This window comes from Carcharhinus amblyrhynchos, unplaced genomic scaffold (assembly GCF_965287045.1).
Source record: "Carcharhinus amblyrhynchos unplaced genomic scaffold, sCarAmb.v2.hapA scaffold_59, whole genome shotgun sequence".
NCBI lineage: Eukaryota > Metazoa > Chordata > Chondrichthyes > Carcharhiniformes > Carcharhinidae > Carcharhinus > Carcharhinus amblyrhynchos.
Genome location: NW_027649799.1, coordinates 1,212,562 through 1,284,650, shown reverse-complemented (window position 1 = coordinate 1,284,650; position 72,089 = coordinate 1,212,562). Strand labels below are relative to the sequence as shown.

At 42.8% G+C, this 72,089-nt stretch overlaps 1 protein-coding gene across 1 annotated transcript; it reads right to left on the bottom strand.

The window, feature by feature from the left end:
• Positions 1-23,349: 23,349 nt before the first annotated feature.
• LOC145337685 (putative G-protein coupled receptor 139) lies at positions 23,350-32,649 on the bottom strand. The gene is made up of 3 exons (XM_080182510.1): positions 32,583-32,649; positions 24,667-24,916; positions 23,350-24,007 (listed from the first exon to the last, which is right to left on the bottom strand). Exons 1-3 carry the CDS (start codon positions 32,647-32,649, stop codon positions 23,350-23,352), a joined length of 975 nt encoding a protein of 324 aa, XP_080038636.1.
• Positions 32,650-72,089: the final 39,440 nt, after the last annotated feature.

Below are 72,089 nucleotides of genomic sequence, written 5' to 3'. Positions count from 1 at the left end.
GTAACCTCCATCTCACATCCTGTTCCTGCAGTCTCACTCTACCGTATCAAATATTCACCCTCCTAATTTTCCTGGAAGTGCTGATTCAGACTGATTGACTGATCCATGCTCATTGCTTCCTTTTCTAGGCACACTGAGAGCTGAAAATCTCCGTGCAGGCTGCCAGACAGATATATGTCAATGTGACGACTAAAAATCTTTGGTATATACAGACTGAATTCTCTTACATTCCCTTCAATTGCTGCAGTCCCCAATTTCCTCCAAATGAGAAAATAAATGGAAAGGGGGTGAAGGAGAGAAAGGGTTAATAGATTTTGTACCTAGAATATGCCACAAACCTTTCATCATTACTGACCTCCTCAAGCTTATATTGCTCTTGGGAGTAATATGAGTTATTTTTTCATGTCTTACATGCTTTAACACTCATTTTCATAAAGACAGATAGTTTAATGTGGCTTTTATTTTGTAGACTTTGTAAATCTTACCTATTTGTGTTGGTTGGACATCATTAGACAGATACCGCCTTTTAACAGGAAGAGTCCTGCTGGGACAGCCACAATCGCACAAGCTTTAAAGCCAGTACTGCTGCAGAAGGGTTTTGAATTGTGACCAGATTGAAAATTGTGTCATGACTGCAGGACTGTGATTACTGATTAAATCTGAGGCTGCACCATGACCAAGGAAGGAAGACCAGGAGAACTGGCCAGAATAGGAAACTTGCGTAGTGATTGACTCTAAGACTTATAGTCTATAAATGCCCACCTATGTTTGTGTTCTATGAGAAGTCCCTGCTTCTCCCAAAGCTCTGGAATAAACGCCAGAATTTTGAAATAAAAACCACTGTATTTTGACTCACTAACAGTCTCAGAGGTGTTATTTTACCAACAACATTTGGTGCCGAAACCCGGAATCTGTTTGTGGGTTCAGGCTGAGTGGCCACAATCTGGGTACTGGAATAGATCACCGAATTTAATAGGGTGAGTCAAACTACAGCGAGGAATCACCTGTGTTGAGAGTCTGTGATGAGGGACTGTGAGAGTGTGAAAAGGTCTGAATTGAACGGACAAGGAGGCATTTGTCTTTAACACATCAGCCTTAGACCAGTTGTTAAGAGGGGAAAATCCCCCACATGATGGTCAGGAGTTTGAAGTGGGTGTAAAAGACTGGAGAAAGGTCCCTGGGGTGTGATGTTCAGACTTGAGTACGAAAGTGACTGTCAGTGATCATTGGAGTTGAAGGAAAAGCTGACTTAAGTTTAAGTTTAATAGTGTAAGCTTAATAGTGTAAGTTTACAAGTGTAAGCGGTGGTACGGAGGGCACTGATCACCCTGACAGCTATTATCAGACTCTGATAAGAGCAGCCTAGGAGTGGGAGAGTGAAATAGGAGAATAGAAGACTCCAGGTGGTGAGTATAAACTTATCTGTGTTATGGTGGGATCACAAGGACTGTGGGGACCCCCTGGATTGAGGAATATATAACTGAGAGGAACAGATTCATTAAATAGATGAAAAAAGTGGGGTGGAACTCATCTCATCCGTTAGACCAACAACAAAAATGGTTGGATAAAGAAAAGAAAGACAGAACTAAGAAAGTTGGAGTTCTCTTTGTTCATCAATTGGCTGGGTTAATTGAGCAAGTCTCAGTCTTGGATAAGAAATGGGCTGACAACAAAACAAAAATCAAAATGTTGAAATTATGCAATACAGAACTAGAAAAGAGAAACCACATTTTTAAGAAGCGTCCGAATTTGGGAAGCGATTCTTTAGAGTATATCACAAATGTTGTGGAATGCCTGAACCTGCCCAAACAGATGGAACGTTTTTACAAGCATTTGAAGATGGGCTGTTACCAAGCTAACCAAAAAATCCTTACAATGGGAATTCTTAGTACCCAGAACTATGATGAATTAGTAGAATGGGCATTAGGAATTAAAGATGGACCAGATGAGAAACCCTAGAAAATTCTTACGTTTTCTATTTCAGCGTATTTTGGGATCTGGTTGCTTGTTGACTGCAAGTGGTTGTTGCAGACAAGATTGAGAGAAGGAGTTGTTTGTTCTTGTGGAGTATTTTATTGCGGGCAATTAATGCAATGCTTTACACTTTGTTTTATCTTCAAAGGAACTGAGGAACTGTTAAATTTTAAGTATAAGATTTCTTGAATTTACTACTGTTTTGAGTTTAATTACAGTTTGGAAGAAAGAAGAATGAAGGTGACTGTCTTAATCTGTTTTCTTTGTTTCTTTCAATGTTTTATTTTCATCCCAGTTTAGAATGTTGGATTTGAATAAAAGATCTTGTGGGATGAATGTTGGAAGCTTCCATGTGTGTCTGTGTTGATTAATGAACTGGTTGGAATGGTTTTTTTGTTTTTAAGGTTTTAACATTCTTTCTCTAATTGTGATTTTACAACAGTGAGTTTGATACAGAGTTTAAATAAAAAACTAGAGAATAAATTGAAATCTCAAAGTCAGGTACAGAAATTGAAATTTGAGATAACCAGTTTGAATTTTGAATAATCTGGGTTCAAATTTTGTTAGGAAAGGATTTAAACCTTGGAAGAAACCATATTACTTTCTTTCTTTCTCTTTGTTTCTGAGTGAGACTCGTGGTTGGTATGTTGCCTCCTAGGTGCCAGGGTCCGTGATGTCTCTGATCGAGTGTTTGAGATCCTTAAGGGGGAGGGGAACCAGCCCCAGGTTGTGGTTCATGTAGGCACCCATGACATACTTAGGAAAAGGGATGGGGATGTAAGACAGAAATTCAGAGAGTTTGGGTGGAGGCTTAGGGCTAAAACAAACAGCGTGGTTATCTCTGGTTTGTTACCTGTGCCACAGGATAGCATGGAGAAGAATAGAGAGAGAGAACATTTGAACTCATGGCTAAAGGGTTGGTGCAGGAGGGAAGGGTTCAGATACTTGGACAATTGGGGCTCATTCTGGGGTAGGTGGGACCTCTACAAGAGGGATGGTCTGCACCTGAACCAGAGGGGTACTAATATCTTGGGGGGAAAATTTGCCAATGCTATTCAGGGGGGTTTAAACTGATTCAGAGGGGGGATGGGAACCTGAATTGTAGCCCCAATGTACAGGAGGATAAGAATAGGGAGGTCATGGATAAGGTTTCTAGGTCACAGCAGAGTATTGGCAGGCGGGAGGGTGGTTTGAAGCGCGTATACTTTAATGCGAGGAGCATACACAATAAGGTGGATGAACTTGCAGCCTGGATTGGTGCCTGGGACTTCGATATTGTGGCCATTTCAGAGACATGGATAGAGCAGGGACAGGAATGTTTGTTGCAGGTTCCGGGGTTCAGATGTTTCAGTCAGAGCAGAGAAGGTAGTAGAAGGGGCTAACCTGAAAGCTAGTGAGTTTACTATCAAATAAATCGATTGGACTGAAACCTGGTGTTGTCAGACTTTTTACGGTGCGGGAGTAACAGGGTAATTCTTATGGGGGACTTTAACTTTACAAATATCGATTGGAAAAGCTATAGTTCAAGCACGTTAGAGGGGTCAGTTTTTGTCCAATGTGTGCAGGAAGGTTTCATGACACAGTATGTAGATAGGCCAACAAGAAGTGAGGCTACATTGGATTTGGTACTGGGTAATGAACCAGACCAGGTGTTAGTCTTGGAGGTAGGTGTTAGTGACCACAATTCGGTCACGTTTACCTTAGTGATGGAAAGGGATAGGCATATACCAAAGGGCAGAAGCTATAGCTGGGGGAAAGGTAATTATGAGGCTATTAGGCAAGATTTAGGATACATAGGGTAGAGTAGGAAATTGCAGGGGCTGTGAACATCTGAAATGTGGAGCTTATTCAAGGAGCAGCTACTGCGAGTCCTTGATAAATATGTACCTGTCAGGCAGGGAGGAAATGGTCGAATGAGGGAACCGTGGTGTACTAAGGAAGTTGAATCTCTGGTGAAGAGGAAGAAGGAGGCTTATGTAGAGATGAAATGTGAAGGCTCAGTTAGGGCACTGGAGAGTTACAAATTAGCCAGGAAGGAGCTAAAGAGAGAGTTAAGAAGAGCTAGAAGAGGACATGAGAAGACTTTGGTGGATAGGATCAAGGAAAATCCTAAAGCTTTCTACAGGTATGTCAAGAATAAAAGATTGGTTAGGGCAAGATTAGGGCCAGTCAGAGACAGCAGTGGGAAGTTGTGCGTGGAGCCTGAAGAGATAGGAGAGGCACTGAAAGAGTATTTTTCGTTGGTATTCACACAGGAAAAAGTCAGTGTAGTCGAGGAGAATACTGCGATACCAGGTAGTAGACTAGACGGGATTGAGGTACATAAGGAGGTGTTAGCAATTCTTGAGTGTGTGAAAATAGATAAGTCCCCTGGGCCGGATGGGATTTCCCCTAGGATTCTCTGGGAGGCTAGGGAGGAGATTGCAGAGCCTTTGGCTTTGATCTTCATGTCGTCATTGGCTTCAGGTACAGTGCCGGAAGACTGGAGGATAGCAAATGTTGTCCCCTTGTTCAAGAAGGGGAGTAGAGACCATCCTGGGAATTATAGACCAGTGAGCCTTACTTCTGTTGCGGACAAAGTTTTGGAAAGAATTATAAGGGATAAGATTTATAACTATCTAGAGGGAAATAAATTGATTAGGGATAGTCAACACAGTTTTGTGAAGGGTAGGTCGAGCCTCCCAAACCTTATTTTGAAAAGGTGACCAAAGAGGTGGATAAGGGTAAGGCAGTTGATGTGGTGTATATGGATTTTAGCAAAGCGTTTGATAAGTTTCCCCATGGTAGGCTATTGCAGAAAATGCAGATGCGTGGGATTGACGGTGATTTAGCAGTTTGGATCAGGAATTGGCTAGCTCATAGAAGACAGAGAGGGAGGTAGTCGATGGGAAATATTCAACCTGGAGTTCAGTTACAAATGGTGTACCTCAAGGATCTGTTTTGGGGCCACTGCTGTTTGTCATTTTTATAAATGACCTAGATGAGGGTGTAGAAGGATGGATTAGTAAATTTGCTGATGACACCAAAGTTGGAGGAGTTGTAGACAGTGAGGATGGATGTTACAGTTTGTAGAGGGACATAGATAAGCTGCAGAGCTGGGCCGAGAGGTGGCAGATGGAGTTTAATACGGAAAAGTGTGAAGTGATTCATTTTGGTGAGAGTAACAGGAGTGCAGAATATAGGGCTAGTGGAAGGACTCTTGGTCGTGTTGACGAGCAGAGAGATCTCGGGGTATATGTGCATAACTCCCTGAAAGTTGGCACCCAGGTTGATAAGGTTGTTAAGAAGGTGTACGGTGCATTAGCTTTTATTGGTAGAGGGATTGAATTTCGGAGCCGTGAGGTCATGTTACAACCGTCCAAAACTCTGGTGTGGCCGCACTTGGAGTATTGCGTACAGTTCTGGTCGCTGCATTATAAGAAAGATGTGGAAGCATTGGAAAGGGTGCAGAGGAGGTTTACCAGGATGTTGCCTGGTATGGTGGGAAGGTCTTATGAGGAAAGGCTGAGGGACTTGAGGTCATTTTCATTGGAGAGAAGAAGGTTACGAGGTGACCTGACTGAGGCATACAAGATGATCAAAGGATTGGATAGGGTGGACAGTGAGAGCCTTTTTCCTCGGATGGTGACGGCTAACATGAGGGGACATAGCTTTAAATTGTGGGGTGGTAGTTATAGGACGGATGTCAGACGTAGGTTCTTTACTCAGAGGGTAGTAAGGGCGTGGAATGCCCTGAATGCAGCAGTTGTGGACTCGCCAACTTTAAGGACGTTCAGATGGATAGGCATATGGATAACATTGGAATAGTTTAGGTTAGATGGTCATTAGATTGGTTCCACTGGTCAGTGCCTGTACTGCGCTGGAATGTTCTTTGTTCTATGTCCGAACAACTGGTTGAGGCAGTTAGGACAGTAACATTTTTTTTAAAAAATGGAGATGTAAACTGATGGAAAAGATTAGAGGGATGTGGGCCAGACATGGGCAACTGGGACCAACTGGGAGGACACTATGGTCAGCATGGAAAAGTTGGGCCAAAGGGCCTGATTCCACACTGTATTTCTCTCTGACTGCAGATATGCAATGCACAGAAATTTAAAGGAAGATATTTGATGTTTTACAATATTGTCATGACATACAGTTCATTCCATCAAACAAACGTTTATATATAACAAAGTGGATTTGCAGTGTTTGTAATAAGTTTCAGCTGAAGACATTTGGGATTTTGTTCTTTATTTTAAGCAGAGTTGTTTCTCCCAAGTTTATGAGTCTCTTTTATGCAATGTTGATGATGAGAAGTCTCTGAACAATACAGCACAGGAAACAGGCCCTTCGACCCTCCAAAGAGAGGGACTTGGAGTGAAGACTTGGAGTGAAATGAGTTCTACATTTGGAGTGGGAATTATCCAACACAGCTATTTCAAATGCTTTAGTAAAATGTACCCCTCATGATGACGTCTGCAAGCCTCCTGTGAACTGATGTGAGCGATCTATCTGATAGGTATTGCAGAATCCAGTGCAGGCTGAATACTTGGGATCATCTTCCACCGCTGATGGGACATCACACCTTTGTCTTGTCTTCTTAAAATAAAAGAAGTTATTTAAATGTTGCAACATTGATGCAGAGATCATGAGCAAAGAGTCAGCAACATGCAAAATCTACAATGGACATGACGAACACTCGCCACCCTTCCCCTTACCATATTTAAATAATTTACAGAGATCTCAATCAAACAACGAAACCATTGTTAATTTATACATATTAAGATATTCCTCATTAATCATTTGGAATTACATTTGACAGGAGACATTGACAAAGGCAGTAATCACTGAACAGAAATAGACACAAAAACAGCATACCTTTATAATAGCAGGGAAACCGTTTGATCTCTGTGCTTTGACATTAAAACTGCTGTTTCAAAGCTAGACCTTGGGCATTCCCAATCTACCCCATCACAAGTGGTCAAGGCTAGAGTGAACCTGCGTTGTGTTGGGGCCTGCTGAAAGCTGAAGACTGATTCTCCAAATGGGAGCTGTCTCTTGATTTTTCAATTCAGCTAAATTTGTAACAACTTGTACTGTTTCTCGTTGTCCATGGATTTCTACCGCTAATTGGGAAGTTATGGCCAAAGTTTCCTCCAAGAGCCTCCCAATACAGGATTTGTCATTAACATTTCAAATCTCCCAAATTTTATGTCACCATTACCAATTAAAACCATCTAATTCTCACATGTGTATTTGAGTCTGAATTGAAATTCTCACATGTTCAGCAAAATATCTTGGAATCATGCCGCTGGCCCATAACCACTGTACAAGATTAATGACTTATGAAAATGAAGCTTTATGAAATACAATTTCTCTTCTTTATCTGTTTGTCTTAAATCACAATGATCACAATATCAAAGAGAAAAAGTGAAAATGGAAACACACCACCCAAAACTCTCCAATGCAACACCAATAGTAAACATCTCTTATTTGTTGATTCAATCTCCCAAACACATTATCCCCTGCTAAATCTTTGTTCTTTATCTGGTGTTGCTATGTCCATGCAATAACATTCCCAAAGAGATTCTAAACTCCTGCAGACTGTGTTTAAAATGCTCACATTTAACTGATTCCCATCAACTCATAATTGTAATCTCACACAGTTGATATTTCTCAACCTAATTATTTTCATTGTGAGGGATGGGATACCTTTTCTTTTCTAAATTTGTTGACTCATATTGTTAATTCCACATGCGCTCAGAGAATCAAAATACATGTTTTATCATCCTCATCCCTTTTTTCCCTCCTGGCATCTCTCCCGCGCAGGACAGTCTTGGGAATTCCAGACAGACCGAACTAACTTATTGATTAGTTATATTTTTTCTATTTTAGCTCTGACAAAGAGTCATTCATTCTCAAAACTTTAGCTCCATTCTCTCTCCACAGATGATGTCAGACACACTCAGATTTTCCAGCATTTTTCTCTTTTAGTTTATTTTTCTTCATTGCCAAAGAGCATGCGAGGGATCCCTTCAGTATCCACACGAGCTCTGACTCTTCACTGGCCAGGTTTATTTAGGATTAGAGTGACTGGAATATCATCTCAGAGGGCCGCGTTTCAGTGGAGCATTCCGAGAAGTAGACCATGCCTTCACTGACTGACGGATCTTAAATCCATCACAATTCTCAAAACAGGTTGTGGTAAAAAAAATTTAAACAACACCCAATAATTATTCTCACTTTTTCCATTGGACAGAACCCCGTTTTACTAATTCAAATATCGCAACCAATGGACACCAACCAGTCCCAGTAGAAGTTTGATTCATAGAACATAGAACATAGAACAGGATAGCACAGTACAAATTCCAGTTTGTTTTTAGCAACTTTGCACATTGGCTCCACCATCGGTGATGGGTGATCACTGATACCCTGTATGCACCGTCATTTTGTTAGAGAAGAATGATGTAAAACAAATCTCTCGGCACCCAGCTCGGTTACACCATCAAACAGTTTGATTTTACACCCAGTGCAGAGACAGACATTCGGCTCACCACCGGGCCTCTCCACTGAACAACAGAATTCGAACATTCTTATTTATTTCCTCCAGCCCATCCCGGCTGGTTACAAACCAACCACAATATTGATTGATTGATATCATCCAATCAAAATGATAATTCGGCACATTGTGCCTGTGTGATCAGCTCGAGGAGAACTCTGGACCATCTCTAGATGTTTCCAGACACATGACAGCAAATGCCATTGGGTCTTCACTCTGACTCTCTACTCTCAGTTTAGTTGCCGATCAGTCAGTTACACAGAGCAGCTGTCTGGGTGCTGATGGGAGAGGACTTGCTCAGAAAGTTTCATGAATCCTGGCTGACGGACTAATCAGTCACAGGAATGTGGTCCAAATAGTCAAGTCTCCTAATGCCTCACATTCAATCTGCAGCACTTTAATTATAATATATCTCGGGAAATATACCTGCATTGTTTTCAAAAGCTCCACTGACAGATCAAGGAAACGGTGTGATAGGGCTCAGGCTCACTTTTAAATGTGCCATAAATCACTCACTGAGAAGGGACATCAGGTGATCAGGTGCATTGAGGACAGATAAGTTCATGATGCAGATCAAACCAGTCGATCCGAGTGAAGAACATGTATGGTTTGGAGCAAGCCTCCATCCAATACTGTCTTTTTAGCCCTTTTCATGGTAACTCTTGGACAATGCTTCTTCTGGGAATGTCTCCGTTTGCAGGAGGAGGACTTCACCCTCAGAGTTATTTTCATATCATTATTATTTACTTTTTATTGCACTATGGGGACCAAACTCAGAATATGACCATAGAAATGGCAGATATGGATTTATTGGGTTCACACGTGCTTTTGTTTGGAGATTTCAATAAAATATATGATCACAGCAAGGAAATCTTTGTTGAAGAGTTGTTGAAAATAGTTTCATTTCAAAGCCCAAACAACTTTATTCTTTACTTTAATTTAATATCATTTTTCATTTGTGTTTTAACTGTAAGGAGAGTCATCGAGTCATAGAGGTCCATATAGCACAGTCAAAGGCCCTTCGGCTCATCAAGTTTGCACCAGTCAAATACAAACCAATCAACTATTTTAATCTCACTTTCCAGCAATTGGTCCATAGCCTTGGGTGCCTTGGCAACATAAGTACCGATTTAAATGCTTTGTAAATGTGAAAGGAGTCTCTGCCACCAGCACACGTTAATGCAGGAAATCCCAGATTCTCATCATCCTCTGATTGAATAAAACTTTCTTCAACAACCCCCTCAACCTCCATCTCCTTACATTGCATCTATGCCATCTGGTCATAACTGTAGTGTCAATCCCCAACCCTGGACAGATACAAGGATGGTGCTCAACAAGGTCATTGCTTCAGGGATCAGATTTACTCTTCAATTGCATCAATTATCCCAATTTTCCGAGACAGAATTAGACATCAGAATGCACAAACTTCCAAACCAGGAGCTGGTAAACTTTCCTTAATTTATCTGATTGTAATTTGAAACCCGCACTCCTGGCGATCTTTATTCAAACATAATGCTGGTGATTAGAATTCATTAAATGTATTTACTGTATGATTGTTCATGAATCAATAAATATTACGTCAGCCACGTGTCTGTGTTGGATGTTTTCAGTTATTGTTATTCCAGAATGCCATCTGGATACGTGGAACAATTCAGCTATTGCAAAAGCAAATTGGGTCTAACTTTATCACACAATCAGACTTGAATGTTCCCCTGCTTCAGGACTCAGTGATATTGTCAGTATGTTTCCTGATGCATAAGCATTGCATGGACATCATTTGAGGTTAGAAAGTAGCATTAAATTTTACAGACAAATCAGTCCATGCAAGCTGCTGCCAGTGTTATCAAAATTGTTGTCTCCAATTATCTGTCGTTTGCAATAATTAGAGAAATCATTTTTTAAATCTTTGGAAAACGTATATTTGTGAGTTGGAAATTTAAACACTGAGTTCCATGCAGTCTGTTGTGATAAAGTTATTCCAACAAATCACAGGAGTCTCTGCTACAGGTTACAATAGTTTATGGTTAATTCAAGCAGAGATGGAACGGCCCCAGAGCAGTTGAGGAGGGGCCCCCTCTGACACATCCCAGGTCTCACTGATTGGTTCATACTGATGTCGCTCTGAGAAGTAAATGTTCCAATACAAAGGGCAGGCTTTGATCAAATGTTGGAGTCTTCCCATTGGTTGGCAGTCACAAATTGAAGCCCCTTTTGGTTACACATCTAGGGGTGTGGGAGCTGGAGGGGGTGAGGATGGTGTGGGGGAAGCGAATGTCTGAATCCTGATTGGCTGTGTCCAACAACAGCAAGTGTGATATGCTCACTTATTGGCTGATGAGTCTGTCTGAATTTGTGATTGGCAGGCTCATTTCGTTTACAAAATTGCCAGGAGTCTCCTCATGTGTGGAGTTGTCACTGGATCACTCTCCTTGGATGCCTTCTCTTTAGATCTCAGAATGGAATCATCTGACACAGTTGGTAAAATATCAATCCATCTGAGAGCTTCCTGATTGGGCCGGGTGCTGTTTGTATCATCAGATAAAGATTGGAGATTGGCTCATCCTGTTGTCAGGGCAGAGTCCAGGATAGACAAATGCTTCATTCTGCCAGCGGGACGGTCCAGTTGATTAGTGAAGACTGCACTGAAGCAAAGCTTGATTGTTAATGATTGGCTGAGGTGGCAGCTTTTCATGAATTTGGATTACTTGCATTACTGCTTGTTTAGAATGATAACAAGCTGATACATCCTGGTTGGCTACAGAATCTGTCAGCCAGTCTGTGTTTGGCCGACATGGCTGTCAGGCTGAGAGCAATCTGATTACCTGTGGCAACATTGAGTCGCTGGGTAGATCTTCCTGAAAGCCTGAAGTGGTTGACAGTCAGCAGAAAAATCATTACAATTGGTGGAGGGGGATAACCAATAATCAGATCTGTCTCCTTTGTTGGCTCTGAAGGGAAGTGTGATGCTATCAGTTGATTTGTTTCTTTACTAATTCAATAATTGATGTGATTGGATATTTCACTGCGATCCTGATCTGATCTCTAAACTTGGGCTGAGTCGCCACATAAATCAATGTGTTTGTGCAGCAATTCAAGTTCAGCAACATAACTGAAACATGTCTAAATATATATTCAGAATGTGTGAAATTATTTGGACCGTTTCCTGCAATTTCAGAATATATAAAATACATTACATCCCCCGACCATAGGAGAATAAAGCAGCCGGATATGCTGAAGAGTAGTATTATAGACTTCTTCCTGCTCTCCAGCTCTGGGTCACGGCAGCTTTCCCCCTGAATCTGAGCCCTCAGTCCCTTCCGGACCCGACTGGTCACTAAAATGTGTCTCACTGTCAGAGCATTAATGAATGGAATTAAAACAAATGGCATCAATGGATTTAAAACTTTTCCAAACCAAGCAAAAGCCAACCATTTGTGGTCTGTGTGAAAACTCATTTTCACAACACAGAACCGTGGCACATTTTCAATGATCTGCCCAGGTTCTACTACAAAGTACGTGGGTATGGATTTCAGACAGAATAAGATGCCAGTTGTTGCGAGAACCACAGTCGCAGTTTTCCAAGTGCAGTATTTTGTTTTCAACTTCTGGCAACAAATGGCCACAAATCGATCAAATGAGAAAGTGGTGGTGAACCAGACAGAACAATCAATGGCTGTAAATAACATTGTATTCAGAACGGTGCACACGGGGGTGATGTCCAGGAAAGTCATTCCAAAATAATAATAAACCATCCTCCAAAGTACGACATTAGAGATTACGAGCAACAGATCCGCCATCGCCATTGCCGTCAGGTAGCGAGTGGTGCAGGTGGAGAGGCCACACTTTCCCTGGATTAAGATCACAATCGCCAGCAAATTAACTGCAATAGAAAGATAGCAATGTAAACTGGGCATTGACTGCTCACTCATTCTACCTATGGAGAGGAAGGACAGTCATGGAAGTAACTCAGTGAGGACTGTTTCCAAATTAGAAATAGTGGGGTGGGTGTGTTGTGTGGAGGTTGAGGGCTTGGGGGATCAGGGTGGGATGAGGTACAGTCGGCATTGCAGTGTCCCAAGTTAGTGGGTGCCCTTGGCCTTGTGATTTCGGAGTTGCTGTGAGTATAAGAATCAGGGGTGGAGAACTCCATTTGTTTTTTTAATGGAAAATGCAAGATAATGTGTGTAGGGCATTTTGGTATTTTTGTTGTTTAGTTGGATTGTGGGTGCTCTGCACTTGGGATATTGGTCGGGACTGAGGTTGGGGGGGCTGGGAGTGAGCCCCTCACTAACTGCTCAACATCATCGAGGACAGAACATCCTGTTTTATTGGCTTCCACGCAACAATAACACATTCACAACATTCACCACCAATGGACATGAGCACCTGTGCGTTCCAACTAAAAGATGCACAGAAATATCTCACAAAACTTTGTGGAACAGAACCTTTCATTCCACAAGCTCAATCATCCTGAAGAACAAGGGCAAGGAATACAAGGGAACCCAAGCAGAGAGAAGTTCCCCTCAAAAGAACACAGCATCCTGACTTGGGATTATATCAGCGTTCCTTCACTGTCACTGCATCAAAATCATGGAACTCCATCTCTCATCGCACTGTGGGTGTAACTGCACACCCAGGACTGCACCAGTTCCAGAAAGCAGGCCTTCATCACCATCTCAGGGTGAATTGCAGCTGGGCAATAAATTCTGGTCTTGTCAACGATGGAGACATCTCCAGGTTATATAAAACAATATGACAATCAAGGTCATTTTTTTATTGATGGGTAACTCTCCGAATTTGAAAATTAGAGTAAATTGATAGGTGCAAAACTCTTCAATTTTCCAAGGTCCTGCTGGCAAGTTAGAAAACCCAGACTCAGGAAGAACCTCAGAACAAGTGGAGTTTGGGGACAAGCAGCAGAATGGTCAGCAAGCTGGCAACAATATCACTAAACAGGGAAATGTATTTGCAAGTAGTTGTTCCGATTGGTGGTGGGTAGGAAGTGGTAATTCAGGGGGTCAGCACTGGGATCACGGTCCTTCACACTTTCAAGAAATACTGTGGTCTTGGGAAACTGAAATGTGTTTTCAACTATTACAGCCAAATCCAAATTGAGAGCAGATAAAGGAGAGGAACAATGGAAATGAATCCTATTAACATATCATTAGTAGTAACTCATGACTTGCACATTAAACATTTCAGTAAGAGGTTAATTACAAGCCTTCGGTGTGACAATTGCTGCTATCTGATCGGAAAATCCAGATTCTCAATATGCTGCTGGGAAATTAAGGGTTTAAGTGGGGTAAAGGGTTTTTGTGGTTGAGGGTAATCGATTTACCAATCACTTAAAATAGCAACACAGGTTAACAAAAATATTTTATTTTAAAACCTGCAGTCGAGCTCATTCCTCAAAGTGTGGAATTGGGAATCAAAAACACAACCATGTGTTTCATTCTGCCACAGTCCTCTCAGAGTTTAAATGCCAGTTACTCTTTGACATTTGTTTACATTGGAGCCGTTCAATTGTAAATTGAGTCATTGAGACAATTCACTTTCCACCCACCAACAAACATATTCAGTCCACAGTGAATCATTTCCCCTTGCAAAATCTATCAGATTGTGGAAGCACAGGGACAGCTCCATTGAATGTAGATATCACTGAGCAGGAAACAATAATTTCCTTATAGAATAGTCCATTCCAGTTAGTGTCTCACGCTCAGGACATTTCTACATTGGCACATATTCCTGGTATACATGTTCACTGGAGTCAGTATTTCCTTTCTGGAGAGTGACCCAGACTCAGTGCATTTTGACACTGACAGATCCCGGTATACATGTTCGGTGGAGTCAGAATTTCCTTTCTAGTGAGTGACCAACACTCAATACTATTCTACACTGACAGATAATCCCAATTTCGATGATTGCTGGAATCAACATTTCCTCTCATGTTTGTGATCCACACTCAGTACAACTCTACACTGACAGATGCTCTTGTTATACATGTTCACTGGAGATATTTTTCCACTCGGGTTAGTTATTCACACTGTACAATTCCACAATGACAGATATTCGGGGATATTTATTCACTGGAGTCAGCTTTCCCATTCTGGTTGGTAAGTCAGTGTAAAATCACTCTGTATGATTTTACTCTAACTCCCACGAACAACGTCTTTCAATGAGTTTGCTGTAACTCAAGGCTGGTTCAACATTACAGAATAATCCAGTAAATGTACAAACTGATACAATGCAATCTATCTCCTCATCATGATCTAAAACAACACAAAATGATTCCACATCTCTATCTAAGACAGCACAATAGGACGAAACAGAAAAATGGTTCGGCACAGCCAAGAAGGATCAAAAGGTCTGTTTCTGTGCTGTAATGTTCTATGATTCTATGGTTCTATCTCATCATAATACAACACAATAAGATTCCACATCTCAATCTCACTCATCAAAATAATATGATTCTTCATCTCAATCTAATTCAACAACATAATACGAATTCACATCACATCACATCACGTTTCTACATCTCAATCTGATACAACAAAACATTATAATTCCACATCTAATCCTAATGCAACACAATAAGACTTCACATCTCAACTGAGTACATCAATATAATATGATGCCATATCTCAATCTAATGCATCAACACACTACGATTCCACATCTCAATCTCATACAGTTTTTGCTTTGCAAGCATAGAATAGTGGGGGAATAGTGAAAAGCCACAGCGGTAATTCAATTGACCCAATGACTGGAATGATATGGTTGACCAGATGTTTGTATATCGGTGACAATCAGTTCACTCACAGAGTGAAATATTTGTTCAGTTCACACACCGTATCAGACAGCTACCATGGATATAATCACTTACCAGGAACTCCAAAAACACCCAGGAATGAATAGAATATTTTCTTCGCCATTTCAAATGGAAGTCCCATTTTCTGTGTGGTACTTTTCGAACTGCAAGGAATTTCTACATTAACTCTGTGGTCATGCAATCCCCTTAATATATACCCTGGGTATCCTCTGGGATCCAGGCGTTACACAATCGCTCAACTTATTTTCTCTACTTTAATGATCAACGCATGACAACATTGGATTAGTCTGGGGAATATCCATGTTTCTGAGCTCGAGTTGTTGTGTTTCATGGACTGGGCAGTGTTGATAACATTAATTAACTAATAAAGTTACAGAGTGCATTTTGCCATCAATGGCGCTATCATCTCAAACATCAAATCTCTAACTGTCAAGTTGCTCCAATATTATCCTTCACCTGGCTGTGATCAATCAATAATTCAACTTCCAAGAGAGAGTTTATTTCTCAGGGCTGTTCTGCACTATCCTGGGATATGTTTACTCTGTTTAACTGTAACATCAAGTTGATAAATACAGCTTGATGTCTGTGACTCGTCATTACAGGAATCGAATAATAAAGCATCTGCCTTTCAACAGCACAACATGATGTGATTTCTCATGCCAGTCTCATACAGTGCAATACAGAATTCCACATCGCCATCTGATAAAACATATTTTCCCACATTGTAATTTAATTCAACAACACAATCGTTTGCACGTCTCAATATAATTTCAAATCTCGACCAAATGTTACACAGAGTATGATTCCGCATCTAATACAAGACAATATGTGACCATATCTCAATTTAATCCAACACAATGTGCTCCAATATCGAAATCTAATTCAATAACACAATATGTTTCCACAAGTCAATCTGATACATCATAATATTATTCCACACCTCAATCGAACAAAACCTCAAAATCCGATTCCACGTCTCAATCCAATACAACAATACCTTACAATTCCACATCTCAATATAATACAGCAACACAGTATGATTCCACGTTTCAATCAAATAAAACACAAAATGGTTCCATGTCTCAATCTAACAGAACAACACAATATGACTCCACATCTCAATCTGATAGAATAGCACAATATGATACTGCATCTCAATGTAATACACAGCATGATTCTGCATTTCAATCTAATACAACACAGATTGGTTATGTAACTCAATCTAATAAAACACAATATGATTCCACATCTCAGTCCAATACAATGGCACAATATGGTAGCGCATCTCAATCTAATACAGGACAAAATGTTTGGGCATCTCAATATAATTCAACACAGTTCTGTTTCTTAATCTAACACAACACAACATGTTTCTACATCTCAGTTCTCTTTAACAACACAATATCATGCCACATCTCAATCTAATGCACCATGGCAATATGATTCCACACCTCAATCCAAAAGACCAATCAATATGATTCCAGGTCTCAGTCTAATACAACATAATTTGTTCCAATATTTCAATTTATTTCCACAACACAACATAATTCCACATCACAATCTGATACAACACAATGTGATTCCACATCACGATCTAATGCAACACAATATGATTTTACATCTCAATCTAATACAATACAATATGATTCCATACCTCAAGCTAATACAGCAATGTAATATGTTACACGCTAAATGCAATGCATCAGCACAAACTCCTTAAGAATCTCAAACAATCAGGACCCTCCAAGAGATTGAATAAATTACATGAAGGAATTAAGGGTTGTGATTGCACAAAGATGAGTAGAATGGTACATTTTAAAAACAATATCAGAGACAACAACAAAATATAATTTCTCCACACAGTGGTGCAGATCAGTCTGGGTTCCAAGAGTAGGAATGACAAAAACGAGCATGCAGGCACGGTGAGAAATTAAGTGAGGTAGTATTATGTGGGTAGCACTGATACCTCACAGAGCCAGGGAGCTGGGTTCATTCCCAGCCTCGGTTCATTGTCTGTGTGGATTTTGTGCATTCTCCCTGTGTTTGTGTGAGTGTCCTCCGGGTGCTCCGCTTTGCACCCATAGTCCAAAGGTTTGCAGATTGTGTGGATTGGTCATGTTAAATTGCCGCTTGGTATTTAAAGTAGCTTTGGTGGATTTGCCGTGGTGAGTGCACGGTTTATGGTGATAGGGTGGGTGGTGAGCCTGGGTAAAATCCTCTTTAGGAAATTTGATGAAGCTTCGACGAGCTGAATGGTCTCTTTATGAACTGTGGACAATCGATCGTTCCAATGTTAGCATTTACTCTGTGGGAAATTGAATATAGACGGAGGAAGGTTGCTCTTCAGTTGTACTGTGTACTGGTCAGCACTTATTGGAGCAGTGTGTTCAACATTGGGCTCTTCATTTAAGGAAATGTGTAAATCCGTTTGAAGCATTTCAGACAAGTGTTGAAGACCAGAAAGGTTAGTAAGTCTAAATTACAACGATAAAACATCTCGCCTGCCTCCACTTCCAACACGGTAATGGCATGTTTCGATAGATTCCTGGCAAGCAAGGCAATGATATGTTGTCGGGCGCAGGCGAAATATAAATTTGAGATTATTCTCAGCACAGCCACCATGTTATTAAATGGCGGAGCAGGTTAGAGGGGTTGAATGGCCTGCGTCTGTTCCTTAGCTCCTCAATCGATATCACTGCAAGATTCTGTAAAGAAATAGCAATTGCTACAGACACTCCAATGAGTCCATGCAATCCAACTGCAGTAGATTCTTGTGCCTTTATTCATGAGTCATTTAATGCCCATTTTCTGACAAAACTGCTCCCCCTCAGGGTGGGGTGCCCCCATCCCCTCCCAACACCTTCGTTCATCGTGTTCCAGCCGTATGGAATTCCTTTGAATGTCTCTTTCTTTTTACTGTCGTCACCATTTTCATCACCCATCTGATGTGGGAAATTATTTTAGGTGGTCTGATTAATTTAAAGTCTTTATTCAACATTTCATTTCAGAAAGAGAAAATGTTTATTCAGTTCAATTAAATTCTTCATTTAAATGAGATTTTTTTTATTAACACATTCAAATGCTTGAAACACAAACAGCACAAATTAACAATATTCAGACAAACATACAATTCGGACAAGACAAATCTCATTTTGGCCCAAAATGGGAGATCAATGCTTCCACCAAAACAGCTAATGAGCTCGCAGGCTTTCACAAAAGATCTCAGATTTCAAGCCAAACAGCAGAATTGGTTCTAGTTTTTGTTATCAGATTATACAGCCCAGCACTTAATTAAAAGCGATTTCATTCATTCGCTGTTCTGTAAGTCTAACAATGGCATGTCCTTTAATCAAACATATTTTGAACCTTCAAATATTGACCTGTCATTCGCCTGTCCGTTTTATGGAAGTTCTCTCTCAAAAATGGTTTCTTATGATTCAGCATTTCTCGAACCAATTTAGCCCGGTTCTATTGAAGGAACATTTATCTATTGGACCTATTCCCCCGGCTTAGTTATGCATTGGCAATTTACTTTTCTTTTTTGCATGATTTGTGTCTGAATTGTGCTGATATATTCATGAACTCAGCTTTCATTTGTATGGCATCTTAAAAATATTGGTGTACTGTAGACCACCCAACAGCCCATGGGCAGTGGAAGAAGGCATGTGTAAAGACAGTTTGGATAGGTGCAGAAAGAATAGGGTTGTTGTAGTGGGAGATTTTAACCTTCCTGGAGTGGATTGGAAAGTGCCTAGAGCTGGGGGTTTGGATGGGGAGTAATTTGTAAGATGTGTGCCGGAAGGGTCCTTGGGGCAGTATGTAACTAGCCCAACTAGAGACGGGGCTATATCGGATTTAGTTCTGGGTAATGAGCCGGGCCAGGTGGTTGAGGTTGCAGTGGGCGAACATGTGGCAACAGTGACAACAACTCTGTCTACTTTCGGATAATAATGGAAACAAATTGAGTGTTGACCAAAGGGGAGGGTGCTAAACTGGGGGAAGGCAAGTTACAGCCGGATTTGGCATGAGCTTATGAATACTGATTGGGAGAGTTTGTTTGCGGGTAAGTCCATGTTCGGCAAGTGGGAGGCTTTCAATGGAAAACTGAAAAGGTTGCAGGAAAGACATGTGCCGGTTGAAAGGAAGGATGGGAAATGTAGGATTAGAGTGCTGTGGATTACAGGGGATACTGAGGACTTGGTCAGGAGGAAGAGACAGGCATATGTTAGGTCTAAGCAACTGGGAATGGAGAGAGCGCTGGAGGAATATAGAGAGAATAGGATGGAGCTCAAAAGGGGAGTTAGAAGGGCGAAAATGGGCCATGAAATGGCTGTGGCGGATAGGATTACTCCTATGTTAGGAACAGAAGGGTGGGTAGAGGGAAAATCGGTCGTCTTAGGGACGGAGGAGGGGACCTGTGCTTATAGTCTGAGGGAATGGGGGAGATCCTGAATGAATACTTTGCGTCAGTATTGACGAAGGAGAGGGGCTTGGTGTCTTGTACTGTATTGGAGGGAGCTGGAGACCAATTGAAAGAAATATCCATTACGAGGGAGGAAGTGTTAGTCTTTTAGGCAGCATAAAAACTGATAAGTCTCCGGGGCCTGATGGCATTTATCCTAGGCTGCTTAGGGAGGCAAGAGATGAGATTGCTGGGCCTCTGACACAAATCTTTGTCTCTTCTTTGGAGACAGGTGAGGTCCCAGAGGACTGGAGGATAGCTAATGTGGTACCGCTGTTTAAAAAGGGCAGTAGGAATAACCCTGGTAATTATAGGCTGGTGAGTATGACGTCACTGGTAGGAAAGTTGTTGGGAAAAATTCTTAGGGACAGGATGTATATGCATTTGGAGCGTTGCAATCTGATTACGAATACACAGTATGGCTTTGTTAAGGGGAGGTCTTGCCTTACGAATCTGGTAGAATTCTTTGAGGAGGTGACAAAAACGGTCGACGAAGGACGAGCCGTTGATGTTGTTTACATTGATTTCAGTAAGGCGTTTGACAAAGTCCCTCATGGTAGGTTGGTGGAAAAGGTTAAGGCTCATGGGATACAAGGCCAGATATCTGGATGGATTGATAATTGACTAGGCAACAGGAGACAGAGAGTAGTAGTGGAAGGGTCCTTTTCCAGCTGGAGGTCAGTCACCAGTGATGTGCCACTGGGCTCAGTACTGGGACCTCTTCTATTCGTAACATATATAAATGATTTGGAAGAAGGCGTACATGGTGTGATCAGGAAGTTTGCAGATGACACAAAGATGGCAGGATTGGCGGATAGTGAGGAGCAGTGTCAGGCAACACAGCAGGATATAGATAGGCTGGTATATTGGGCAGATAAATGACAAATGGAATTTAATCCTGATAAATGCGAGGTGATGCGGAAGGACGTGGAGACCACGGAGACAGTGCAGAGGAGGTTTACCAGGGGGCTGCCTGGTATGGAAGGACTGGATTATGAGGAAAGATTGGGTAAATTGTGGCTGTTTTCCTTAGGAAGATGGAGATTGAGGGGGGATCTAATAGAGGTGTATATAATAATGAAGGGTATAGATAGAGTAAACAGTAGCAGGCTTTTTCCTAGATTGGAGACAAATATCACGAGGGACCATGAGCTTAGGGTGAGGGGGGAGAGGTATAACTTGGATGCTAGAGGGAGGTTTCTCACACAGAGGGTCGTGGGGGTATGGAATGCGCTACCAAGTAAGGTGGTGGAGGCAGGCACACTGGACTTGCTTAAGGTTTACTTAGATAGTCACATGAGCGAAACAGGGATGGAGGGTTATAGGAAACGGTTTTAAATAAGGATCAGAGCCTCGGGACGTTCCTGGAAATCAACTGTTACGTGTGTTGATGTTTTTCTCTTTTACTCCACTAGTGTGTCGGTCCACCTTGTTGTCTAACGAGGGGCATACACACGGTGGGTTGTGCGTGGGCTGCTCTTGGATGTTTCGAGAGTAGCCTAGTACTTTGTGTCATTTGTGTTCGCTTAAACTGGACCAGCAGATGAGCACCACAACAGCTCACTGACTATCACTGCTGGCTGTGCAGATACATGGATTTGGGACGGTGTCTGTGGGAGTTTGCACATACTCCCCGTGCCTGCGTGGGTTTCCTCCGGGTGCTCCGGTTTCCTCCCACACCCCAAAGATGTGCTCTTAGGCTGATTGGTGTAACAAATTGTCCCTAAATTATTCTCCCTTCAATCTGGTTTCCAATGTGGAGTGCCATAAGCATAGACAAGGGTCAAAGGTGGAGGAGGAAAAGCACAATGTTAAAATGGCAGCCCAGGCTCGTTGGGCCGAAGGGCCTGTTTCCCGGGCTGTGTTGTTCTTTGTTCAATGTTATAGGGAGGTAATTCAGAAAATTGATTTTGCTAATTATAAAAGATTAACTATTGGGTTGGCTTCCCTACTTAACATTTAAAACAGATCAGTACAGTTTGAGGTGCTTTCACTGACACTGAGACAAGTCAGAGTGGAATTTATGCCTGAGCCATAATTCGATGGTTCTGAGCCTAAAGTGTTGTGGCAGGACTGTAGGATTGCAAACATTACACACTGGTTCTAAAATTACATTCGGTGGCAGTGGAGCTCCCTCGTGAGTTGAGCATGAAATAAATGGAGCATAAAGTTGAAGTCCGGTCCAGCCTGAAATTATAGTCAGCATGGATTTGTCAAGGGCAGGTCGTGCCTTACGAGCCTAGTTGAGTTCTTCGATAATGTGACTGAACACATTGACGAAGGAAGTGCCGTGGACCTGGTGTACATGGACTTCAGCAAAGCGTTTGATAAGGTCCCCCATGCAAGACTTCTTGAGAAGGTGAGAGGGCATGGGATCCAAGGGCCTTTGGCCTTGTGGATCAAGAACTGGCTAGCCTGCAGAAGGCAGAGAGTGGTTGTGGATGGGTCTTTTTCTGAATGGATGTCAGTCACCAGTGGAGTGCCCCAGGGATCTGTTCTAGGACCCTTGCTGTTTGTCATTTTCATAAATGACCTGGATGAGGAAGTGGAAGGATGGGTAAGTAAGTTCGCTGATGACACGAAGGTCGGTGGTGTTGTGGATGGTCTGGAAGGATGGCAAAAGTTGCAGCAGGACATAAATAGGATGCAGGACTGGGCGGAGAAGTGGCAGATGGACTTCAACGCGGATAAATGCGTAGTCGTCCATTTTGGCAGAACCAACGGGATGAACGAGTACACTATCAAGGGCAGAAGTCTGAGTAGTGTTGAAGAACAGAACGATCTTGGGGTCCAGGTCCACAGGACTCTTAAATCAGCCTCGCAGGTGGAAGAGGTGGTCAAGAAGGCGTATGGTGTACTGGCCTTCATTAATCGAGGGATTGAGTTTAGGAGTCGGGAGGTAATGCTGCAACTTTATAAGACCCTTGTCAGGCCTCACTTGGAGTACTGTGCCTGGTCGCCTCACTATAGGAAAGACGTAGAAGCTATTGAGAGGGTGCAGAGGAGATTTACAAGGATGTTGCCTGGACTGGGAGGCATGCCTTATGAAGTTAGGTTGAGGAGCTGGGTCCCTTTTCCCTGGAGAGACGAAGGTTGAGAGGCGACCTGACAGAGGTTTATAAAATGTTGAGAGGAATAGATAGGGTGGATTCTCAGAGGCTATTTCCCCGGGTTGAAATGGTCGCTACGAGAGGACACAGGTTTAAGGTGCGGGGAGGAAAGTACAGAAGTGATGTTAGGGGTAAGTTTTTCACTCAGAGGGTGGTGAGTGAATGGAATCGGCTGCTGTCGGTGGTGGTGGAGGCGAACTCGCTGGGGTCTTTTAAAAGACTTCTGGATGAGTATATGGAGTTTTATGGGATTGGGGGTTATAGATAGGTGTTGATGTGATCGGCACAACTCGTGGGCCGAAGGGCCTGTTTGTGCTGTAGTGTTCTATGTTCTATGTTCTATGTACACTGTTCTTCTCCGTTTGTAGACAGGGCCGTTTGAGTTTTTTTTGTTTATTCTTCAAATGAAATACAGGGATCCACCTCCGTGTTATTCTCAGTTGTTTTGTTTCGTCATTAACTGAAAAATTGTAACCGGATATTTAACTGCATTCCTGAGCTGCTCTCTGAACTTGGACTGAGTCAGTCCATATATAAATGTGTTTGTACAGCAACTTAAATTGAGCAACATGAATCCAGCTTGTTGAAATATCAATTCAGAATTGGTGTAACCCATTGTGTTTTTTCCAGCAATGATATAATAGAAGAACTCTATAACATTCACCAACCACAGGAGTATGAAGCTGCCAGATATAGAGAAGAGTAAAATCACGGACTTCTTCCTACTCTCCATCTCTGGGTCACTGTAATTCCTTGTGTTGCCCTGGGACCTCAGGCCTTTACGTGCTCGACTGGTCACTAAAATGTGTCTGACTGTCAGAGAGTTGAGCAGCAGAACTAACGCAAATGGAACCAATGGCGTGAGAATTGTATCAAACCAGTCTAATCCCACCCAAATGGGATTAGTGAAATAACCTGGCTTGATATCACAGTACCACGATACATTGTCGATGATTGCTCCAGGCTCGTATGCAAAATAAAAGGGGATGTTCTGCAAAAAGAGCAGGATGCATGTTATCTGAAGGACCACGGCTGCAGTTTTTCTGGTGCAAAAATTCCTTTTCAGATCCTGGCAACAAATGGCTACAAACCGAATGGGATGCTGGCCTTCATAGCGAGGGGGATTGAATATAAAAGTAGGGAGGTCTTGCTGCAGCTGTATAGGGCATTGGTGAGGCCGCAGCTGGAGTACTGTGTGCAGTTTTGGGCGCCGCACCTGCGCAAGGATATTTTGGCCCTGGAGGGAGTGCAGAGGAGGTTTACTAGGCTGATACCGGAGTTGAGGGGATTGAGCTATGAGGAGAGGCTGAATAAACTAGGCTTGTACTCGTTAGAGTTTAGAAGAATGAGGGGAGATCTCATTGAGACGTATAAGATGATGAATGGGATGGATAGGATAGAGGTGGAGAGACTCTTCCCGCTCAAAAAAGACAGTAGGACTAGGGGGCACAGCCTCAAGATAAAGGGGAGGCGGTTTAGAACGGAGTTGAGGAGGAACTTCTTCACTCAAAGGGTGGTGAATCTCTGGAATTCTCTGCCCGTTGAAGTGGTGGAGGCTGCCTCGCTAAATATTTTTAAGAAGCGGGTTGATGGGTTTTTGATAAGAGAAGGGATTAAGGGTTATGGGGAGAGGGCGGGAAAGTGGAACTGAGCCACGACAGATCAGCCATGATCTTATTGAATGGCGGGGCAGGCTCGAAGGGCTAGATGGCCTACTCCTGCTCCTATTTCTTATGTTCTTATGTTCTTATGATCAAAAGAGAAAGTGACGGTGAACCAGACTGAACAGTCTGTGGCCGCGCTAATCAAGACAACGCGGACACTACACAGCGGGGCGATGTCCAGGAAGGATGATGGGAAATAGTAATACTTGATATGAGTCAGTATGACCTGACATATAATGACCAATAGATCCGCCATTGCCATCAATACAAGGTAGAGAGTGGTGCATTTGGAGAGGCCACACTTTCCCTGGGAGAGGATCACAATTCCTAGTACATTCGCTAGAGGAAAAAGGAAAGAGACTGTAAGTCATGTGTCAAATGTCTGCCCACTGGAGCCCATTGTGCTCACAGGAACTCAAACTTTTTGGTGAGAAACATTGCACTTCCCATTTCAATATCAGAACCCACCAGTAACACCACTTTCCTTGAGACTGGCTGTTAGATAATTCAGGCACCGCTTGATAAAATCCCTTCTCATAGTAAGTAAACAGAAGCAGTATTATAGCGCCTTCGCCCTGTCTGACGCTCTTTCAAATAATATTCACTCTTCCATTTTAATCCATCCCACAGTATTGAACATTGTTCACGCTGGCATCAACACATTTCTTCCCCAAAGACCCCAACCCCCAAGAATGGACCCATGGCAGCGTTGGGCATTCCCGATGATCGATCCCATTTCACACCAGCTCCGACCACTGAAATGAAGAATGTTGTGATTGAATTCTCCTCAGGAGTAGGCCTGCCCAATATCTCAGATCCTTCCCAGAAAATAAAATACAATAAAAGCTCTGATTAATATTCTCTCAGACTGGAAGGGTTGGTTCCAGTCTCTCTCTACAGATTCTGCCAGACCTGCTAAGGTTTTTCAACATTTTCTGGCTTTTTTTCAGAAGCAAATATGGCATTTTGGCAGAACCAATGGGATGCAGGAGTACAATATCAAGGGTACGAGTCTCTGCTGGGTTGAAGAGCAGAAGGATCTTGGGATCCGGGTCCACAGGACTCTTAAATCGCCTCGCAGGTGGAGGATGTGGTCAAGAAGGCACATGGTGTACTGGCCCTCATTAATCGAGGGGTTGAGTTTAGGAGTCGGGAGGTAATGCTGCAACTTTATAAGACCCTTGTCAGACCCCACTTGGAGTACTGTGCACAGTTCTGGTCACCTCATTACAGGAAGGATGTGGAAGCTATTGAGAGGGTGCAGAGGAGATTTACAAGGATGTTGCCTGGATTGGGAGGTATGCCTTATGAAGACAGGTTGAGGGAGCTGGGACTCTTCTCCCTGGAGAGACGAAGGTTGAGAGGCGACCTGATAGAGGTTTATAAGATGTTGAGAGGAATAGATAGGGTGGTTTCTCAGAGGCAATTTCCCAGGGCTGAAATGGTCGCTACGAGAGGACACAGGTTTAAGGTGCGGGGAGGCAAGTACAGAGGAGATGTTAGGGGTAAGTTTTTCACTCAGAGGGTGGTGAGTGAATGGAATCGGCTGCCGTCGGTGGTGGTGGAGTCGCTGGGGTCTTTTAAGAGACTTCTGGATGAGTATATGGGATCTAATGGGATTGCAAGTTACAGATAGTTCTATGGCTTGGTAGGTATAGATGTGATCGGCGCAACTTGTGGGCCGAAGGGCCTGTTTGTGCTGTAGTGTTCTATGTTCTATGTTAAATATGTCTTCCTGGTGACATCTGTCTTACAGAATTTAACCGAACCCAAATCACATTTCGTAATATTCAAATACTGCTCAGCATCAGGCACACTTTTCCAGAAACAACTCAGGAATAAGTCAGGGTTTGCGCCATTCCCTCGGAATCATGCCAATCAGGATTATATCCCCTAAGGCGCCCACTGTCAGCAGAACCTTGATCCTCCCTCTGTTTGCCCCTCACATCAATAATTCCTTCCTGAGATCAGGTCGTACAGGCATGAGCAACCGTACACTTGCAGACCTCTTTCCAGGGTTGGGGGACCTTCACGATGACATCTACACTTCTGGACCTCATTGAATCAGAGCCATTCCTGTTCCAAAGCAGCATTCCCTCAGCATCAGACCCTGTCTGCATGTGTAAGCAGATAACCATTATGATTATGTTTGAAACTATGAAATCTTATCAAGATTGTAAAACTAAATCTTAAAGTGTTTCTCCCAGAAGGAACATGACATTAATTGTGTATTCCAATGGAGGTTAGCCTCGCATTTCTTCTCTCAAAAAGGATCACAAGGCATTTCAAATTCAAGAATGCGTGGAATGTAGGATATCACATTCATTTTTATTTTGCAATAACCTACTCCATCTGAGAGAACAGGAGGCAAGGAAATGATTATTGAATGATAGTTCTTATCGTTTGACATTGCCTACAAGGATCAATTATTTCCCAAAATTACCTGAAAAAAACATTTTGGGTTTGTAAAGAGATGCAAAATTCCACTTAATCATACAATTTAGGAGATTTTAACAGCCGGCAGTGATGATCTAACACATATGTGGGGTATTGAGATCCCTGGGAGATGGATTTAGAGAAATATAAAGGAAAGCAGCAGCATTTGACCAGAGATAAGGTAATCTTTAAGTGCAACACTAGCAGAACACCTTATTGCTTGAAAGAGTCTGACACACACACACACACACACACACACATGCACACACATGAACACACACACACATGCACACACGCACACACACACATGCACACACACACATGAACACACACACACACACTCACACACACACACACACGAACACACACACGAACACACACACACGAACACACACACACATGCACACGTATGATTTTTTTTATTTCATGAATTATGTTTCTCCCTCCACAGCATAAACACCCCCTCAGCATCGCAAACCCTACAAAGGGTTCCACAAATCTCAGAATAAATGCAGGATCAGACACCCCTCCAGCTTGAACCCGTCTGACGAAGAGGCTCTAAGGAGTACACGATCCCACTGGCATCAGTCTAAACTCAGAGTGTGACCACCTTCTACAGGTTGTATCAAGCCCACCTTCCTTGCAGTGAAAAGGCCTCTCGTGCAGTGAAAAAGGCAGGAACAGATCCTCCACTCCAGGATAATCCCCCCACAAGCTCACAGCCTTGAGGATCAGACTCGCTCACATTCAGAACCACTTTCTTGGAAGCAAGCAGTACTTGATTTGAGACAGCGGTCGATAGGATCTCCAGCCCACCCCCTCCCCCTGAAGGATCAGAGTCCTAACTCGCTCCCAAGACATCAGGTGCCGCAGGAACATATATGGTCCCGTGGAACAAACCCACTCAATATCAAAATCCCTCAGGATCATGACAACTGCGAGATGATGTACCCCCTCCACGGAACATAGAACCAGAGAAAAGTTACAGCACGGGGGGGAGGGGGGCATTCAGTCCACTTTGTCCATGCCAGCTCCATGACACCCAGGTGCCCTTTCTAATCCCTACACCCCTCCCATCGCCCTGCAGCTCACAACAGTTAAGTCGCAGATCCATTGTAAAGACTGAATCTGCCACCACTACCAACCCAGGCAGCGAATCCCAGGCACCGTCTACTCTCTGCGTCAAAATGCTCGTCCTTACGTCCCCTCGACACATCTGCCACTTATTTGGAATTTATGTCCCCTGGTTATAGAATTCTCCACCAAGGGAAACAATTTTATTCTACCCATTCTATTCCTTCCCCTCATTCATTTGGACGCCTCAATCAAGTAACTCATCGGCTTTCTTTTCCTCCCAAGGAAAATAATCCCAAACCTTTCGGGACCTCCCACTTCACCTACCCCACTTCATCGACCCCACTTCACATGTTCCCATTTATTGTGTACTCTGACAACTGTTTCACCTCGCTATTCCATCACCTCCTCCTTCCCTGTGCTAAACTCCATCTGCCAATTTACCCCCCAGTCCGTCACCACAACAATATCAGTTCGGAGATTATAGTTAGCCGCTATGCTCGTTGAATCTTTGTATCGTCTGCAAGTCTCCCAACCGTGAACCCACTTTCACATCCAAATCATTAATTAAACTGCAAGGGTCTCAACACTGAGACCTGTGGAACACCACTTGAAACAACTTTCCAATCTGAGGGAAATCATTCGAACTTTACTCTGTGTTTCAAAACCATTTTTAACATGTATCCCACTGGCTTTTCCTTTTTTTTGACCAATCTGCCTGTGGGACATTACTCAATGCCTTGTTAAGACCAATGTACAAAACCATTCTCACGCTACCTTCATTAACCCTTCTTGTCACTTCCACACAGAATTCAATGAAACTTGTGAGGCAAAGCATTCATTTAACAAATCCACACTGACTAGCCCTGACTAGCCCATGCATTTAGACATGATGGTTTAACCTATTTCTCTGGATTGAATCTGCTCGTTTGCCCATCTCTCGTGTAAGGCTAACAGGCCTATAATTGTTCAGCATTTCCTTCCATCTCTTTTAACACAATGGGACAATATTTGCATTTCTCCAGTCCCCTGGTCCCTTTCCTGTAACTGATGAGATTTGAAAAATCATCCTCAGAGCATCTGCTATCACGTCCGTGACCTCCTTTACGAAGCATAAAAATATTCATTCGTTCCCTGGGAAGTTCAAATATTTCAGGGATTCCAACGCTTTGAGTACTTTCTCTCTCTTTCTGATTATCGTGTCCAAACTCTCAGTATTCCTCTTGCTCTATTAAATCTGCATCGTCCCTTTCCTTTGTTCAGACAAAATATTCATTTCCCACAGCTCCTGCTTCGAAACACAAGTTCACGTCTCCATCTCTGACAGCTCGCAAAGTATTTCCTTCATTAACATTTTTTGTAACTCTGAAATATATTGGTAAAGCACCATTGTATGTTATTGAACTTTACCAAGGAATCGTTTTTATGTTCTCTGTTTGATTTTCTTATTTCCATTTTTCACTTCATCCCTGCACTTGCGACATTGTGTGGTGTATGTGTAGTGCTTTATTAATTTTGCCTATCCTACACTTCCTTTTTTTCTGTTTTATCTTCACCTGCATTCCTCCAGGAAACGAGACGGGTGCAGATTTCAAAGCAACACTCTTATGTTTGGAGAGAAAATTCTGCAGGAAGTAACCCTGACTTATCAAACATTCACACCGCAGGCAAGTGTTGAAATCTTGCCCACTAACCTGGATGAGTGTCGTTCCAAGAACACTCAAGACACTTCACACCATTGACGGAAAACATCAACACTGAACTGCCATCCATGTATTACCGGAGACCTCTGCCATTTTGGAGCGTAGAAGAATGAGGGGAGATTTGAGAGGTGTGTAAGATTTTGATGGGCATGGATAGAGTGAGTGCAAGCAGACTTTTTCCACTGAGGTTAGGGGAGAAAAGAAAACAGAGGGCATGGGGATGGGTTAAGGGTGAAAAATAAATCAAGTTGAGAATTTATACTCATCATGCATATAATTAGTAAATGTCCTTGAAACGTGGTTTTGAATATTCGAACAATATGGCCGGATGATTTAAACATCACTGGGTTGTATATTTCTATTCAGACCAGGTTACGTCAATAGTAACTGCGAGATATTTCTATTGATACATTGATGAAACAACAACTTCCAAAAACAGCCAAACTTTCCCTGTTTCCCATATATTACACTGGCAAAACACAGAGGCTGCACCCTGGAATGGAGAGATTAGACGCCAGTAAGCATGACTTGAAATAAAAAAAATAACAAACTATTCAATTCTAGTCTGGGACCCAACACTCAAGATAATCCCAAATTCTCAGAGGACCCTTTAATAAATGGTCGCTGTCAAGGGAGAGTCGAATTTGGTTTCGGGTACCCACTCGCCAACACCACACACATACAGTTGAAATAATTCACAGACATAAGGCTTCCAGGAACCTACCATCACTGCAGATTTCCTGTATACATGCGTCTAATACAGACAGTGATGTGATCAGTCACAGAATAAGAGCAGGAAACAATACACACACTCTTTCAATGGATCTGGTCACTTTCCACGAACACCAATGATGGCACGGTTCGTGTGGAACATTTTCCCGATGTTCATGCATTTTCAGTGCGGAGTGACCTCTCCTTCCGTGCTGTTGGAAAACAACCCGGACTAAACTGTTCCGTTTAAAAAGCTTTGAATTTATCCCCTGTGGAATCGCCTAGCAGATAATAACGTTGTAAGATAATTCAATGTTTTTCCTTTACTCTTTGATTTGAACAAATAGATGGTGACATCAGTTAATTTAATTTTGCATGGGGATATGTCAATTTTTAAATGAAAAATCCTGGTCAAATTGATAAATTAACAAGATTTGAAGATGTGTTCCCCAAGCACTTGTACTGTTCACACAAACATAATCAATATGATATCCAGTTCTCATTTCATTCCAGAAATGGCCTTCATTTGATCCTGATCATGCAGGAATGAAAATCCAAAATGTCAGAGTGTCTGCCTCGGGCGTGTTCTTGAGCATCGTATGTTGTAGCTGCCCCTTATTTAAATGTACCCATTCATAATAGTGATTGAAGAGGAACGTTTTCGAATATTAATTGCAGAATTCAAGTGATGGAGTATCTGGAAAGTGATGTAATATGAAACCATCCTTCTTGATGATCGAATGTCTCAGTGCCCTTGTCCTCTCTCTCCATTCCAGTGAAGGAACTCACACTGATACAATGTTTGACACGAGCAGCATCCCTGACACTAATACAAGCCCTCACACTAATACAATCCCCCGCACTCCCACAATGCCTTCCCCAAAACAATCCCTCACACTAATACAGTCCCTCCCACTGATACAATGCCTGAAAATTTTACAAACCCCCTCACTAATGCCGCCCCTCACACGAATAAAACACCATCACGGTAATGCAGTTTATCCCTCGTTTTAACACAGACTAGTTTACTTCAATCGTAATTTTGAGATCTTTCTATTGATACAGTGATAACACAACGACTTCCAAAGACAGTCAAACTTGTACTGATTTCCATAAATTAGACAGGCGTGGCAGAAAGGCTACAACATAGAACATAGAACGTTCCAGCGCAGTACAGGCCCTTCGGCCCTCGATGTTGTGTCGACCAGTGGAACCAATCTAATGACCCTCTAACCTAAACTATTCCAATGTTATCCATATGCCTATCCACGGACCATTCGAACGCCCTTAAAGTTGGCGAGTCCACAACTGCTGTAGGCAGGGCCATTCCACGCCCTTATTACCCTCTGAGTAAAGAACCTACCTCTGACATCCGTCCTATAATTACCGCCCCTCAATTTAAAGCTATTTCCCCTCGTGTTAGCCATCACCATCCGAGGAGAAAGGCTCTCACTGTCCACCCTATCCAATCCTTTGATCATCTTGTATGGCTCAAAAAGGAATGGAGAGACTGTTCGCCAAACAAGCCTGATTTCAGTGTCGTGACAAACTATTCCATTCCAGCTGGGACCAAACACTCAATGTAATGTTAAGAGGACCCAATAATAAATGGTCGCTGGCAAGATACAGTCTAATTTGACTTGGGATCGCCAACACCAAGCACACAGACACACACACACACACACCCATACACACACACACACACCCACCCACACACACACAGGCCCACACACCCACACACACACAGACACACACACACACACACCTATACACACACACACACAATACAATTCCACTCTCAAAGAAAGACGGCCTTGAAAATCTTCCCCGGGTGAACACTGACACCCCGATTTGTGTGACACCTGCAGCATGTTCCTGTTGAATCAGTAAGATGTTAATTGGTGGAATTTGTGTATAAAATCAGCATTTATTTTTTGAACAAACAAGATTATTGAATCAAGTGACAGATAATCGTTCAAAGAACATGTTATCACTGAGAGTTTGTCTTTAAAAATGTGATTAATCTCGGAATAATGACAGGAAACAACACAGATATTATTTCAATGGATCTGGTCACATACCTGGAACACCAATGATGGCAAGGATCGTGTAGAATATTTTTCCGATGCCAACTGATGGTTTGTGCATTTTAATTGCGAGCTGATCTCTCCTTTTGTGCAGTTGGGAAACTGCCCGTGTTAAGTTCTGAGTGAGACATTCAATGTGCCTTTAATTTATACCCTGTGGAATCGCCTTAGAGATAATGAGGTTGCAAGATATTTCAATTGTGTTGTTTTTTCCTTTGGTTTGAAAAAATAGGTTGAGACATGAATTAATTTAATTTTGCACATGGGTACATCAAATGCAAAGTGAAAAAAATCCTGGTCAAATTGATGAACGAATAAAATTGGAATTCGCTCTCCCCCAGCATTTCTACTCAAATATAATCAGCATGATACCAATTCCACATTTAATTCCTTCACTTGACTCTGATCATTCAGGAATGAAACTCAACATGTCCGAGTGTCTGCTTCAGGCCTGTTCTTTTGCCCCCTGAGCTGTAGTTGGCCTTTTCAAGGGTGTACATTGAAAGTGTGTGTATAAAGTCTCACAACGCCAGGTTAAAGTGCGACAGGTTTATTTGGAATCACGAGCTTTCGGGGCACTGCTCCTTTATCAGGTGAGTGGCTTCTTCATTTACCCGATGAAGGGTCAGCGCTCCGAAAGCTCGTGATTCCAAATAAACCTGTTGAAGCTTAACCTGGTCTTGGCAGACTTCTTATTTTGCCCAAGCAGGTCCAACGCAGGCATCTCCACACCATGGCATTTGGTATAGTGATTAAGTGGAATGTTTGGAACATTAATTACAGAATTCATGTGATAGGGTATATGGAATGTTCTGAAATATATAACTATCTGTCAGGGTGTGCAAATAGCTCAGGACCCTTGTCCACTCTCTCCACTTCAGTGAAGGAACTCACAGTCTTACAACGCCTAACACTAATAAAATCCCTTATACTAATATAGTCCCTCACACTAATACACTCCCTCACACTAATACATTCTGAATTGGTAGTTCAGTGTGCTCAGTGTGTGGAGTTACTTCCTCCTGCATTACCATCAGTTCGATAACTTTGACTGCCTGTGCTGCACAGTCCAGAGCTTGGGTGCAATTGGTCAACCCTGCTGATTGATGTGGAGACCAAACAGCTGAAGGCCGCTTATCCTTAACATGTATGGAAAAAACGTCAGCAACAACTTCACCAATTACAAACAAAAACAGTAATAATAACAACAATATACAACGTTTAACAAATATGTCTCAGTTGCTCCAAACAAAAAAAACCCTTCCATGAACAAAAACCTTTGAACAATTTCAACACAGTAAAGTCTGATGCTCATGTGATAATGGAACCAAGTCATTTTGGTGAATTCTGCAGTTCTCTTAATAAACTCAGAACAGTTTGAAGTCAGAACAGCTTCTCAGAACACCAGGTCAAGCCACCAACAACAGACTTTCCACGCCAGGAAGGCAAGACCTTACATTCAGATAACAAGAATAATTTCCAAATAAAACAGGGAAAGAGTCAGAGAGACAGGGAGAGAGAGAGATGAGAACCCATTACGTTCCTCCAAACAATGCAGGGCAATAAAACAACACAAAGTAAATATAAACAACCCAATTTAAGCCACGTAAGAAGCAATAACAGGACTCTGCAATAATGAAATCTGTTCAGGCTGCAAGCTGAGAGAACATGACGTGGAATCGGTTGCTGCACAAGATTAAGTTACATGGAGTTGGGGGTAAAGTGTTAGCATGCATTGAGAATTGGCTATCTTACAGAGAGTAGAGAGTTGGAACAAATGGGTGCTTTTCTGGTTGGCAGTTGGTGACTGGTGATGTGCCGCAGGGATCGGTGCTGGGGCCTCAACTGTTGACCATATATATAGACGATCTGGAGGAGGGGACTGAATGTAGGGTAACAAAGTCTGTGGATGACACAAAGATGAGTGGGAAAGTTAATTGCATGGAGGATGTGGAAAGTCTGCAGAGAGATTTGGATAGGCTAAGTGAGTGGGCGAGGATCTGGCAGATGGACTATAACGTTGGGAAGTGTGATGTTATCCACTTTGGAAGGAATAATAGTAAAATGCACTATTATTGAAATGGTGAAAAATTACAACAAGCTACTGTGCAGAGGGATCTGGGAGTCCTTGTGCATGAATGGCAAAAACATCATTTTGCAGGTGTAGCAGGTGATCAAGAAGGCAAATGGAGTGTTGACCTTTATCACGACGGGGGGATGGAGTATGAGAACATAAGAACACAAGAAAAAACAGCAGGAGTAGGCCATCTAGCCCCTCGAGACTGCCCTACCATTCAATAAGATTATGGCAGATCTGATAGTGGTTCAGTTCCACTTACCCGTCTGCTCCCCAAAGCCATTAATTCCCTTATTGGTCAGAAATCTATCTACCTGTGACTTAAACACATTTAACGAGGTAGCCTCCACTGCTTCAATGGGCAGAGAATTCCAAAGATTCACTACCCTCTGGGAGAAGAAGTTCCTCCTCAACTCTGTTCTAAATTGACTGCCCCTTATTTTGAGGATGTGCCCCCTAGTTCTTGTTTCCTTTCTATGTGTAAATTATCTCTCTGCCTCTATCCTGTCTCGCCCAAAAGCAGGGAGGTCTTTCTGCAATTGTACAAGGTACTGGTGAGGCCGCAACTGGAGAACTGTGTGTAATTCTGGCCCTCTTATTTGCGGAATGATATTTGGGCTTTGGAGGGAGTGCAGAGAAGGTTCACCAGGTTGATTCCGGAGATGAGGGGGTTAGCATTAGGAGAGATTGAGTAGATTGGGCCTGTACTCATGGGAGTTGAGAAGGCTCAGGGGACATCTTATAGAGACAAATAAGATAATGAAAGGGCTAGACAAGGATGCCCATAACCTCTGACCCAAATACTTATGGAGACTGTACGACACACACACACACACACACGCACACACACACACACACACACACACATGTCCAGGCAATAAGGAAGTCCTGATGCATGGAAAGGTGCTCCAAGTACAAACTTCTGTTTCTGTGTTTTCAATCTGTCGGGATTGATACACAGTCTGGAATTACCTCAAAGAAAAACCCAAATTTGGGTACTTGCCCCGATCAGTAGGTGGATACGAAGGTTTATTTATTTACACAATTTTATTCTGCTCTAGTTGCAGTGAATATAAGCAGCAGACTTTCTTCTGGTGGATTTTTTTCTGCAAATGTCTTTCAATAAAAACTGGAAAGAGTGCATGGACAATTTAGGAGTCAGCACTCATTGCCCTGTGTTACAGGGAACGGTTGGCAAGGCCAAGACTTTATTCCTTGGAACGTAGGAAAATGAGGTGACCTTATTGCGATGAATGAAATCATGACAGACATAGATGGGATGGAAACAGGGAAGGGGAATTGAAAATAACAGGGCACAGGTAAAAGGTGAAAGGGGAAAGAATTAAAGGAGGCCTAACAGGCAACTTCTGCACACAGAGGGTGATGTTTATGTGGAATCAGATGGCCAAACAACTGGTTGAGGCAGGTAGAAGAGCAACACATTTTTAAAAAATTGGATATATAATCTGGTGGAAAAGATTAGAGGGATGTGGGCCAGAAGTGGGCAAATGGGGGTAGCTGGGACGACACCATGGTCAGCATGGAAATGTTGGGTTGAAGGGCCTGATTCCACATTGTATTGCTCTCTGACTGCAGATATGCAATGCACAGAAATTTAAAGGAAGATATTTGATGTTTTACAATATTGTCATGACGTACAGTTAATTCCATCAAACAAACATTTATATATAACAAAGTGGATTTGCAGTGTTTGTAATAAGTTTCAGCTGAAGACATTTGGCATTTTGTTCTTTATTTTACACAGAGTTGTTTCTCCCAAGTTTATGAGTCTCTTTTATGCAATGTTGATGATGAGAAGTCTCTTAACAATACAGCCAGGAAACAGGCCATTCGGCCCTCCAAAAAGAGGGGTTTGGAGTGAAGACTAGGAGTGAAATGAGTTCTACATTTGGGGTGTGAATTATGCAACACAGCTATTTCAAATACTTTAGTAAAATGTACCCCTCATGATGACGTCTGCAAGCCTCCTGTGAACTGATGTGAGCGATCTATCTGATCGGTATTGCAGAATCCAGTGCAGGCTGAAAATTTGGGATCATCTTCCACCACTGATGGGACATCACACCTTTGTCTTGGCTTCTTAAAATAAAAGAAGTTATTTAAATGTTGCAACATTGAGATCAATCACACACCCATTGTTCAAACCCCAGAGATTCTAGACCATTAATAACCAATCAGACAAAAACAATTAACACACACTTAAAACAATCATTCTAACACTTGAAAACATCAAGACAGGATGGCTAAGGTTGAATACTGTAAATAAAGTATGAGCATTTGAATTGCATACTACACCAAGGTTCAGGTATAACTATAGCCCGTTGCGGCGGATCGTTGAGATCATGAGCGAAGAGTCAGCAACATGCAAAATCTACAATGGACATGACGAACACTCGCCGCCCTTCCCCCTACCATATTTAAATAATTTACAGAGATCTCAATCAAACAACGAAACCTTTGTTAATTTATACATATTAAGATACTCTTCATTAATCATTTGGAATTATATTTGACAGGAGACATTGACAAAGGCAGTAATCACTGAACAGAAATAGACACAAAAACAGCATACCTTTATAATAGCAGGGAAACCGTTTGATCTCTGTGCTTTGACAGTAAAACTGCTGTTTCAAAGCTAGACCTTGGGCATTCCCAATCTCCCCCATCACAAGTGGTCAAGGCTGGAGTGAAGCTGTGTCGTGTTGGGGCCTGCTGAAAGCTGAAGACTGATGCTCCAAATGGGAGCTGTCTCTCGATTTTTCAATTCAGTGAAATTGGCAACAAGTTCTACTGTTTTTCGTTGTTCATGGATTTCCGCTGCTAATTGGGAAGTTTTGGGCCACAGTTTCGTCCAAGACCCACCCAACGCAAGACTTGTCACTAACATTTCAAATCTCCCAAATTTTAAGTCACCATTACCAATTAAAACCATCTAATTCTCACATGTGTATTTGAGTCCGAACTGAAATTCTCACATGTTCAGCAAAATATCTTGGAATCATGCCGCTGGCCCATAACCATGGTACAAGATTAATGACTTTTGAAAATGAAGCTTTATGAAATACAATTTTTCTTCTTTATCTATTTCTCTTGTTTGTGTGAGTGGGTGAAATGACCACGACGGACTCAGGGTGCAGTTAAATAACGGCACAGCTTTATTTTCTTTTACATCGATGAAGGTGCAGTCAGGACATACAATCGGGCCGTCCTGGAAGCGCTCGAACGATCCGCCGCAACGGGCTATAGTTATACCTGAACCTTGGTGTAGTATGCAATTCAAATGCTCATACTTTATTTACAGTATTCAACCTTAGCCATCCTGTCTTGATGTTTTCAAGTGTTAGAATGATTGTTTTAAGTGTGTGTTAATTGTTTTTGTCTGACTGGTTATTAATGGTCTAGAATCTCTGGGGTTTGAACAATGGGTGTGTGATTGATCTCAAAAAGTTTGAGGGGCCAGGGATGTTTCCTTAGCTATGCTAATTTTTAGGTGTCTCCATAGGTTATTTGGCTGGTTTGGAAGTGCTGATTTGGTGGGGTGGGGATGTGTTTTTTTATTTAGTTCCTGTCGGTGCCATCCTGTCCATCTTCCCCTGTGTGCTAGCCCTAATTTGCATTCTAAGCGCATGCTCTTGCCTGCTAATCTGTGTCTGTTACTTTGTGATTTTCACTGCAGAGGCTCTGAGTGTAATTTTAGACTGTTTCCATATTGTGTGCCCAATTTCATAAAAATTGTTGTCCGATAACGAGTTGATCAGTGAAGACTGCACTGAAGGAAAGCTTGGTTGTTAATGATTGGCTGAGGTGGCAGCTTTTCATGAATTTGGATGACTTGCATTCCTGCTGGTTAAGAATGATAACAAGCTGATACATCCTGGTTGGCTACAGAATCTGTCAGCCAGTCTGTGTTTGGCCGACATGGCTGTCAGGCTGAGAACAATCTGATTACCTGTGGCAGCATTGAGTCATTGGGTAGGCTTTCCTGAAAGCCTAAAGTTGTTGAGAATCAGCAGACAAATCATTACAATTGGTGGAGGTAGATCTCCAATAATCAACTGTGACTCCCTGATTGGCTGAGAAGGAAAGTGTGATGTTGTCAGATGATTTTTTTCTTCACTAATTCAATAATTGATGTGAGTGGATATTTCACTGTGAGTCTGATCCGTTCCCTGAACTTGGGCTGAGTCACCACATAAATCAATGTGTTTGTGCAGCAATTCAAGTTTTGCAACATAACTGCAACATCTCTGAATATATATTCAGAATATGTGTAATAACTTGGATCCTTTCCTGTAATTTGAGAATATAAAAAATACATTACATCCCCCAACCACAGGAGAATAAAGCAGCCGGATATGCTGAAGAGTGGTATTATAGACCTCTTCCTGCTCTCCAGCTCTGGGTCACGACAGCTTTCCCCCTGAGTCTGACCCCTCAGTCCCTTCCGGACTCGACTGGTCACTAAAATGTGACTCACTGTCAGAGCATTGATGAATGGAATTAAAACAAATGGCGCCAATGGGTTTAAAACTTTACCAAACCAATCAAAGGCCCCCCATCCCTGGTCTGTATAATAACTTGTTTTTACAACACAGAACCATGGCACGTTTTCAATGATCTGTCCAGGTTCTACAATAAAGTATGAGGGTATGGTTTTCAGACACAGTAAGATTCCTGTTGAGGCTAGAACCACAGTCGCAGTTTTCCCAGTGCAATATTTTGTTTTCATCTTCTGGCAACAAATGGCCACAAATCGATCAAATGAGAATGCGGTGGTGAACCAGACAGAACAATCAATAGCTGTAAAAATCATTGCATTCAGAACGGTGCACACAGGGGTGATGTCCAGGAAAGTCGTTCCAAAATAATAATAAACCATCCTCCAAAGTACAACATTAGAGATTACGAGCAACAGATCCGCCATCGCCATAGCCGTCAGGTAGCGAGTGGTGCAGGTGGAGAGGCCACACTTTCCCTGGATTAAGATCACGATCGCCAGCAAATTAACTGCAATAGAAAGATAGCAATGTAAACTGGGCATTGACTGCTCACTCATTCTACCTATGGAGAGGAAGGACAGGATTCTGTCGTGGAAGTAACTCAGTGAGGACTGTTTCCAAATTAGAAATAGTGGGGTGGGTGTGTTGTGTGGAGGTTGAGGGCTTGGGGGATCAGGCTGGGATGAGGTGCAGGAGGCATTGCAGTGTCCCAAGTTAGTGGGTGCCCTTGGCCTCGTGATTTCGGAGTTGCTGTGAGGTTAATAATCAGGGGTGGAGAACTCGATTTGTTTTTTTATGGAAAATGCAAGATAATAATGGGTGTTGGGTATTTTGGTATTTTTGTTGTTTAGGTGGATTGTGGGTGCTCTGCACTAGGGATATTGTTCGGGACTGAGGTTGGGAGGGCTGGGAGTGAGCCCCTCACTAATTGCGCAACACCATCGAGGACATAACAGCCTGTTTTATTGGCTTCCATGCAACAATAACACATTCACAACATTCACCACCAATGGACATGAGCACTTTTGTGTTCCAACTAAAAGATGCACAGAAACATCTCACAAAACTTCGTTGGACAGATCCTTTCATTCCACAAGCTCTATCATCCTGGAGAACAAGAGCCAGGAATACTAGGGAACCCAAGCAGAGAGAAGTTCCCCTCAAAAGAACACAACATCCTGACTTGGGGTTATATCAGCGTTCCTTCACTGTCACTGCGTCAAAATCATGGAACTCCATCTCTCATAGCACTGTGGGTGTAACTGCATACCCGGGACTGCACCAGTTCCAGAAAGCAGGCCTTCACCACCATCTCAGGGTGAATTGCAGCTGGGCAATAAATTCTGGTCTTGTCAACGATGGACACAACTCTAGATTATACAAAACAATATGACAATCAAGGTCATATTTGGACACATTTTTGTTTTTTTTATTGATGGGTAACTCTCCAAATTTGAAAATTAGAGTAAATTGATAGGTGCAAAACACTTTAATTTTCCAAGGTCCTGCTGGCAACTTAGAAAACCCAGACTCATGAAGAATCTCAGAAGAAGTGGAGTTTGCAGACAAGCAGCAGAATGGTCAGCAAGCTGGCAACAATATCACTTTATAGGACCCTTGTCAGACCCCAGTTGGTGTACTGTGAGCAGTTCTGGTTGCCTCACTACACAGAGGATGTGGAAGCTATTGAGAGGGTGTAGAGGAGATTTACAAGGATGTTGTCTGGATTGGGAGGCATGCCTTATGAAGATAGGTTGAGGGAACTAGGTCTCTTCTCCCTGGAGAGACAAAGGTTGAGAGGCGACCTGATAGAGGTTTATAAAATGTTGAGAGGAATAGATAGGGTGGATTCTCGGAGGCTATTTCCCAGGGCTGAAATGGTCGCTACGAGAGGACACAGGTTTAAGGTGCTGGGGAGCAAGTGCAGAGGAGATGTTAGGGGAAAGTTATTCACTCAGAGGGTGGCGAGTGAGTGGAATCGGCTGACGTTGGTGGTGGTAGAGGCAAACTCGCTGGGGTCTTTTAAAAGAATTCTGAATGAGTATATGGGATCTAACGGCATTGGAAGTTACAGGTAGTTCTGTGGCTTGGGAGGTGTAGATGTCATCGGCACAACTTGTGGGCCAAAGGGCCTGTTTGTGCTGTAGTGTTCTTTGTTCTATGCTCAATAAACAGGGAAATATATTTGCAAGTAGTTGTTCCGATTGGTGGTGGGTAGGAAGTGGTAATTCGGGGGGTCAGCACTGGGATCACGGTCCTTCACACTTTAAAGAAATGCTGTGGTCTTGGGAAACTGAAATGTGTTTACAACTATTACAGCCAAATCCAAATTGAGAGCAGATAAAGCAGAGGAACAATGGAAACGAATTCCATTAACATATCATGAGTAGGAACTGATGACTTGCACATTAAACATTTCAGTAAGAGTTTAATTACAAGCCTTCGATGTGACAATTGCTGCTGTCTGATAGGAAAATCAAGATTCTCAATATGCTGCTAGGAAATTAAGGGTTTGAATGGGGTAAAGGGTTTTTGTGGTTGAAGGTGATCGATTTACCAATCAATTAAAATAGCAACACAGGTTAAGAAAAATATCTTATTTTAAAACGTGCAGTCGAGATCATTCCTCAAAGTGTGGAATTGGGAATCAAAAACACAACCATGTGTTTCATTCTGCCACAGTCCTCTCAGAGTTTAAATGCCAGTTAGTCTTCGACATTTTGTTAATGTTCGAGCCGTTCAATTGTAAATTGAGTCATTGAGACAATTCACTTTACACTCACCAACAAACATATTCAGTCCGCAGTGAATCATTTCCCCTTGCAAAATCTATCAGATTGTGGAAGCACAGGGACAGCTCCATTGAATGTAGATATCACTGAGCAGGAAACAATAATTTCCTTATAGAATAGTCCATTCCAGTTAGTGTCTCACGCTCAGGACATTTCCACATTGGCACATATTCCTGGTATACATGTTCACCGGAGTCAGTATTTCCTTTCTGGAGAGTGACCCAGACTCAGTGCATTTCGACAATGACAAATCACGGTCTACATGTTTGGTGGAGTCAGAATTTCCTTTCTAGTGAGTGACCAACACTCAATACTATTCTCCACTGACAGATAATCCCAATTTTGATAATTCTTGGAATCAGCATTTCCTCTCATGTTTGTGATCCACACTCAGTACAACTCTACACTGACAGATGCTCTTGTTATACATGTTCATTGGAGATATTTTTCCACTCGGGTTAGTTATTCACAAAATACAAATCCACAATGACAGATATTCGGGTATATTTGTTCACTGGAGTCAGCTTTCCCATCCTGGTTGATGACTCAGTGTAAAATCACTCTGTATGATTTTACTCTAACTCCCACGAACAACGTCTTTCAATGAGCTTGCTGTCACTCAGGGCTGGTTCAACATTACAGAATAATCCAGTAAATGTACAATCTGATACAATGCAATCTATTTCCTCAGCATGATCAAAAACAGCACAAAATGTTTCCACATCTCTACCTAAGGCAGCACAGTAGGATGAGACAGAAAAATGGTTCGGCACAGCCAAGAAGGATTAAAAGGCCAGTTTCTGTGCTGTAATGTTCTATGATTCTATGGTTCTATCTCATCATAATACAACATAATAAAATTCCACATCTAAATCTCACTCATCAATATAATATGATTCTACATCTCAAATCTATTCAACAACATAATGCGAATCCACATCATAAGCTAATACATCACATCACGTTTCTACATCTCAATCTGATACAGCAACACAATATGATTCCACATCTAATCCGAATGCAACACAATAAGACTTCACATCTCAACAGAATATATCAATACAATATGATGCCACATCTCAATCTAATTCATCAACACACCATCATTCCACATCTCAATCTCATACAGTTTTTGCTTTGCAAGCATAGAATAGTGGGGGAATAGTGAAAAACCACAGCGGTAATTCAATTCACCTGATGACTGGAATGATATGGTTGACCAGATGTTTGTATATCGGTGACAATCCGTTCACTCACAGAATGAAATATTTGTTCAGTTCACACACCGTATCAGACAGCTACCATGGATATAATCACTTACCAGGAACTCCAAAAACACCCAGGATTGAATAGAATATTTTCTTCGCCATTTCAAGTGGAAGTCCCATTTTCTGCGTGGTGTCTTTTTGAACTGGAAGCAATCTCAATATTAACTCTGAAGTAATGCAATCTCCTTAATATATACCCTGGGTATCCTCTGGGATCCAGACGTTACACAATCACTCAAATTATTTTGTTTTCTTTATGACCAACACATGACAGCATTGGATTAGTCTGGGGAATATGCATGTTCCTGAACTCGAGTTGCTGTGTTTCAAAGACTGGGCAGTATTGATAACATTAATTTACTAATAATGTTAGTGAGTGCATTTTGCCATCAATGGCGCTATCATCTCAAACATCAAATCTCGAACTGTCAAGTTGCTCCAATATTATCCTTCACCTGGCTGTGACCAATCAATAATTCAACTTCCAAGAGAGAGTTTATTTCTCAGGGCTGTTCTGCACTATCCTGGGATATGTTTACTCTGTTTAACTGTAACATCAAGTTGAAAAATACAGCTTGATGTTTGTGACTGGACATTGCAGGAATCGAATAATAAATTATCTGCCTTTCAACAGCACAATATGATGTGATTTCTCATGATGTGGGTATGCCGGCGTTGGACTGGCGTAAACACAGTAAAAAGTCTGACAACACCAGGTTTTAGTCCAACCTATTTATTTGATAATATACTCACTAGCTTTCGGGTTAGTCCCTTCGTCAGGTGAATGGAGAGTTCTGGCCTCAGACAGAGCATATAAAGCACAGACTGTTTAGAGATTACTGATTAAAATGTGAATCCTTACACCTAACCTGCTGTTCAAGACCTGAAGTGGCTGACAATGTGAGTGGTAGGAGCACTGATCACAGTTTAAAGAGATGTGTATTGTCTCCAGACAGTACAGTAAGTGAGGTTTTACCTGACGAAGGGACTAACCCGAAAGCTAGTGAGTATATTATCAAATAAATAGGTTGGACTAAAACCTGGTGTTGTCAGATTTTTTACTGTGATTTCTCATGCCAGTCAAATACAGTGCAATATAATTCCACATCGCCATCTGATAAAACATATTTTCCACATTGTAATTTAATTCAACAACACAATCTTTTGTACACCTCAATATAATGCATCACAATATAATTTCAAATCTCGACCTAATGTTAAACACATTATGATTCCACATCTAATACAACACGATATGTTACCATGTCTCAATCTAATCCAACACAATGTGCTCCAACATGGAAATCTAATTCAATAACACAACATGTTTCCACAAGTCAATCTGATACATCATAATATTATTTCACACCTCAGTCGAATAAAACCTCAGAATCCGATTCCACGTCTCAATCCAATGCAACAATACCTTACAATTCCACATCTCAATGTAATACAGCAACACAGTATGATTCCACATTTCAATCAAACACAACACAAAATGGTTCCATGTCTCAATCTAATAGAACAACACAATATGACTCCACATCTCAATCTGATAGAACAGCACAATTTGATACTGCACCTCAATGTAATACAAAAACACATCATGATTGTGCATTTCAGTCTAATACAACACACAACGGTTCTGTACCTCAACCTGATAAAACACAATATGATTCCACATCTCAGTCCAATACAACAGCACAATATGGTTGCACATCTCAATCTAATACAATACAAAATGTTTGGGCATCTCAGTATAATTCAACACAGTTCTGTTACTTAATCGAACACAACAAAACAGGTTTCCACATCTCAATCTTCTTTAACAACACAAGATCATGCCACATCTCAATCTAATGCAACATGGCAATATGATTCCACATCTCAATCCAAAAGACCAACTCAATATAATTCCAGATCTCAGTCTAATACAACACAATTTGTTCCAATATTTTAATTTATTTCTACAACACTACAGAATTCCACATCACAGTATGATACAGCACAATATATTTCCTCATCATGATCTATTACAACACGATATGATTCCACATCTGAATCTAATACAACACAATATGTTTCCATATCCCAATCTAATACAACACAATCTGATTCCACATATGAATCTAATACAACACAATATGATTCCACATCTCAATCTAATACAACACAATATGATTCTGTACCTCCAGCTAATACAGCAACGTAATATGTTACACGCCAAATGCAATGCATCAGCACAAAGCCCTTAAGAATCTCAAACAATCAGGACCCTCCAAGAGATTGAACAAATTACATGAAGGAATTAAGGGTTGTGATTGCATAAAGATAAATAGAATGGTAAATTTTAAACACAATATAAGAGACAACAACAAAATATAATTTCTCCACACAGTGGTGCAGATCAGTCTGGGTTCCAAGAGTAGGAATGACAAAAACGAGCATGCAGGCACGGTGAGAAATTAAGTAAGGTCGTATTATGTGGGTCGCACTGATACCTCACAGAGCCAGGGAGCTGCGTTCATTCCCAGCCTCGGTTCATTGTCTGTGTGGATTTTGTGCATTCTTCCCGTGTTTGTGTGAGTGTCCTCCGGGTGCTCCGCTTTGCATCCATAGTCCAAAGGTTTGCAGATTGTGTGGATTGGTCATGTTAAATTGCCGCTTGGTATCTAAAGTAGCTTTGGTGGATTTGCCGTGGTGAGTGCACGGTTTATGGTGATAGGGTGGGTGGTAAGCCTGGGTAAAATCCTCTTTAGGAAATTTGATGAAGCTTCGACGAGCTGAATGGTCTCTTTATGAACTGTCGCCAATCGATCGTTCCAATGTTAGCATTTACTCTGTGGGAAATTGAATGTAGACGGAGGAAGGTTGCTCTTCAGTTGTACTGTGTACTGGTCAGCACTTATTGGAGCAGTGTGTTCAACATTGGGCTCTTCATTTAAGGAAATGTGTAAATCCGTTTGAAGCATTTCAGACAAGTGTTGAAGACCAGAAAGGTTAGTAAGTCTAAATTACAACGATAAAACATCTCGCCTGCTTACACTTCCAACACGGTAATGGCATGTTTAGATAGATTCCTGGCGAACAAGGCAATGATATGTTGTCGGGCGCAGGCGAAATATAAATTTGAGATTATTTTCAGCACAGCCACCATGTTATTAAATGGCGGAGCAGGTTAGAGGGGTTGAATGGCCTGCGTCTGTTCCTTAGCTCCTCAATCGATATCGCTGCAAGATTCTGTAAAGAAATAGCGATTGCTACAGACACTCCAATGAGTCCATGCAATCCAACTGCAGTAGATTCTTGTGCCTTTATTCATGAGTCATTTAATGCCTATTTTCTGACAAAACTGCTCCCCCTAAAGGTGGGGTGCCCCCCCTTCCCCCCCCCCACACCTTCGTTCATCGTGTTCCAGCCGAATTTTCCGATACCTCAAAAATTCTGGTCTCTCGCTCAAATTTTGACAGCCCTCCCTCAATACTCACTTCCCTCAGTCCTGCTGGCCTGTCGAACAAACCACCCCCACCCAATCCGCCTCAGTTTGTGGAGCTCTCCCTCGATATTCCCCACTTCAGAATCTTTGGCCCATTCCCAATTTTGAAATTCTTTCCTCTACTTAAAAGCCCTCCCCTTATTAGTCACTTCACTTCCCACCTTCTGGCATAACAGCTCTCTCTCTCTCTCTCTTTCTCTCTCTCCTGTCTCTCTCTCTCTGCCCTCTCAATAATTTGTATCATACACACTCAATGGAGGGCAGCATGTTGGCACAGTGGTGAGCATTGCTGTGTCAGAGCGCCAGGAACTCGGATTCAATTCCGCCCTGGGGTGAATGTTGAGTGGGATTTTGCACGTTCTCCTTGCGTGTCCGTGGGTTTCCTCTGCGTATTCCCGTTTCCTCCCACAGTGTGTGTTCGGTTGGTGGGCCATGCTGAATTGCTGCTTTGTATCAGGGAAATTACCATGGTAAATATATGGAGTTGTGGAGATATGGTCTCAGTGGGATTGTTTACAGTGCAAACTCAATGAGACAAATGGCCTCTTTCTGCACTGTAGGGATTCTATGGTTCTGTGAAATAGTCCCAACCATCTGAATAGCCCCTATCTTAGACAGTCACCTCACTTACAAAGTACCTCTATTCCCATTGCGGGATGTATTGTCCTCTTCTTCTGTCCTCTTCACCTACTCTTTGTTCCTGTACCTCTCCTTCACGTCCCCACACTATCTGTAGTTTTATAGCCATCCACACTCACATCATCAGGTTGTAAATTGTCCATTTAAATTACCGTGTTGGATCAGATCAAAGCACACAGTCTGATTTGAACCTTTGAACGTTCTTTCCCTGTCAACAAACAACTTCTAATCTTCTCCTTTGGCTGAGCATGGCACTAGCTCCACCACAACAAGTGTGTTCACAGAAGTTTCCTCAGGCAGCATGTGGAGGGTCCGACTCGGGAAAGGGCAAAACCTGACCTACTCTTTGGAAATAGGGAACGGAAAGTGAGTGAAGTATCGATGGGGATCCACTTTGGGACCAGTGACCATTGTCCTATTAACTATAAAATAGTGATATAAACTGGTCCGCAGGTGCAAGCTCCAATTGGTACCAAACCATTTGTGATGGAATTAGGCAAGAACTTGCAAGAGTTTGTTTGAGGGCAACCGGACCTCCGGCAAGTGGGAAGACTTCAAAAGTCAAATAGCTAAACTTCGTGGTCTGTGTTTTCCAGCTCGGGTGAAGGGCGAGGCTGGCAGAAGCAGGAAACCTTGGATGACAAAACTTCTTGAGTTTTGACAGCGGAAAGAAGAGGCATGGCCCAGGTACAAGCCGCTGGAATCAAGGAATCCCCTCGGGATGTACAGGGGATACAGGAATATACTCAAGAGGGAAAATAGGAGGTCGGTCACCAGTGGAGTGCTCTTGGAACAAAGGTTGGTGGTGTTGTGGATGGTCTGGAGGGATGTCAGAAGTTGCAGCGGGACATAGATAGGATGCAAGACTGGGCGGAGAAGTGGCAGATGGACTTCAACGCAGATAAATGTGTAGTGGTCCATATCGGCAGGACCAATGGGATGAAGGAAGACAATATCAAGGGTAGGAGTCTTAGCAGTGTTGAAGAGCAGAGCAATCTTGGGGTCTGGGTCCATAGGACTCTTAAATCGGCCTCGCAGGTGGAGGATGTGGTCAAGAAGGCGTATGGTGTACAGGCCTTCATTAATCGAGGGATTGAGTTCAGGAGTTGGGAGGTAATGCTGCAACTTCATAAGACCCTTGTCAGACCCCACTTGGAGTATTGCACGCAGTTCTGGTCACCTCACTCTTGGAAGGACGTGGAAGCTATTCAAAGGGTACAGAGGAGATTTACAAGGATGTTGCCTGGATTGGGAAGCATGCCTTATGAAGATAGGTTGAGGGAGCTGGGACTCTTCTCCCCAGAGAGACAAAGGTTAAGAGGTGACCTGATAGACGTTTATGAGATGTTGCGTGGAAGAGATAGGGTGGATTCTCAGAGGCTATTTCCCAGGGCTGAAATGGTCGCTACGAGAGGACACAGGTTTAAGGTGCTGGGGAGCAAGTACAGAGGAGATGTCAGGAGTAAGTTTTTCACTCAGAGGGTGGTGAGTGAATGGAATCGGCTGCCGTCGGTGGTGGTGGAGGTGAACTCGTTGGGGTCTTTTAAGAGACTTCTGGATGAGTAGATGGGATCTAATGGGATTGGGGTTTGTAGATAAGTCTATGGCTTAGTAGGTAGATATGTGATCGGTGCAACTTGTGGGCCGAAGGGCCTGTTTGTGCTGTAGTGTTCTATGTTCTATGTTCATTCAGAGTAACAGGCGTGCACCAAATCCTCAGGAAAGTATTTCACCCAGGATGCCCCCCTCCCATATCATCATCAACCTCACCTCTACACACAGCAAAATTAAGGGGCAGTGTAACATGGCTAATCCACCTAAACTACACATCCTCTGAGTCGGGGGGTGGGGGAACGGGAGCGTCTGGAGGAAACCCCTCCAGACATGGGGAGGATGTGCAACCTCCACACAGACAGCTACCCAAGTCTGAAATGAGCCAGGGTCTTGTCGCTGTGGGGCAACTGTGCTAAACGCTGTAACACCATTAATGTCCATATATCGCACTGGGTTACTTCCCTCTTCCCAAATGGAAATCCGCCTATTTTCAGCGATTTGTCAGCACTCCCATTGAGCCTCTTTGGCATCAGACGCGGTCTGCAGCCTTCCCACATTCTGAATTGGTAGTTCAGTGTGCTCAGTGTGTGGAGTTACTTCCTCCTGCATTGCCATCAGCTTAATAACTTTGACTGCCTGTGCTGCACAGACCAGAGCTTGGGTGCAATTGGTCAACCCTGCTGATTGATGTGGAGACCAAACAGCTGAAGGTGGCTTATCCTGAACATGTATGGAAAAAACGTCAGCAACAACTTCCCCAATTACACACAAAAACAAAGCAACAATAGGAATAATATGAATCTTTGGAATTCTCTGCCCATTGAAGCAGTGGAGGCTACCTCGTTAAATGTGTTTAAGTCACAGGTAGATAGATTTCTGACCAATAAAGCGATGAAGGTTTATGGGGAACAGGCGGGTAAGTGGAACTGAACCACTATCAGATCAGCCATCATCTTATTGAATGGCGGGGCAGGCTCGAGGGGCCAGCTGGTCTACTCCTGCTCCTATTTCTTATGTTCTTTTATGTTTTTATTTCAATTGTTCACTGTTAAATGAACGGCACAATATCCGATGTCTCAAAACATTAAAGTTTTGCAGTTTCATTTGCGATGAAGCTTTGTTGTTAACAGAATTATTTAATTCTCTGCGAGTTTTAAAAGGGTGGATTATCAGGTGTTGAATAAACTTCATGAAACTATCACTCTTCTTTTAATTAAACCTGACAATCACTCGGTCCGAGAACCACTTCTCTTTAACAGTCTCTTATTTTAAAATATTTTACTCAGTAACCTATTCCAGAATTTTCATTTTCCTTATGCCAGCTTTGTCAACAATAAATCATTGGAGCAGACAAGGATGGTCATAACCTCTGACCCAAATCCTTATGGAGACTGTGCGACACACAGACACACACACACACGTCCAGGCAATAAGGAAGTCCTGATGCATGGAAAGGCGCTCCAAGTACAAACTTAGATAGGGTGGATAGTGATAGCCTTTTTCCTCGGATGGAGAAAGCTAGCACGAGGGGGCATGGCTTTAAATTAAGGGGGGGTAGCTACAGGACGGATGTCAGGGGTAGGTTCTTTACCCAGCGGGTGGTGAGGGATTGGAATGCCCTGCCTGCTGCAGTTGTAAATGCGTCTAGTTTGGGGGCGTTTAAGAGATCTCTGGATAGGTTTATGGACGAAAAGGGATTGGTATAGGCTAGTGGGTCATTGTTTTTGTAACTGGTCGGCGCAACATCGTGGGCTGAGGGGCCTGTTCTGCGCTGTAGTGTTCTATGTTCTATGTTCTATGTTCTGTTTCTGTGTTTTCAATCTGTCGGGATTGATACACGGTCTTGAATTACCTCAAAGGAAAACGCAAATTTGGGTACTTGCCCCGATCAGTAGGTCGATACGAAGGTTTATTTATTTACACACCTTTATTCCACTCTAGTTGCAGTGAATATAAGCATCAGACTTTCTTCGAGTTGATTTTTTTCTGCAAATGTCTTTCAAGAAAAACTGGAAAGAGTGCATGGACAATTTAGGAGTCAACACTCATTGTCCTGTGTTACAGGGAACGGTTGGCGAGGCCAGGACTTTATTCCTTGGAACGTAGGAAAATGAGGTGACCTTATTGTGATTCATAAAATCATGACGGGCATAGATAGGATGGAAACAGGGAAGGGGAATTGAAAATAACAGAGCATAGGTAAAAGGTGAAAGGGGAAAGAATTAAAGGAGGCCTAACAGGCAACTTCTGCACACAGAGGGTGATGTTTATGTGGAATCAGATGCCCAAACAACTGGTTGAGGCAGGTAGAACAGCAACAATTCTTTTTAAATGGATATGTAAATTAATGGAAAAGATTAGAGGGATGTGGGGCAGCCGTGGGCAACTGGGACCAACTGGGAGGACACCATGGTCAGCATGGAAATGTTGGGTTGAAGGGCCTGATTCCACACTGTATTGCTCTCTGACTGCAGATATGCAATGCACAGAAATTTAAAGGAAGATATATGATGTTTTACAATATTGTCATGACATACAGTTAATTCCAACAAACAAACGTTTATATATAACAAATTGCATTTGCAGTGTTTGTAATAAGTTTCAGCTGAAGCCATTTGGGATTGTGTTCGTTATTTTGAGCAGAGTTGTTTCTCCCAAGTTTATGAGTCTCTTTTATGCAATGTTGATGATTCGAAGCCTCTTAACAATACAGCACAGGAAACAGGCCATTCGGCCCTCCAAAGAGAGGGGCTGGAGTGAAGACCTGGAGTGAAATAAGTTCTACATTTGGAGTGGGAATTATGCAACACAGCTATTTCAAATGCTTTAGTAAAATGTACCCCTCATGATGACGTCTGCAAGCCTCCTGTGAACTGATGTGAGCGATCTATCTGATAGGTATTGCAGAATCCAGTGCAGGCTGATAATTTGGGATCATCTTCCACCGCTGATGGGACATCACACCTTTGGCTTGGCTTCTTAAAATAAAAGAAGTTTTTTAAATGTTGCAACATTGATGCAGAGATGATGAGCGAAGAGTCAGCAACATGCAAAATCTACAATGGACATGACGAACACTCGCCGCCCTTCCCCTTACCATATTTAAATAATTTACAGAGATCTCAATCAAACAACGAAACCTTTGTTAATTTATACATATTAAGATATTCCTCATTAATCATTTGGAATTACATTTGACAGGAAACATTAACAAAAACAGTAATTGCTCAATAGAAATAGACACATAAGAACATAAGAACATAAGAAATAGGAGCAGGAGTAGGCCATCTAGCCCTTCGAGCCTGCCCCGCCATTCAATAAGATCATGGCTGATCTGTCGTGGCTCAGTTCCACATTCCCACCCTCTCCCCATAACCCTTAATCCCCTCGCTTATCAAAAACCCATCAACCCGCGACTTAAAAATATTTAGCGAGGCAGCCTCCACCACTTCAACGGGCAGAGAATTCCAGAGACACAAGAACAGCATACCTTTATAATAGCAGGGAAACCGTTTGACCTCTGTGCTTTGACATTAAAACTGTTGTTTCAAAGCTAGACCTTGGGCATTCCCAATCTACCCCATCACAAGTGGTCAAGGATAGAGTGAACCTGCGTGTGTGGTACCTGCTGAAAGCTGAAGACTGATTCTCCAAATGGGAGCTGTCTCTCGATTTTTCAACTCACTGAAATTGGAAACAAGTTCTACTGTTTTTCGTTGTTCATTAATTTTCACCGCTAATTGGGAAGTTATGGGCCAAAGTTTCGTCCAAGAGCCACCCAAAACAAGATTTGTCATTAACATTTCAAATCTCCCAAATTTTAAGTCACCATTACCAATTAAAACAATCTAATTCTCACATGTGTATTTGAGTCTGAATTGAAATTCTCACATGTTCAGCAAAATATCTTGGAATCATGCCGCTGGCCCATAACCATGGTACAAGATTAATGACATTTGAAAATGAAGCTTTATGAAATACAATTTCTCTTCTTTATCTGTTTGTCTTAAATCACACTGATCACAATATCAGACAGAAAAGTTGAAACACACCACACAAAACTCCCCAATGCAACACCAATTGTAAACACCTCTTATTTGTTGATTCAATCTCCCAAACACATTATCTCCTGCTAAATCTTTGTTCTTTATCTGGTGTTGCTATGACCAGGAAATAAAATTCCCAAAGAGATTCTAAACTCTTCCCATTGGTTGGCAGTCACAAATTGAAGCCCCTTTTGGTTACGTATCGAGGGGTGTGGGAGCTGGAGGGGGTGAGGATGGTGTGGGGGAAGGTAATGTCTGAATTCTGATTGGCTGTGTCCAACAACAGCAAGTGTGATACGATCCCTTATTGGCTGATGAGTCTGTCTGAATTCGTGATTGGCAGGCTCATTTCGTTTACAAAATAGCCAGGAGACTCCTCATGGGTGGAGTTATCACTGGATCACTCTCCTTGGATGCCTTCTCTTTAGATCTTAGAATGGAATCATCTGATTAGTTGGGAAAATATCAATCCATCTCAGAGCTCCCTGATTGGGCCGGGTGCTGTTTGTATCATCAGATAAAGATTGGAGATTGGCTCATCCTGTTGTCAGGGCAGAGTCCAGGATTTGTCCCTTAGTGTCCAAAGATGTGTGGGTTGAGTGGATTGGCCATGATAAATTATCCCTTGGTGTCCAAAGATGTACTGGTTAGGTGGATTGGCCATGCTAAATTGCCCCTATTGTCCAAAGATGTGTAGGTTAGGGTGGATTGGCCATGCCAACTTGTCCCTTTGTGTCCAAAGATGTGTGGGTTAGGTGGATTGGCCATGCTAAATTGTCCCTTAGTGTCCAAAGATGTGTAGGTTAGGGTGGATTGGCCATGCCAACTTGTCCCTTTGTGTCCAAAGATGTGTGGGTTAGGTGGATTGGCCATGCTAAATTGTCCCTTAGTGTCCAAAGATGTGCAGGTTAGGGTGGATTGGCCGTGCTAAATTGCCCCTATTGTCCAAAGATGTGTAGGTTAGGATGGATTGGCCATGCCAACTTGTCCCTTTGTGTCCAAAGATGTGTGGGTTAGGTGGATTGGCCATGCTAAATTGTCCCTTAGTGTCCAAAGATGTGCAGGTTAGGGTGGATTGGCCATGCTAAATTGCCCCTTAATGTCCAAAGATGTGCAGGTTAGGGTGGATTGGCCATGCTAAATTGTCCCTTAATGACCTGAGATGTGTAGGTTAGAGGGATTAGTGGGTAAAACATGTAGTGATATGGGGATAGGACCTGGGTGGGATTGTGGTCGGTGCAGACTCAATGGGCCAAATGGCCTCTTTCCGCACGGTAGTGATTTTATGATTTCTATGACTGACACAGCAAGGCCGACTGACTGACCCAGCGAGGCTGACTGACCAATTACGGCCAAATGAGTGAGGGAGAAATGCTGGCTGAGTGAGCGAGCGAGGCCGACTGACTGAACAATGAGGTCTGACTGAGTGAGACAATCTGGATGGACGAGGGAGGCTGAGGGAATCACTGAGTGTGGCCAACTGACTGAGTGCAGCTGACTGAGTGACCGAGTGAGGCTGACTGAGTGAAGGACGGGCCGGGCGAGGCCAACCGACTGTCCAAATGAGGCCAAATGAGTGAGCGAGCGGGGCCGAGGGGCTGAACAAGCGAGGCCGACTGATTGACCCAGTGAGGTTGGGTGAGTGACTGGCCAAGGTTGAGAGTCTGACAGGGCGAGGCCCTACTCACTGACTGAGCGAGCCAGAGTGACTGGCTGGCCAATTGAGGCCAACTGAAGGAATGAGTGAAACCAACTGAGTGACCGAGTGAGGCTGACTCACCGACAGAGTGGGGCCGACTGAGTGAGGTGACTAACTGACTGAGCGAGACCAAGGGAGTGACCCAGTGATGGGAAACTGACTGAGTGATCGAGGGCCAATGTCTGAACAAGCAAAGCTGACCAGACGGACAGGGTCAGCCAACTGACTGAACCAGACAGGCCAACATATTGGCCAAGCGATGCCGACTGACTGACCCAGCCAGACTGACCTGGTCAGGTGGGTTGACTGCCCGACTAAGGCTGACCGACTGACAGAGCGAGGCCGACTCACTGACCCTGTGAGGTCAGCTGACTGACCCAGTGATGCCAACTGACACATCGAGTCATAGAGTCAAAGAGGTTTACAGCATGGAAACAGGCCCTTCGGCCCAACTTGTCCATGCTGCCCCTTTTTTTTAAATCTCTAAGCTGGTCCCAACTCCCCACATTTGGCCCATATCCCTCGATACCTATCGTACCCATGGAATTAACTAAATGCTTTTTAAAAGGCAAAATTGTACCCGTCTCCACTATTCCCTCTGGCAGCTTGTTCCAGACACTCACCACTCTCTGTGTGAATAAAAAATGCCCCTGTGGACATTTTTGTATCTCTCCCCTCTCACCTTAAACCTATACCCTCTAGTTTTAGACTCCCCTACCTTTGGGAAAAGGTATTGACTATCTAGCTGATCTGTGCCCCCCGTTATTTTATAGATCTCTATAAAATCACTCCTCAGCCTCCTACGCTCCAGAGAAAAAAATGTCCCAGTCTATCCAGCCTCTCCTTAAAACTCAATCCACCAAGTCCCAGTAGCATCCTAGTAAATCTTTTCTGCGCTCTTTCTCGTTTAATCATATCCTTTCGATAATAGGGGGACCAGAATTGCACACAGTATTCCAAGTGTGGTCTTGTACAACTTCAACAAGACATCGCAACTCCTGTCTTCAAAGTTCTGACCGATGAAACCAAGCATGCTGAATGCCTTCTTCACCACTCTGTCCACCTGTGACTCCACTTTCAAGGAGCTATGAACATGTACACCCAGGTCTCTTTGTTCTGTAACACTCCCCAGTGCCCTACCATTAACTGAGTAAGTCCTGCCCTGGTTCAATCTACCAAAATGCATCACCTCACATTTATTTTAATTAAACTCCATCTGCCATTCGTCAGCCCAATTGGTCAAGATCCTTTGCAATTGGGGATAACTTTCTTGACTGTCTTTTATGCCACCAATCATAGTGTCATCTGCACACTTACTAACCGTGCCCCTTACTAACCATGACTCATCCAGAGATGCTGAGTGTCTGAGCGAGGCAGACTGATGGACCAAGTGAGGTCTGACTGACTGACCAAGTGAGAACAACTGACGAACGAACAATGCCCACTGATTGTCCGACTGAGGCTGACTGACAGACAGAGTGAGGCTGACTGACAGACTGAGTGAGGCTGACTGACTGACAGAGTGAGGCTGACTGACAGACTGAGTGTGACTATCTGACTGACAGAGTGAGGCTGACTGACAGACTGAGTGAGACTGACTGACAGACTGAGAGAGGCTGACTGACTGACTGAGTGAGGCTGACTGACTGACTGAGTGAGGCTGACTGACTGACAGAGTGAGGCCGACTGACAGACTGAGTGAGGCTGACTGACTGACTGAGTGAGGCCGACTGACAGACTGAGTGCGACTATCTGACCGACAGAGTGAGGCCGACTGACAGACTGAGTGAGACTGACCGACAGACTGAGAGAGGCTGACTGACTGACAGACTGAGGCCGTCTGACGGACTGAGTGAGACTGACTGACTGACAGAGTGAGGCCGACTGACAGACTGAGTGAGGCCGACTGACTGACAGAGTGAGACTGACTGACAGACTGAATGAGGCCGACTGACAGACAGAGTGAGGCTGACTGACAGACTGAGTGAGACTGACTGACTGACAGAGTGAGTGAGACTGACTAACAGCCTGAGTGAGGCCGACTGACAGACTGAGTGAGACCGACTGACAGACTGAGTGAGACTGACTGACTGACAGAGTGAGTGAGACTGATTAACAGCCTGAGTGAGGCCGACTGACTGACTGAGTGAGACCGACTGACAGACTGAGTGAGACTGACTGGCTGACTGAGTGAGGCTGACTGACTGACAGAGTGAGGCTGACTGACAGAGTAAGGCTGACTGACAGACTGAGTGAGGCCGACTGACAGACTGAGTGAGGCCGACTGACAGACTGAGTGAGGCTGACTGACAGACTGAGTGAGGCTGACTGACAGACTGAGTGAGACTCAATGACTGATTGAAGAAAAAAACAAACATTTTCAACAAAATCAAAACAAAATGTATAGATTCTTCACAGGATTGTAACAGCAGCATTGCAGATTAAATGCTGATTGGAACATGTAACGAGTAATGAACAGGGGCTTTTATTGTTCAGAAATGCTTGACTGTCTATTTTTGTCGCCATATTCATGGCATTATCAAAATTCTGCCCAGGAGTATTTTTGATACACATGTCTAAATTCGCAATGATTTCAAAAGCATTGTACCCCAGTAAAGAGAATTCAGACAAAATTCTGGTCAACAGCTGGAGTACTGTGTGCAGTTTTGGTCGCCGCACTTGCGGAAGGATATATTGGCCTTGGAGGGAGTGCAGAGGAGGTTCACTAGGCTGATACCGGAGATGAGGGGGTTGGCCTATGAAGAGAGACTAAATAGACTGGGTCTGTACTCGTTGGAGTTTAGAAGGATGAGGGAGGATCTCAGAGAGATATATAAGATAATGAAGGGGATGGATAGGGGAGAGGTAGAGAGATTCTTCCCGCTTAGAAAGGATAGCAGGACGAGAGGGTACAGCCTCAAGGTAAGGGGGGTGGGGGTAGTTTAGATCGGAGTTGAGGAGGAACTTCTTCACTCAAAGGGTGGTGAATCTCTGGAATTCTCTGCCCGTTGAAGTGGTGGAGGCTACCTCGCTAAATATATTTAAGTCACGGGCAGATAGGTTTCTGATTGACAGGGGAATTAAGGGTTATGGGGAGAAAGTAGGAAAGTGGAACTGATCCACTTCAGATCAGCCATGATCTTATTGAATGGCGGGGCAGGCTCGAAGGGCTAGATGGCCGACTCCTGCTCCTATTTCTTATGTTCTTATGTTCTTATTAGATTGTGATGTGGAATCATATTGTGCTGTATTAGATCATGATGAGGAAATATATTGCGTTGTATCAGACTGTGATGTGGAACTTAGTTGTGTTGTAGAAATAAATTGAAATATTGGAACAAATTGTGTTGTATTAGACTGAGATCTGGAATCATATTGAGTTGGTCTTTTGGATTGAGATGTGGAATCATATTGCCATGTTGCATTAGATTGAGATGTGGCATGATCTTGTGTTGTTAAAGAAGATTGAGATGTGGAAAACATGTTGTGTTGTGGTAGATTAAGAAACAGAACTGTGTTGAATTGTATTGAGATGCCCAAACATTTTGTATTGTATTAGATTGAGATGTGCAACCATATTGTGTCGTCGTATTGGACTGAGATGTGGAATCATATTGTGTTTTATTAGATTGAGGAACATAACCGTTTTGTGTTGTATTAGATTGAAATGCACAATCATGATGTGTTTTGTATTACATTGAGCTGCAGTATCATATTGTGCTATTCTATCAGATTGAGATGTGGAGTCATATTGTGTTGTTCTATTAGATTGAGACATGGAACCATTTTGTGTTGCATTTGATTGAAACGTGGAATCATACTGTGTTGCTGCGTTATACTGAGATGTGGAATTGTAAGGTATTGTTTTATTGGATTGAGACGTGGAATCGGATTCTGAGGTTTTATTCGATTGAGGAGTGGATTAATATTATGATGTATCAGATTGACTTGTGGAAACATATTGTGTTATTGAATTAGATTTCAATGTTGGAGCACATTGTGTTGGATTAGATTGAGACATGGGAACATATTGTGTTGTATTAGATGTGGAATCATACTGTGTGTAACATTAAGTTGAGATTTGAAATTATATTCTGACACATTATATTGAGACGTGCAAAAGATTGTGTTGTTGAATTAAATTACAATGTGGGAAAATATGTTTTATCAGATGGCGATGTGGAATTCTGTATTGCACTGTATGAGACTGGCATGAGAAATCACATCATATTGTGCTGTTGAAACACAGATACTTTATTATTCGATTCCTGCAACGACGGATCACAGACAGAAAGCTGTATTTTTCAACTTGATGTTACAGTGAAACAGAGTAAACATATCCCAGGATAGTGCAGAACAGCGCTGAGAAATAAACTCTCTCTTGGAAGTTGAATTATTGATTGGTCACAGCCAAGTGAAGGATAATATTGGAGCAACTTGACAGTTAGAGATTTGATGTTTGAGATGATAACGCCATTGATGGGAAAATTGACTCTCTAATTTTATTCTTGAATTAATGTTATCAATACTGCCCAGTCTTTGAAACACAGCAACTCGAGTTCAGAAACATGCATATTCCCCAGACTAATCCAATGTTGTAATGTGTTGGTCATTTAAGAAAATAAGTTGAGCGATTGTGTAATGCCTGGATCCCAGAGGATACCCAGGGTATATATTAAGGGGATTGCATTACCTCAGAGTTAATATAGAAACTGCTTGCATTTCCAAAGGACACATCACACAGAAAATGGGACATCTATTTGCAATGGCGGAGAAAATATTCTATTCAATCCTGGGTGTTTTTGGAGTCCCTGGTAAGTGATTATATCCATGGTAGCTGTCTGATACGGTGTGTGAACTGAACAAATGTTTCACTCTGTGAGTGAACTGATTGTCACCGATATACAAACAGCTGGTCAACCATATCATTTCAGTCATCAGGTGAATTGAATTACCGCTGTGGCTTTTCACTATTCCCCCACTATTCTATGCTTGAAAAGCAAAAACTGTATGAGATTGAGATGTGGAATGATGGTGCGTTGATGCATTAGATTGAGATGTGGCATCATATTATATTGATGTACTCAGTTGAGATGTGAAGTCCTGTTGTGTTGCATTAGGATTAGATGTGGAATCATATTGTGTTGTTGTATCAGATTGAGATGTAGAAGCGTGATGTGATGTATTAGCTTATGATGTGGATTCGCATATGTTGTTGCAATCGATTGAGATGTAGAATCATATTATTTTGATGAGAGAGATTTAGATGTGAAATCTTATTGTGTTGTATTATGATGAGATAGAACCATAGAATCATAGAACATTACAGCACAGAAACAGACCTTTTGATCCTTCTTGGCTGTGCCGAACCATTTTTCTGTCTCGTCCTATTGTGCTGTCTTAGATAGAGATGTGGAAACATTTTGTGTTGCATTAGATCATGCTGAGGAAATATATTGCATTGTATCAGATTGTACATTTACTGGACTATTCTGTAATGTTGAACGAGCCCTGAGTTAGAGCAAGCTTATTGAAAGACGTTGTTCGTGGGAGTTAGAGTAAAATCATACAGAGTGATTTTACACTGACTCACCAACCAGAATGGGAAAGCTGACTCCAGAGAACAAATATACCCGAATATCTGTCATTGTGGAATTGTATAGTGTGAATAACTAACCCGAGTGGAAACATATCACCAGTGAACATATATAACATGAGCACCTGTCAGTGTAGAGTTGTACTGAGTGTGGATCACGAACATGAGAGGAAATGCTGATTCCAGTAATCATCGAAATTGGGATTATCTGTCAGTGTAGAATAGTATTGAGTGTTGGTCGCTCACTAGAAAGGAAATTCTGACTCCAACGAACATGTATACCAGGAATATGTGCCAATGTAGAAATGTCCTGAGCGTGAGACACTAACTGGAATGGACTATTCTATAAGGAAATTATTGTTTGCTGCTCAGTGATATCTACATTCAATGGAGCTGTCCCTGTGCTTCCACAATCTGATAGATTTTGCAAGGGGAAATGATTCACTGTGGACTGAATATGTTTGTTGGTGAGTGTAAAGTGAAATGTCTCGATAACTCAATTTACAATTGAACGGCTCCAGGGTAAACAAAATGTCAAAGAGTAACTGGCATTTAAACTCTGAGAGGACTGTGGCAGAATGAAACACATGGTTGTGTTTTTGATTCCCAATTCCACACTTCGAGGAATGAACTCGACTGCAGGTTTTAAAATAAGATATTTTTGTGAACCTGTGTTGCTATTTTAATTGATTGGTAAATCGATTACCCTCAACCACAAAAACCCTTTACCCCATTCAAACCCTTAATTTCCTAGCAGCGTATCGAGAATCTTGATTTTCCTATCAGATAGCAGCAATTGTCACATTGAAGGCTTGTAATTAAACTCTTACTGAAATGTTTAATGTGCAAGTCATCAGTTACTACTAATGATATGTTAATGGAATTCGTTTCCATTGTTCCTCTGCTTTATCTGCTCTCAATTTGGATTTGGCTGTAATAGTTGAAAACACATTTCAGTTTCCCAAGACCACAGCATTTCTTTAAAGTGTGAAGGACCGTGATCCCAGTGCTGACCCCCCGAATTACCACTTCCTACCCACCACCAATCGGAACAACTACTTGCAAATACATTTCCCTGTTTAGTGATGTTGTTGCCAGTTTGCTGACCATTCTGCTGCTTGTCCCCAAACTCCACTTGTTCTGAGATTCTTCATGAGTCTGGGTTTTCTAACTTGCCAGCAGGACCTTGGAAAATTAAAGTGTTTTGCACCTGTCAATTTACTCTAATTTTCAAATTCGGAAAGTTAGTCATAAATAAAAAACAGAAATGTGTACAAATATGACCTTGATTGTCATATTGTTTTATATAATGTTGAGATGTGTCCATCGTTGACAAGACCAGAATTTATTACCCAGCTGCAATTCACCCTGAGATGGTGATGAAGGCCTGCTTTCTGGAACTGGTGCAGTCCCGGGTGTGCAGTTACACCCACAGTGCTATGAGAGATGGAGTTCCATGATTTTGACGCAGTGACAGTGAAGGAACGCAGATATAACCCCAAGTCTGGATGTTGTGTTCTTTTGAGGGGAACTTCTCTCTGCTTGGGTTCTCTTGTATTCCTTGCCCTTGTTCTTCAGGATGATTGAGCTTGTGGAATGAAAGGTTCTGTCCCACGAAGTTTTGTGAGATATTTCTGTGCGTCTTTTAGTTGGAACACACAGGTGCTTATGCCCATTGGTGGTGAATGTTGCAAATGTGTTATTGTTGCATGGAAGCCAATAAAACAGGATGTTATGTCCTCGATGGTGTTGCACAGTTAGTGAGGGGGTAACTCCTAGCCCTCCCAACCTCAGTCCCAACCAATATCCCCACTGCAGCACCCACAATCCACCTCAACCACAATAATACCAAAATGCCCTACTCCCATTCTTATCTTGCATTTTCCATAAAAAAAAACAAATGGAGTTCTCCACCTCTGATTCTTAAACTCACATGAACTCTGAAATCACGAGGCCAAGGGCACCCACTAACTTGGGACACTGCAATGCTGACTGTACCTCATCCCAGCCTGATCCCCCAAGCCCTCAACCTCCACACAACACACCCACCCCACTATTTCTAATTTGGAAACAGTCCTCACTCAGTTACTTCCATGACAGAATCCTGCCCTTTCTCTCCATAGGTAGAATGAGTGAGCAGTCAATGCCCAGTTTACATTGCTATCTCTCTATTGCAGTTAATTTGCTGGCGATTGTGATCTTAATCCAGGGAAAGTGTGGCCTCTCCACCTGCACCACTCGCTACCTGACGGCTATGGCGATGGCGGATCTGTTGCTCGTAATCTCTAACGTCGTACTTTGGAGGATGGTTTATTATTATTTTGGAACGACTTTCCTGGTCATCACCCCTGTGTGCACCGTTCTGAATGCAATGATTTTTACAGCCATTGATTGTTCTGTCTGGTTCACCACCGCTTTCTCATTTGATCGATTTGTGGCCATTTGTTGCCAGAAGATGAAAGCAAAATATTGCACTGGGAAAACTGCGACTGTGGTTCTCGCAACAACTGGCATCTTATTCTGTTTGAAAACCATACCCTTGTACTTTACAGTGGAACCTGGAGAGATCATCGAAAATGTGCCATGGTTCTGTGTTGATAAAACGAGTTATTATACAGACCACAGATGGGTGGCCTTTGCTTGGTTTGATAAAGTTTTAAACCCATTGATGCCATTTGTTTTAATTCCATTCATCAATGCTCTGACAGTGAGACACATTTTAGTGACCAGTCGAGTCCGGAAGGGACTGAGGGGTCAGGTTCAGGGGGAAAGCTATCGTGACCCAGAGCTGGAGAGCAGGAAGAGGTCTATAATACTACTCTTCAGCATATCTGGCTCCTTTATTCTCCTGTGGTTGGGAGATGTAATGCATTTTTTATATAATAAAATTACAGGAAAGGATCAAAGTTATTATACATATTCTGAATATACATTTAGACATGTTGCAGTTATGTTGCGCAACGTTAATTGCTGCACAAACACATTGATTTATGTGGTGACTCAGCCCAAGTTCAGGGAACGGATTGGACTCACAGTGAAATATCCACTCACATCAATTATTGAATTAGTGAAGAAATACATCAACTGACAGTGTCACACTTCACTTCTCAGCCAATCAGGGAGACAAAGCTGATTATTGGTGATCAACTACCACCAATTGTAATGATTTGTCCACTGACCATCAACCACTTCAGGCTTTCAGTAAGATCTAAACAGTGACTCAATGCTGCCACAGGTAATCAGATTGCTCTCAGCCTGACAGCCATGTCTGCCAAACACAGACTGGCTGACAGATTCTGTCGCCAACCAGGATGTATCAGCTTGTTATTATTCTAAACAAGCAGGAATGCAAGTAATCCAAATTCATGAAAAGCTGCCACCTCAGCCAATCGTTAACAATCAAGCTTTGCTTCAGTGCAGTCTTCACTGATCAACTTATTATCGGACAACACATTTTATGAAATTGGCCACACAATATGGAAACGGTCTAAAATTACACTCAGAGCCTCTCCACTAAAAATCACAAAGTAACAGACACAGATTAGCAGGCAAGAGCATGCTTTTAGACTGCAAATGAGGGCTAGCACACAAGGGAAGATGGACAGGATGGCACCTACAGGAACAAAATTAAAAAACATACCCCCACCACATCAAATCAGCACTTCCAAACCAGTCAAACAACCTATGGAGACACCTAAAAATTAGCATCGCTAAGGAAACATCACTGGCCCCTCAAACTCTTTGAGATCAATCACACACCCATTGTTCAAACCCCAGAGATTCTAGACCATTAATAACCAATCAGACAAAAACGATTAACACACACTTAAAACAATTGTTCTAACACTTGAAAACATCGAGACAGGATGGCTAAGGTTGAATACTGTAAATAAGGTATTAGCATTTGAATTGCATACGACACCAAAGTTCAGGTATTACTATAGCCCGTTGCGACGGATCGTTAGAGCGCTTCCAGGACAGTCCGATTGTATGTCCTGACTGCACCTCCATCGATGTAAAAGAAAATAATACTGTGCCGTTATTTAACTGCATCCTGAGTCTGTAGTGGTCATTTCACCCACTCACACAAACAAGACAAACAGATAAAGAAGAAAAATTGTACTTTATAAAGCTTCATTTTCAAAAGTCATTAATCTTGTACCATGGTTATGGGCCAGTGGCATGATTCCGAGATATTTTGCTGACTATGTGAGAATTTCAATTCAGATTCAAATTCACATGTGAGAATTAGATGGTTTTAATTAGTAATGGTGACTTAAAATTTGGGAGATTTGAAATGTTAGTGACAAGTCTTGCATTGGGTACCTCTTGGACGAAACTGTGGCCCATAACTTCCCAATTAGCGGTGGAAATCCATGGAAAACGAAAAACAGCAGAAATTGCTGCAAATTTCACTGAGTTGAAAAATTGAGAGACAGCTCCCATTTGGAGCATCCGTCTTCAGCTTTCAGCAGGCCCCGACACAACGCAGGTTCACTCTAACCTTGACCACTTGTGATGGGGTAGATTGGGAATGCCCAAGGTCTAGCTTTGAAGCAGCAGTTTTAATGTCAAAGCACAGAGATCAAACGGTTTCCCTGCTATTATAAAGGTATGCTGTTTTTGTGTCGATTTCTGTTCAGTGATTACTGCCTTTGTCAATGTCTCCTGCCAAATGTAATTCCAAATGATTAATGAGGAATATCCTAATATGTATAAACTAACAAAGGTTTTGTTGTTTGATTGAGATCTCTGTAAATTATTTGAATATGGTCAGGGGAAGGGCGGCGAGGGTTCGTCATGTCCATTGTAGATTTTGCATGTTGCTGACTCTTCGCTCATGATCTCTGCATCAATGTTGCAACATTTAAATAACTTCTTTTATTTTAGGAAGCCAAGACAAAGGTGTGATGTCCCATCAGCAGTGGAAGATGATCCCAAATTTTCAGCCTGCACTGGATTCTGCAATACTTATCAGATAGATCACTCACATCAGTTCACAGGAGGCTTGCAGACGTCATCATGAGGGGTACATTTTACTAAAGCATTTGAAATAGCTGTGTTGCATAATTCCCACTCCAAATGTAGAACTCATTTCACTCCAAGTCTTCACTCCAAGCCCCTCTCTTTGGAGGGCCGAATGGCCTATTTCCTGTGCTGTATTGTTAAGAGACTTCTCATCATCAACATTGCATAAAAGAGACTCATAAACTTGGGAGAAACAACTCTGCTTAAAATAAGGAACAAAATCCCAAATGTCTTCAGCTGAAACTTATTACAAACACTGCAAATCCACTTTGTTATATATAAACGTTTGTTTGATGGAATTAACTGTATGTCATGACAATATTGTAAAACATCATATATCTTCCTTTAAATTTCTGGATATTGCATATCTGCAGTCAGAGAGCAATACAGTGTGGAATCAGGCCCTTCGACCCAACTTTTCCATGCTGACCATGGTGTCCCCCCAGTTGGTCCCAGTTGCCCACGGCTGGCCCACATCCCTCTAATCTTTTCCGTCAGTTTACAAATCCAATTTTAAAAAAATGTTGCTATTCCACCTGCCTCAACCAGTTGTTTGGGCATCTGATTCCACATAAACATCACCCTCTGTGTGCAGAAGCTGCCTGTTAGGCCTCCTTTAATTCTTTCCCCTTTCCCCTTTTACCTGTGCCCTGTTATTTTCAATTCCCCTTCCCTGTTTCCATCCTATCTATGCCCGTCATGATTTTATTAATCGCAATAAGGTCACCTCATTTTCCAACGTTCCAAGGAATAAAGTCCTGGCCTCGCCAACCGTTCCCTGTAACACAGGGCAATGAGTGCTGACTCCTAAATTGTCCATGCACTCTTTCCAGTTTTTATTGAAACACATTTGCAGAAAAAAAACCACTAGAAGAAAGTCTGCTGCTTATATTCACTGCAACTAGAGTGGAATAAAATTGTGTAAATAAATAAACCTTCGTATCCACGGGGCACAAATTTGGGTTTTTCTTTGAGGTAATTCAAGACTGTGTATCAATCCCGACAGATTGAAAACACAGAAACAGAAGTTTGTACTTGGAGCGCCTTTCCATGCATCAGGACTTCCATATTGTCTGGACGTGTGTGTGTGTGTGTGTGTCTGTGTGTGTGTGTGTCTCGCACAATCTCCAGAAGGATTTGGGTCAGAGGTTATGACCATCCTTGTCAGCTCCAATGATTTATTGTTGACAAAGCTGGCAGAAGGAAAATGAAAATTCTGGAATAGGTTACTGAGTAAAATATTTTAAAATAAGAGACTGTTAAAGAGAAGTGATTCTCGGACCGAGTGATTGTCAGGTTTAATTAAAAGAAGAGTGATAGTTTAATGAAGTTTATTCAACACCTTATAATCCACCCTTTTCAAACTCGCAGATAATTAAATAATTCTGTTAACAACAAAGCTTCATCGCAAATGAAACTGCAAAACTTTAATGTTTTGAGACATCGGATATTGTGCCGTTTATATAACAGTGAGCAATTGAAATAAAAACACAAAAGAACATAAGAAATAGGAGCAGGAGTAGACCAGCTGGCCCCTCGAGCCTGCCCCACCATTCAATAAGGTGATGGCTGATCTGATAGTGGTTCAGTTCCACTTACCCGCCTGTTCCCCATAACCCTTCATCCCTTTACTGGTCAGAAATCTATCTACCTGTGACTTAAACACATTTAACGAGGTAGCCTCCACTGCTTCAATGGGCAGAGAATTCCAAAGATTCATATTATTCCTATTGTTGCTTTGTTTTTGTGTGTAATTGGGGAAGTTGTTGCTGACATTTTTTCCATACATGTTAAGGATAAGCCACCTTCAGCTGTTTGGTCTCCACATCAATCAGCAGGGTTGACCAATTGCACCCAAGCTCTGGACTGTGCAGCACAGGCAGTCAAAGTTATTGAGCTGATGGCAATGCAGGAGGAAGTAACCCCACACGCTGAGCACACTGAACTACCAATTCAGAATGTGGGAAGGCTGCAGACTGCGTCTGATGCCAAAGAGGCTCAATGGGAGTGGTGACAACTCGCCGAAAATAGGCGGATTTCCATTTGGGAAGAGGGAAGTAACCCAGTGCGATATATGGACATTAATGGTGTTACAGCGCTTAACACAGTTGCCCCACAGCGACAAGACGCTGGTTTACTTGAGGCCTTGGAGAACTGTCTGTGTGGAGTTTGCACATCCTCCCCGTGTCTGCAGGGGTTTCCGCCAAGTGGTCCCAAATCTCCCCTTGACTCAAAGAATGTTCAGTTTAGGTGGATTAGCCATGCTATGTTGCCCCTTAATTTTGCTGGGTGTTGAGGTGAGGTTGATGATGATATGGGAGGGGGGCGTCCTGGATGAAATGCTTTTCTGGAGATTTGGTGCACGCCTGTTACTCTGAATGGCCTTTCTCTGCAATGGGGGATCCTATTCATTCTCTGGATCATGGGTGTGATGTGCAGGATAGTGACAAGAGAGTGAGTCAGCTAAGCAAGAGCTGTAAAACCACCAAAACTGCACATCCTTTGAGTCAGGGGGGAAATGGGACCACCTGGAGGAAACCCCTGCAGACACGGGGAGGAGGTGCAAACTCCACACAGACAGTTTCCCAAGGCATGAATTGAGCCAGCATCTTGGCACTGTGGGGCAACTGTGCTAAGCGCTGTATCCCACTGGGTTACTTCCATATCCCACTGGATTACAACCCTCTTCCGGGTTGTGGGTTGTGATGTGACTCTGTCCACGGGTTACGGTGGAGTGAATGGAGAGCCAAGAACAGGGTGGGAGAAAGCTGGACAAGACGGGGTGTAATTAAAGGTGGAAATTATTTGATGGTGCAGTTGAGAATTCTGATTAATTCTAAATACCCAACTTGAGGATAATTGGTGTCTAATGTTATAATATGCATTTTGAGAGTAATGCAAAATATGTAAGTTGCATCTTACTAATGTCTCAATGAAATATTTTTAACATGCCATTGAAATGAAAGCTGAATTCATGAATATATCAGCACAATTCAGGCACAAATCATGCAAAAAATGGTAAATTGCCAATGCATAACGAAGCCGGGGGAACAGGTCCAATAGATAAATGATCCTTTAATAGAACATAGAACATAGCCCATTACAGCGCAGAACAGGGCCTTCGGCCCACGCAGTATCGCCGATCAGTTAAAAAGCAATGACCCTCTAACCTAAACCAATCCCTTTCCATCCATAAACCTATCCACGGATCTCTTAAACGCCCCCAAACTAGGCGCATCTACAACTGCAGCAGGCAGGGCATTCCAATCCCTCACCACCCTCTGGGTAAAGAACCTACCCCTGACATCCGTCCTATAACTACCCCCCCTTAATTTAAAGCCATGCCCCCTCGTGCTAGCTTTCACCATCCGAGGAAAAAGGCTATCGCCATCCACCCTATCCAAACCTCTGATCATCTTATATGTTTCAATAAGGTCCCCTCTTAGCCGCCTTCTTTCCAACGAAAATCACCCCAAATCCCTCAGTCTCTCCTCATAGGACCTTCCCTCCATACCAGGCAACATCCTGGTAAACCTCCTCTGCACCCTCTCCAATGCCTCCACATCCTTCCTATAATGTGGGGACCAGAACTGCACACAATACTCCAAGTGCGGACACACCAGAGTTTTGTACAGTTGCAACATGACGTTGCAGCTCCTAAATTCAAACCCCTACCAATAAACGCCAAGACACCGTATGCCTTCCTAACTACCTTATCTACTTGATTCCCAACTTTCAGGGATCTATGTACACATACACCTAGATCCCTCTGTTCATCCACACTATTCAGAGTCCTATCATTAGCCCTATACTCTACACATCTGTTATTCCTGCCAAAGTGAATTACCTCACACTTTTCCGCATTAAACTCCATCCTCCACCTCTCGGCCCAGCTCTGCAACTTGTCCAAATCTCTCTGTAAACTATGACACCCCTCTTCACTATCTACCACTCCTCCGACTTTGGTGTCATCAGCAAATTTACTGATCTACCCAACTGTACCCTCTCCAGATCATTTATAAAAATTACAAACAGCAGTGGTCCCAAAACAAATCCCTGAGGCACACCACTTGTAACCGAACTCCATGACGAATACTTGCCTGATGGTAAGTATTCCTGATGGTAAGTATACCTGATGGTAAGTATACCTTACCTGATGGTAAGTAGACCACCACCCCCTGTCTCCTATCTGCTAGCCAATTCCTGATCCAATTAACTAAATCACCCTCAATCCCATACATCTGCATTTTCTGCAGAAGCCTTCCATGGTGAACCTTATCAAACGCCTTACGAAAGTCCATATATACTACTTCAACTGCCTTACCCCCATCCACCTCTTTGGTCAATTTCTCAAAAAACTCAATAAGGTTAGTAAGGCACGACCTACCCTTCACAAAACCGTGCTATCTCCAATCAATTCATTACTCTCTAAATAACTATAAATCCTACCCTAATAATTTTTTCTAAAACCTTGCCCACAACAGAAGTAAGACTCCTGGTCTATAATTCCCGGGGAAGACTCTGCTCCCCTTCTAAAACAATGGGACAACATTCGCTATCCTCCAATCTTCTGGCACTATACCTGTGACCAACAACGACCTGAAGATCAGAGCCAGAGGCTCTGCAATCGCCTCTCTTGCCTCCCAGAGAATCCTATGGTAAATCCCGTCTGGACAAGGGGACTTATCTATTTTCAAACCCTCAAGAATATCTAGCACATCCCCCTTATCAACTGCAATACTATCCAGTTTACAACCCTGTAACCCAGTGTTCTCCACAACTACATTTATGTCTCCCTGCGTGAAGACCGACGTAAAGTACTAGGCAACTCTCGAAACAACATCCAAGAGCAGCCCTCGCACGACCCACCGCGTCTATGCCCCTTGTTGGACAACAAGGCAGACTGAACTGCCTGTGGATGTAAAAGGAGACATCAATAAACAAAAATAGACATAAAACAGGCTATAGACGCAGAGACTCTGAGACACTGAGGCACTGAGACACTGAGACACTGAGACACAGAGACTCTGAGACACTGAGACGCAGAGACACTGAGACTCGGAGACACAGAGACACAGAGACTCTGAGACACAGAGACACAGAGACTCTGAGACACAGAGACACTGAGACGCAGAGACACAGAGACTCTGAGAGTCTGAGACACAGAGACACAGAGACTCTGAGACACAGAGACACTGAGACACAGAGACACAGAGACTCTGAGAGTCTGAGACACAGAGACACAGAGACACAGAGACACAGAGACAGAGAGACTCTGAGACACTGAGACACTGAGACACAGAGACTCTGAGAGTCTGAGACACAGAGACACAGAGACACAGAGACACAGAGACAGAGAGACTCTGAGACACTGAGACACTGAGACACAGAGACTCTGAGATTCTGAGACACAGAGACACTGAGACTGAGACACTGAGACATTGAGACACTGAGACACAGAGGCACTGAGACATTGAGACACTGAGACACAGAGACACTGAGACACAGAGACGCAGAGATTCTGAGACACTGAGACACTGAGACATTGAGACACTGAGACACAGAGACACAGAGACACTGAGACTCTGAGACACAGAGACACTGAGACACAGAGACACAGAGACATTGAGACACTGAGACACTGAGACTCCGAGACTCTGAGACTCTGAAACACAGAGACACAGGGACTCTGAGACACTGAGACACTGAGAAACTGAGACACTGAGACACAGAGACACTGAGACTCCGAGACTCTGAGACTCTGAAACACAGAGACACATGAACTCTGAGACACTGAGACACTGAGAACCTGAGACATTGAGACACTGAGACACTGAGACACTGAGACTCTGAAACACAGAGACACAGGAACTCTGAGAACCTGAGACACTGAGACAGAAATGGAAGATCCCCAGGAGCTCCAATGTAAGAGACAGGTGAGCCCTAAAATTTGTTGGACGGCTGATAGGAATCTGTTAATTCCCAGGAACGTCCTGAGGCTCTTGACCTTCAACTAGAACATTCTTTTGTATCCTTCCATCTCCAGTCTGCTCATGTGCCTGTCCAGGTTAGTCTTAAACAACTCGAGCGTGCCTGCCTCCACCACCCTACTTGGCAGTGTATTCCAGACCCCCACCACCCTCTGTGTAAAAAACATCTCTCTGACAACTGAGTTATGCCTCGCCCCTCTCACCCTGAGCCAGTGGCCCCTCGTGATTTTCGCCTCCAACTTCAGAAAAAGCTCCCCACTATTCACTCTATCTATACCCTTCATAATCTTAGGTTACAGAGATAGGGAGGGGTTGTAGGGGCTGGAGGAGGTTACAGAGATATGGAGAGTTGTAGGGACTGGAAGAAGTTATGGAGATATGGAGAGGTGTAGGGACTGGAATTTACAGAGATAACGAGAGATGTAGGGAGCTGGAGGAGATTACAGTGATAGGTAAAGTTTCTGAGGCTGGAGAAGGTTACAGAGATAGGGAGGGGTTCAGGGGCTGGAGGAGGTTACAGAGATAGGGAAGGGTTCAGGTGCTGGAGGAGGTTACAGAGATAGGGAGGGGGTGTAGGGGGGCTGGAGGAGGTTACTGAGATAGGGAGGGGGTGTAGGGACTGTAAGTTACAGAGATAACGAGAGATGTAGGGAGCTGGAGGAGATTACAGTGATAGGTAAAGCTTCTGAGGCTGGAGGAGGTTACAGAGATAGGGAGGGGTGCAGGGGGCTGGAGGAGGTTACAGAGAAAGGGAGGGATGCAGGGGGCTGGAGGAGGTTACAGAGAAAGGGAGGGG

What these genes read in the sequence shown, in the direction of transcription:
- LOC145337685 (XM_080182510.1), bottom strand. Translation starts at nt 32,649, where the DNA reads ATGCACAAACCATCAGTTGGCATCGGAAAAATATTCTACACGATCCTT. An exon ending in TGCCATCATTGGTGTTCCAG is followed by an intron (nt 24,917 to 32,582) that starts GTATGTGACCAG and finishes TTTTTCCTCTAG; the next exon opens with CGAATGTACTAGGAATTGTG. An exon ending in ACCGTCACTTTCTCTTTTGA is followed by an intron (nt 24,008 to 24,666) that starts TCATAAGAACAT and finishes CCAGCATCCCAT; the next exon opens with TCGGTTTGTAGCCATTTGTT.